Source organism: Diospyros lotus, chromosome 10 (assembly GCF_014633365.1).
Source record: "Diospyros lotus cultivar Yz01 chromosome 10, ASM1463336v1, whole genome shotgun sequence".
Taxonomy (NCBI): Eukaryota; Viridiplantae; Streptophyta; class Magnoliopsida; order Ericales; family Ebenaceae; genus Diospyros; species Diospyros lotus.
This window is the reverse complement of record NC_068347.1, coordinates 3,226,635-3,298,723: the sequence shown is the minus strand read 5'-3', so window position 1 is coordinate 3,298,723 and position 72,089 is coordinate 3,226,635. Positions and strand designations below refer to the sequence as shown.

Here is a 72,089-nt window from a genome sequence, read left to right as displayed (position 1 = left end):
TTGATAGTAAGTATAATATTTGTTAAAGAAAACATTTACAGGTTTATACAATTTACTACAAAAATAATTTTGTCACTTATTAGATCGTGCAATTTTGGGTGATGACTTGTTTTTGTCACCAAATTAACAAATTTAATTTATGAATTTATGACAATAAAACTTTAGCCACCTATCTATACATACAATTTTGAGTGACATTTTATTTTGTTGTCACTAAATAAAAATAATATATAATTATATGAATTTAAAACGCTTTTAAATTGTCAACAATTGGTTTTTTTTTTTTTGATAGTTTTATTAACGTTATAAAAGTCATGCTTATAGTGACGAAAAAATCTATATGTGACAAAAAAAATTATTTTTTGAGACAAAAAAGTTTGTAAAAAAATATATTTGATAGGTGACGATATTTATGCGTCACTAATTAACATACCTACCCAATTTATTAGTGACGAAATCAATATTTGTGACAAAAAGTAGTTGTCTTTCGCAATGATTTTTTGTGTCACCGATTACATGATATGTTATGACGTTTTAGTTTGCGTCATCAAATCAAACTTTGATCAAACTATTCAGTGACGATTTGATTTAATAGTGACGAAATATAAAAAGACTATAGTGACGATATTAACGTCACTGTTGTTACAGTTTTTTAGTGACGATAGGAATTGTCACAATAAGAAACTCCATCATAGCTGTTTTGCGACGATTTGAACTCTAAGATGACGCAATTTTATTAGTTTTCGTGACAAAATTACGTGTCACCAAAGGAGATGACTTCGGTGACAACAAAAATTTTGTCACCTTTCCTTTATGCATTTGTAACGGAATATAAAAAACGTCACTAATTACTTTTCCCTACGGACCTAATGTGACGATTGTTGTGACGCCATAAAATCGTCACCAATATAGTTTTGTGATGAAATTCTAATCATATATGACGATTTTGTGTCGCCACTAATGACCAAATTTCTTGTAGTGATGGGCCTCTCATTCTTTGGAGCTTATCTGGCTCCAGATGCCAAGTCCCCCTAGGGTTAGGAGTCATAATGTGCTGAGTTGGACTCCGGCTTCAGATGGTGCCTTCTCGATTAAGTCTGCCTTTCAGGGTTTGTTGGAGTAACCAGATCGGGTTCCATGGCATCAGTTGGTTTGGTTTGGGTATGGAGTTCTTACCTATTCCTTTATTTTATGGTTAGTAGTTAGAGAGAAATTATATATTCTTGACCATTTTAACCTATTTTTACCTTTTCCCAATAGATACTTTCTTTGCAGGGCAGATTCTGAGCAACACAACCATTTGTTTTTTGAGTGTTCCTATTCTAAGCAAGCGTTGTCCATCTTTTGGCATTCAAAGAAATTTGGATCGCCCTGGCAACGATGGGAGACAAGAGTTCTATGGGCGGCGGCTCGGTGGAAGGGCAAGAGCCAGTGGCATGTTTCTAACCACTTGGTTTCGCAAGCAATTGTCTACTTCTTGTGGTGTGAGCACAATAACCGGTGATGGTGAGGAATCAAGCGGCCTGCTGGCCAGCTTACCCATCAAGTATAGTGTGCCGTGTGGGCACGGTTGGTCACCATCCCCTTTCCCCATTCGTTTCAGAGTAGTGCATTGCGGCATTTATGGCAATTTCCAGCTAACTAGCCCTCTTGACATATGTAAGCCATTCTTCTTAGTAACTTGGAGTAGGCAGACCCCTTATGCGTCTCCATAATCAAATGACAAATGGCTCCTAGAGTTGGCTATGAATTGACGGTGTTGGATCTATGCGATTGTGTTAGTGAGTATCATGGAGATGCAAAACTCTCTGACCAAAGATGACACTCTCTTTAGATCCTAGCTCTTACTTTGTACGTGATGTCATGTAGAGTGGATTTGTTGCCATTTGATCTTCCTTACTCAGGTTTGTTGCCTACCTAGTAACTTGGAATGGGCAGACCCTCTGTGCATCTCTATAGTCAAATGATATGTCAACTAACTTAGTAACTTGGAGTGAGCAAAGCCCCTGTGCGTCTCCATAGTAAAATGATTTCTCCTGAGCGAAACTTGAATTGACGGTTGAGGCCCCAAGTGTTTTTCCTATTACGTGTCATGGGGTTGGTTGCATAGTAGCGAACTTTGGTGACTATTGCTGGCTCATCCATGCTGAGAAATTTGTGAACTAAGCACACACAACCAGATTCGGCAGTACCAAGATCCAAAACGAATAACCGAACAAAATCGAAAATGAATGCAACACCGCAACACCACGCACACAACAGAAAATAAATAGCGTAGCATATATGTGTTCGGATTCGAAAGAATCCTACTCACTGTAGAGGTTCCGCCTCTAGTCAATCCACTAATATATACAATGGGTTTACAGAGATTACAAGTAGTCAACAACAATCAAAAAAACCACTTACAGTATCAACAAACCGGCGAAGAACCGAGTACAAAAGCTTCAAAAAAATAAGTTATTCACAGCACTCACTCTTGCCATTCTCACTCACTATCACAGCACTTTGATTTCAAGACGAAAGAAAAGATACAAAGCTAGGGTTTCTCTCTTGCATGATTGTTTTCTCCCTTGCATGTTGTTTTCTATTTGCACATTGAATTAATCACTATTCTGCTGCCCCATTTGCCTTATATACACGTGCAACTCAAGATAAATGGCAGACTTGGGCTTAGGCTCAGTTTGCTATAAGATACCAATGGCCCATTATAACGCCCCTATTTTCCGAGTGTTAAATAACTTAGGAATTTCGAGAATATTTTTTTTTTTATAAATCATCTCCCGACAATCCCATTTTACCTTCTCAACACACTAAATAAGAATCAATAAGTTAAAACAGGTAATCATCATAACTGCGGAAGCTTAAAATCAAAATCTGATATGGTACATAATCAATTTCACTTTATAACTGTATAAGAATCCGTACCATACATTAACATCATATCCTTAATATAGAGTTATATAAATTCATATTGTCTCTCAACTCATTAAAGCATAAGCTAAAACATATCCAATTCAGCTCGTTGAGTCCATTGGTCACGCCATCACGTACCGTCTCATCTCAACCTGCTCTTTATCTAAGCTGCAAGTCTAAACTAGAACGTTAAATGTTCCAGGGGCATAACCCATTAGAAGATGAAATTTCTAGTGATGGTCCAAATATATATATACGAATGCATGATGCATGACATAATCAACATGTGCCCTTAATGTAACTTCCCAGGCCCACCAGCCCGGCACGGAATCCTAAGCAAATCCCGAACCTCTGCAGGATAAGCCTAACATTATTCCATCATTGCCCTAGGGGAATTATGCCTACACTTTAGGGCGACATCCCATTCCCATGCACAAATATCAACGTGACAATAATATCGTGCCATGCAAATATCATAATTTTTCATGCAATATGACAAAATGAATCATATCTTTCATAAATATCATGCATATATAAGCAATCATATTTTTCATAAACATCATGCATAATAAACAATCATTTCGTATAAGATAGGAAAAACTCACAAAACCATGTTTTGGATAAAATTACTCACCTTTAGCACAAGTTCGAACTTCCTCAAAAAACGTGCATCGCCTCGATTTTTGTGCCAACTCTCAAAAGTTGTACCAATCACATCATCTCGATTATCTCAACATAAAAATGACATTTATTACTAAATATTCTCAATATTCCATTTATTTCCTATTTTCCTTCATTTTCTTTCATTTTTCTTTCTGAAAATCCCAATAAATACATCGAGACTATTTTCTCAAATCTATCTTCACAACAATTCATAATAGACTTTAAAATTCAAGGAAAAATACTGGACTTACCCGGATGGTGCGTTTTCATGCAAAACGAGTCACTTTGATGCTAGAATCGAGACCTATAGAACTCCAAATTCAAATATTTTTTTACAGGACCTAGATCTCGATTTTAGAGGAATTTAGAAAAAATTTTCAGAATTTTTGGAGCCTGGACGCGCCCGCACTCGCCAAAACAAGGTGCTCCACGCGCCCCCACTCGCGGGACCTAGCTGGCATGTGTGCCCCACGCGCCGGTCTTCTTCAACATCCAGCTCACCAGACTGGTGCGCTGTCTTCGATTTAATGGCCATATCTCCTTCATCCGACCTCCGATTGACCCCCCGTTTGAACCTATGGCTTCCTCTTTTCATCCTCTATAAGATAATACCAAAAAATCCCACAAACAGAGCCATTTCAGACTGCTCGAAGCTATTTTCTAGCGAAACTCGTTTTTCGACGAAGCTCCATATCTCCTTCATCTCTCAATGAAAATTGCTCAAAATTCACAGGAATGATCCTCTGGACATGGGGAACAAAAGCCCCTTATCCGTTGCTCTCAATTTTTTCCCAAACTCTCGGATTTGAGAGTTTAATTTTTCACTCCCTTCGGCTAATTCAAAAACCTCTATTTGTAGGCAACCCCGAGCCTCCAAATGCCCATGGTTGGTTGATCCAACCTCCCTGAGGCTTCTACCTGCCCCAAATTAGTCCAAAAATGCCACCAAACACGGATTCAACATATTGGAATTTCGACCACAAAACGACCGAAAATCATGCAAAATTGGTCATCATCTTAGCCAATGTCGGGCTAAGCTCAACCCAAGAGCATCCTAGGCCACTTTCCTCGAGTCTCTCACCACCGAATTCAGTGATCGGAGGTGGTAGAGAAAGCTTGGTCAGCCATGGCAGATTTGCTCCATCTTCAACTTTTAAAAATTGCACTTTGACCCCTATCTTTTCTTATTTGAACTTTTGATCCTTTCTTTGAAGCCCATGAGCTTCCCAATACTTCCATTGCGATCTATAAGTTCTATACTTTTCATTGCATCCCCGAAAATTTTGAAAAAATATCATTTCGACCTCCCTCCAGCAAAATTAAGAAATTACACTTAGGCCCGAATCTTTGTTTTGTCCCTAAACCTCTTCGTTTCTTCCTAAAACCACTGAAGGATTGTTTCTTAAGAAAAATCGAAGCCCCCTCAAGCTTCCGTTGACTTCCCGGAAGTCGTTTATCATAATTCGATATTGCAGCCTAATTGGCAGCTGCATTTTAGCTGTACCGAAAATCGTTCTTAATCTCATTTCTTTCGATGCCATAAATTTATGCCTCAAAATACTCATCACGGCCATATCATTTTCCTTTGTCATCTCGGCTCCAAGGCACTCCCTGCAGTTGATTCGGTCAATTTTTCGGGCTATTCAGATACCAATCTTATCTGAAATCCCATTTTTCTAGTAAATTGCTTATTCTTAGATAATCCAAATTTCTCGGGTATTACACCCATGGCCAATATTATAGTATTATATTACATGACCCAAATCCATATTACCATAATATAGAATGCCAAATGCACATACAGATGAAATGCAACCCAATTATAAAATACATCAATTTATTTAACATCAAAATATAACACTATATGCCATATGACAATTACATGAATTTATTTATAAAATAATATAACATATCAATATATTTTGAATCACAATTATTAACAATCCACTTGGTCCTAGTCTGTCACTTTGTACACATTGTTAGTTTGGTGGCCTTGTCTACGATTGCTTTCATGTTTGCTGCATAATCCTGGTCCTTGTGGAGTTTCATTGACTTGGAGGATGTGTTTAGAGTGCTGCTATTCAGGAGCTGACACCCTGATCTAAAGCTGTTTCCGAGCATTTCTTTGTGGTGCTCATTTGCTTATGCTATGGTTTTTTATCTCGTCTGTGTGTGGATCTTGAGTGTTCTTTCTTATCCTATTTTATGTGTTAATGTACACTGGGATATGCCTTGGTTTGGGTTTTGTATAGACTTTTTCTCTATCTGTACATATCTTCTTACTTAAAACAAAAAGGTACTTAATTAGTGGTAGATCTAAGACCAGAGTTTAATCAGTGATTAATTATATTTATTACTCAATAGATACAACTTAAAATTATTCTCAACCATATTCATATGTTGAAAGCACTGCAAAATCAACTTAAGGGGGAAATTGATTTTAGCTATCTATGTATAATTTTTTCAAACTTGAGGGTTGGGAGAATTGCTTCAACTCCCCCTTCCCCAAGAAAATATGAATAATAAAGGGAAAGCATTTTGTTTTCTAACTAAGAGGGTAAGATCAATTTCAAAGCATATTTTTTTAGTGTTGTTCAAGCCAATTCCATGTTGAGACCTAAAAGACCACTTTAACTTTTTCAAGAGGTCTTTTGGTTATCTTTGGAAATACTATCCAAGAGATTGAATAGACCTCTTGCTAGGCTGTATTAACAGAGGGATATAGTGGTCTAACAATCTAGATTGCAAAAATGCCTTGTACTGTCGACTATAAAGGCATAATTTATTATAGTGACAAAAATTTGCAAGGAGTTGCTTTGGATGAAAAAGATTTATATAAGAGTTCAACTTTACATAAAAGAGGTATGTTTTGTTTTGTGATAAGAATTTGACATTTAGAATTTGACATGGATGATTCAATTCCGAAAGAAATAAAAATCTCTTTTTTAAATCATTAATGATCAAATGTTGTTTTTAATGTAAAACTTTATTCAAATAATGATATCAAAGTAGGAAGCTTAATTCAAAATTTAATATTTTTATCTTTAGGTGTTGAATCTTTGATATTTTTAATTTTTTTAAAATTTAATTTTTAAAACATTTAATACTTAATTTTTAAGTATTCTAAATATCAATAGTGTAAGTTTTCGAAATTTTTTGAAATATCATGTAAGTTTTAATACTTAATTTTTGAAATTTTTTAAATAAAAAAACACTAACAATGTAAGTTTTAATGTATAAGAATTTGACATGGATAATTCAATTCCAAAAGAAATAAAAACCTCTTTTTTAAATCATTGATGATCAAATGTTGTTTTTAGTGTAAAATTTTATTCAAATAATGATATCAAAGTAGGAAGCTTAATTCGAAATTTAATATTTTTATCTTTAGGTGTTGAATCTTTGATACTTAAAGAAATATGAAATTGGTTAATCGATCCTATTGAGTTACTTAAAGATCCAAATATTCAAAAAGAATTCATTTATTTTTTAATTCTATTTTAATTTTATTAATTCTATTTTTTTAGGCACAATAAAATCTTTTTCAAATTAAAATAATATAAAAATCAAAGAGTTCCCTCAACCACGCATGGTCGGGGAACCCAAGGTTCGGGAACACAAGGGTTCCCAACTATTCACGACACCTAAGGTTTTTCGACCCTGAATCGGGATTCCTTGACCCCCCGGCCCGTTGATGGTCGCAGTCAGGGCGGCTGGTATGTATTGTTTGATATTTAATTTTCAATTTAATTTGTTCAGATTATAGAGCACTTACTGATGTGCTTTATTATATAGATTTAGTAATTTTTTTCTTTTTATTATAAAACATTAACAAGTATACAATAACTTTAATTTCTGTTTTTTGTTCAGTGTTTACAATTTTTTTTTTTTACTTGCTCTTATATTTTGATTTGCAATATTAGTGAACATTATAAATCTTATATGTTTGTTTTTTATTTGAGTTTTGTAGAGCGTTTAACACAAGCAAAATTATTACAACATAAAACGTATAAATTATAACTGCATTTTAATCGTAATATTATTTACACCGTGCCTTTAGGCACAGGCATATGCTAGTATGTATATATATATATATAACAAAATATGTTTTCGTATTTTCAGGTCATATCTTCATTTATAGCTTTCCAATCATTACATATGAATAAGTTCTTAAATTTCCTGTTGAATGTCTTATTCTTAAGTGTTAAGAATGTGTGATAATTAACCTTTATAATAAGGATATTTTAATGGTCATTCCAATCCTTAAACTTCTCAAATGGGGACTATGATTAGTCGAGTATGAACTGTCACATGGGATACTACCTTTGATTAGTATGAGGTGCTAATGATAAAGGATGGTGAGTCGCATGCCATAATCCATGAGATGGATATAGTATACATGTGGGTAGGTGTTAGTGGAATACTTACTAAATATGATGCACGTAATAGATCACATGGCTCATAGGATCTATGGTCTATCACAGGGTTCAATTGTGTTACTGGTCCTTTGATTGGAGGCAACACAGTTGTCTTGTGTTAGTGCTAGGGATTTGCCGTTACTAAAAATCATCTAGTTACTGGGTGGGAGAGGCACTGTATGGTCCCTGTGCAATGGCACATGGAGGCATGTGATTGCTAATAGGATCTATTGACTTCTAGCATGATATAAATATCCTATGCGATCAATGGTGGTCTTGATTGTAGAAACCCTTGACCATGGTACACTTTATTGGAAAGTGTTCCAATGTTGGAAAGAGTTTCGACGTGTCGTTTCAATCTCACCACATTGATTTTGGCATAGTCATCGAGTTAGTGAGTTTGATCAATCCATAACTCTCACTCAATCGGGATGATAACGGATGAAGGGATTACAGTACATGGGAATCGAAAGCCCAAGTAGGTTCTATTCTGAAGTAAAACTTCATTACTGGTAGGATCGCCTTGACTTCATTACTACAGTTTTTAGAGCAAGAGTTGCTGCTGCCTAGGGTGGATTTCGGCCCTACATCAACCTTCAATAGTTAAGAGGTAAAATAACTAAATCCCCTATGGCATGGTTTGGTTTTGTATAGCATATGGACATTGGAAATGGCTCTTGCAAGGTGTTTCTTGTTTCCACTGCTATGTTTAATGTTTTTGAAAACCATTTTTGAAAATGGCTTAAACCCTTGCATTGATACTCCAATAGTTAGTATTCCTCTTCAATAGATGAATCAATTGTTGGATCTCTGCTTCTTAACGGGCCATGCGTGCTCGATTCATGGCATTATTAACCACTGCACCCTGAATTCCCTACTCATAGAAAAGCGAATAAATAAGCAACTAGCATTCTGAGAAAAGTAGAAGATGAAAAACTTACAGTGGCAAGATAGCCCTCAAATTTGTCCATGTTCGAGGGCGAATTTTAGAAATATTGGTTCTCGTCATGTGGAAGAATGGTTAAATATATGAGGCGCACACTAATACCCAGCATGTCTATGGTGTCAATGTCTAGGACCCCCGGGCAAACCTCAAAGTTTTCCCCGCGAGCCTAACAAATTTCGCTAAGATGATCGTCCCTGGTGAAAATGAGGAGGCATAGAAAATAAGGGCCCCAAAACTTTTGCTCGCACCCTTTCTTCGGCAAGCAAGATCCGACACTCGAAACGTTGAGGATCGATAAGCCCTCTTGCCTGGGCAGCATTGATAACTTCTTGGTCAAGATGAGACGTAACCTCAACCTCTTGCGCATCTCGAGGGCTTGAGGTTGTGCCTCAGTCAACTCCACCACGATGGACTCGTCTACATCCTGTGGCACCTCGAACGATTCAATCATGGCCAGCCCCACTCATTGCAGCAGAAGCGGCTCACTCACCAGAAAAAATGAGTGCAAAAGCAAGCTCCATAGTAGGAGGAGAGGAGAGTAGAAGATCGACTGTGAGAGCAAAAGCATTGAGATCGGTTGACGATTGGTAGGTAGTGGGATTGACCTCTGCAGATGGTCGATGGCTCATCTTCTTTCGATGATGAAGTGCCCCACTAGTCTTTCCCCGACCCTCTTTGGGTTCGAAAGCACAAACCTCAAGTGGAGGGGGAGGAATTTTAGGTTGGCTAGTGAGACGAGGTGATGGTCCATCTTGGGTCACTACCTCAACAACTTCATTCGCTTCATACATGTAAACAAAAAAACTTCCAAATTAGAACCTGCGAAAATGACGTACATGAAGCTGGGAAAGCAACAAAGATAGACTGTCTATGAATTAAGGAACAAAAGGAAGAAGGCACGGTTAAGGGGATCCAAACCCTCAGGAAGAGGCCACTCCTACAGTGGGACAACCCCTTCTTTTGCTAAGACATCGATTGTCGGAGGAGTTGGGGGCTATGGATGAAGCGTCGAAGGACCCCTCGCACCTTGATGATTCTCTTATGTGGAGTATCCAGCTAACCTTCCTCAACCGGTCCTCAGAGAGAAGTTCCAAGAGGTTCACTGGACCTTCACACAAGAGTTGGCACCACTCATCTTTGTATTGCTCTCGGAGGTCAGGAACTAGCATGGAAAAAATGGGCTTAGCCAATTTATCATCTAAATGCCAACCCTGGGGGAGTACCACCTTCCCGTTGGGGGATTCATGACGAACCAACGAGAATGAAAATAGTGTGCCCTATGTGGGATCCCTTTAAAGAAATGATCCTCAACGCATTCCCTATAGAGAGTATACAAGTGATAACGAGACTTTCCCAGTTGAAAGCGATAAAAGTAAAAAAGAAGATCAATGGTGGGAGGCACCATCCTCTCTTGGCATAAAACAAAAAACCCCACTAACTAGCGCTATACCACTTTGACAAATAAATTCAAAGCCAAATGGGTGGAGCGAAAGACGAAATCCTAGGAAAAAACTTATTTTATGAACCGTTATACACCCCTTCGAAATAGTAGCGACACAAGATTTTCCTGGCTTAGGAAATCAGTCGCGATAAGAGGGAGGAATAAGATAGTTGTCCACTAATTGAGCAACCTCCTCGGCTGTCAAGACGAAATGCCTACCCATACGGAATCGGCAAGTACGTCTCTCGAGATTCTGAGTATTAAAAATATACACCCCTAGATGCCCTGCTACCGAAAGGCAAGAAGAAAGCCAAAATTAGAAGGTAAAAGGCCTATAAGAAGAAAAGATAACCCCAAGAGTTTGGCACCAAAGGGACACGTTTCCCCAAAGAAGAAAGACAAAAAGGAAAGAGGGCATAAAACCTCTCGGGAGTAAGGGAACAGAGAAAATCCAGATGCTAGTGGCAGAAGCCCTTGTGGCAAAGAAGCTAGCAACAAAGAAGATACCGACAAAGAAGCTAACGGCAAAGAAGCTTACGATAACAAGGATCCAATAAAATGGCTAAGAAAATATCCGGTGTAAAAAAAAAAAAAAAAAAAACACTAGTGGCGAAGCATGGTTCCTAGAGGAAAAATTGGATTCTATAGGCAATAAAGAAATCAATCTTTGAGGGTGAAACGGAGTACTCATGGCAATGTTCTCGGAGGGGAAAAAGGCATGAAGGAAAGGAAACGAATCTGGATCCTTGCATCAAAGCGCTTGGATACTAATCTTTGGGAAAGATGAGATCCTCACGACAGAAGCTAAAACAAGAGAGTCCTTGCGATGAAGGAGACTAGGACTGATCCTTGTGGCAACAATTAAAGATCCTTGCGGTCAGAGCTGGGATACTTGCAGCAAGAGCCGGGATCCTTACAACAAAAGTTAGGATCCTCGTAGCAAAAGTTGGGATCCTCGCGGCAAGATGTCCGATCGAAGAAATATCCTAACGATAAGAAGAAATAAGGGGAAGTCTCACGGTAGGAAACATGAGGAACTATTGCGGCAAGAAGATAGGAGGAAAAAGAAGTGCTTGTAGCAGAATATGAACTAAAAGTCTTCTGGATACACAAAAAGTAAAGTCTTGCAATGAAGGGACTATTCCAAAGAAAGTTACTTGGAAGTTTCCTTGCAGCAAAGAGATTATGTGTCTGAGGTAAAAGCATAGGAAATAACTAAGGTAAGTGGAATTTATAAAAGTGTCTCAAAAAACCAATGGAGGACGAAAAGAATCACCTCGAGGATAATAACCAACCTCGCGACAATGTGCCTTAAAACCATCCTATGTTTGGCAGTAAATTTTGAAATTTTCCTACTCTTCCATTTTACCTAAAGGCAAAAAAGAAGAGTGGGGGAAAATTGTGATATCATAAAAAACTATAAGGAGAAAAGGAAGGATTTTTTAAAGCAAAAATGATGTTGAAGTTCGCGGCAGTGTGCTTTAAGAGTATTAATTCCCTAGCAAAGAAAGCTTGTGGCCGTGTGATCTAAGGCACACCAAAAGAAGGCCTTGCGGCTTATGGCTGGGGGCTTGTGGCATAGGGGTTGACGGCAGAAAGGCTCGCGGCAAGGAGGCTCATGGCATAGGGGCTTGAGACAAGAGTTGGGGTGCTACAAGGAGGCTCGCGACATAGGGGTTTCCGATAGGAAAGCTTGCGGCAATGAGGCTTGCGGCCTAGCACCTTATGGCATGGCTGATCCTTGCAACACCTGCTCGTCGCATGGCAATCCTTGAGACAAAGGCTTTGTCATAGCGAAGTACTTATTCTTGCGGTGCCATGGACCTTGCGGTAAAAACCTTCTCTCGACAAGACCAAGACTCCCACTCAAAAACTAACACTTGTCAACACCTAGCATCCTTGGGAATCACGCCCTATAAATACCCAGATACAAGACACTAAAAAAAACTTCCCAATTCGGTAAAATTTTGACACATTGACTACGCTTTTACTGTATTTCATGAACAACTATCTACATGTCATACTGACTTAGACATCGAAAGGTCATCGCGAGTGAGGATTCTTGTGAGCTTTCTAACCCATTTTCGAGTATCAACAGGGGAACGAGACAACTCTCGTGGCGAATATCCTTGCAACGAGATTCTTGTGGCAGCATCTTTGCAACATCTCTTGTGGCAAGATCCTTGTGACAAATATCCTTGCAGCAGCCTTTCTTGTGGCAACATCTTTGCGATGACATCTCTTGTGGTAAAATCCTTGTGTCGAATATCCTTGTAACAACCTCTCTTGTGGCAAAATCCTTGTGGCGAAGATCCCTGCGGCAACATCCTTAAGGTAATCTCACTCTTTTGGCAACCTTGTTTCACTAGACACCAAGCTCAAGTACCTACAACAGTTGATCCCATGTCATAAAATCTAATTGTTGTATTTTTTTAAATAACAAGTACTATCATTTTTCCTCGAGTAACAAATCTTTTTAATCTAATAATATATTTTTTATTCGAGTAACAAATCTTTTTAAAATTTGTTCACAAAGGTCGATTGAATAAAAGTCGTTCTTAATCAAGTAATATTTATTTTACTAGGGTAACACTTATTTTCGATTTGTTTTATCGATTAAGTTTTTTCATATTTGTTCAATTTTTTTGCATTTGTTAAGTTAATTCAATTCAATTTCTTATACAAGTTTGATTATTTCAGTTTCTAACATTAACCGAGTGAATGCTCATCCATCGTTAAAATAACATGATGTGATCACTATCATAAATATTTTATTCCAACCAACGAAGCGTCTATGGTAAGGACTACCCACCAGATTCCTACGTTGTTTATGAAACTATGACTCGGACTAATCAATTCAAATTTAACGTTTGGGTAACAGTTTTACTTCTAAGGTAAGTACTAGCACAATTTTACTTCTTTTTTGTTTAATTAATTAATTAATTAATTAAAGAATAAGACAGTAGAATGAATTGAGCAGCCATCTAATACAACCTGCGGATAAAACTAAATTCAATGAATCAAACCTTAGCTTCAACTCAAACTTATCCTAAGGTAACATCTAATTATCACATTGGCGTGCCTAGCTTTTTACTTAAGGACACCTTAGCGTGCCTAGCTTTTTATTTTGATCGCTTATGCAAGTCAGAGGGTGTGGTCGCTCCAACCCAGGCAAGCTTCAGCTCGTAGTACAGGTACAGTCTGCCTTCAGGGCAGTAGCAGATTTATGATAAGGACTTAGGTGTTAGTGCATTCTTTATTTGGGCCCCAAGATCCTATATATGTGCATTGTTACTTATACAGTTTGTACCTGTGACAGTTTATGAGATTGCATGGCATGTTATGCATGAGTTTTGATTTGTTATGCACTTGAGACGCAGGTTTACTCTTAGCACCTATTCTATTCGTCCTTCATTTCTTTATGAGCTGGCTGAGTTATTTGGACTCACCTTGTTTTCTCTTTATTCCAGGTAAAGGCAAGGATCCAGTTGTGGGCGAGTCTAGTGGGTCCCGACTTTCGGGTTAAACGGTGTACAGGGCCATGCAGACCTAGCAGATGTCAACCTGGGGGTTTCTTTTTGTTCATTTTACCGCTTCCGAACTGTATTTTCTTCCGTTTATTTGGGTCTATATGGTTTGTGTTTATTTTGTGGCCAGTGTGCCAGTGTTGTATGTTATGCATGCTTGGGCTATTTAAGCCTAGAGATCAGTTGTTGTATATAGCAAGTTAAGGTTTTGAGATGCATGCCGGGATGGCAAATTTCCTTTAGCAATTTTCTCTTGATATTTATCAGTGGCATGCATGACAGGTCCTTTCAGATCAGGTTGTCTCTATTTTAGTAGGGCACCCGCTTTGGTTCTTTGGGGACCTAGGTAGAGGCCTTACAACATCTCTTGCGACAAGATCCTTCTGGCAACATCTTTGTGACAACATCTCTTGCGGCAAGATCTTTGTGGAAAATATCCTTGCAGTAATATCTCTTGCAGCAAGATCCTTGTGGCAAATATCCTTGTAGCAGCCTTTCTTGTGGCAACATCCTTGCGATGACATCTCTTGTGGTAAAATTCTTGTGTCAAATATCCTTGCAACAACCTCTCTTGTGGCGAAATTCTTGCGGCGAAGATCCTTGTGGCAACATCACTACAAAAAACAGGTTTTTTTGCGGCGGTTTTTTAGCGATGGTTTTGAAAACCGCCGCTAAACTCCAAATTTAGTGGTGGTTTTCTTAACATTTAGCGGCGGTTTTTGGAAAATCGCCGATAAAATACAAAAAAAATTAATAAATAAAAAAATAATAATTTTTGCGGCGGTTTGAAACCGTCGCTAAATTCAATAAATAAAAAATTGAAATTAAATTTAGCGGCAGTTTTCAAAAAACCGCCGCTAAAATACAAAAAAAAATTAATTTTTGCAGCGGTTCAAAACTGCTGCTAAATTCATTAAATAAAAAAATTAAAATTAAATTTAACGGCGATTTTTCGAAAATCGCCGCTAAAATACAAAAAAAAATTAATAATTAAAAATAAAAAATAAATTAATTTTTGCGGCAGTTTGAAACCGCCGCTAAATTCATTAAATAAAAAATACAAAAAAATTATATTATTAATAAAAAAATTAAATTAATAAAAAGTAAAAAAATTATAAATTAAAAATTAAATCTGAACATATATTATTCATAAATTAAATAAAAATTAAATTAAATAATTAAAAATACAAAAAAAAATGAAAAACAACTCCAACACGTTAAAATATAAAAAAAATTAAAAATTAAATAATTAAAATAAAAATAAAAAATTAAAATGACTCCAACTGAATTCATAAAATTAAATTAATAATAATTAAAAAATTAATAATTAAAAGGTTAAAATAATCTGAATATATATTATACATTAATTAAAAAATAAAAAATAAAAAATAAATCTGAATATATTATATTCAAAAAGAATTTATTTATTTGTATAATTTTTTTATCTTTATTAATTCTATTTCTTATTTTATTACAATAATTTTTTAATTAAAATAGTACAAAAAACGTATATGTTATTTTTCTAATTAAAATAATTATATATTATGATATATTTATATTATTTTTATGTAATATATAAATATAATATTTATTATTTATCATATATCATATATCATAATTTATTTATTACATATAAACATATATATATAATGTATATTATAATTATATTGTATAATATAATATAAATATATATGGCTTGTTTACTATAAATATTATTTGCGCGAGTATATGTTGAAGGAGCTTGCTGGATCGAGTGGTTACGCCCGCGCAGGAGCATCCCGGCCACTCAGGTTCGAAACTCGGGAGCAACAGAGTTCAGAATTAATTCGCGCATCCAGTTGGTGCACCACCGCGCGCTCGCAGGGGACAGCGCGCTGGCGCCAGCGCGCGCACGGTTGTAGCAGCGCGCGCGGCCGCGCCTGCGCGCTAGTGCGATCAACCAAAATTAAATTTTTTTTCTAATTTTAAAATAGCGGCGGTTTTAAAATTTTAAAACCGCCGTTAAAATCAAAATATTTTATAAAAAAAATAAGAAATATTAAAATTTAAAACCGCCGCGAAATTATGCATTTAGAGGCGGTTTTAAAACTGTCGCAAAAAATTTCATTTTGCGGCGATTATTCCAGCGGTTGCTAAAAACCGCCGCTAAAACCGCCGCGACCCCTCATATAGCGGCGGTTTGAAAACCGCCGCTAAAACACTTAGTGGCGGTCAAAAACCGCCGCTAAATGACAAAAAAACCGCCGCTAAAACCCAAATTTTTTGTAGTGCGTCCTTAAGGCAATCTCACTCTTGTGGCAACCTGGTTTCACTAGACACTAAACTCAAGTAGCTACAACAGTTGATCTCACATCATAAAATCTAATTATTGTATTTTTTGTAATAACAAGTAATATCATTTTTACTCGAGTAACAAATCTTTTTAAAATTTGTTTACAAAGGTTGATTAAATAAAAGTCGTTCTTAATCGAGTAATATTTATTTTACTCGAGTAACACTTATTTTCGATTTATTTTATCGACTAAGTTTTTTTTCATATTTGTTCAATTTTTTGTATTTGTTAAATTAATTTGATTCAATTTTTTATACAAGTTTGATTATTTCAGTTTCAACATTAATAGAGTGAATGCTCATCCATCGTTAAAATAACATGATGTGATCATTATCATAAATATTTTATTCCAACCAATGAAGCTTCTATGGTAAGGACTACCCACCAGATTCCCACGTTGTTTATGAAACTATGACTTTTTATACAAGCTTCAAATTTAACGTTTGGTAACAGTTTTACTTCTAAGGTAAGTACTAGCACAATTTTACTTCTTTTCTGTTTATTTAATTAAAGAATAAGACAGTAGAATGAATTGAGCACCCATTGAATAGAACCTGCGGATAAACCTAAATTCGAAGTATCAAACCTTAGCTTCAACTCAAACTTATCCTAAGGTGAAATCTTATTATCACATTGTGATGTTAAAACACTATCTAATCATAAATTACTATTTTGTTTTATATTTTAAAGCATTTTCATAGCGGTTGTAAATTTATTTATTTATTATGCTTAATTTATTTATTTAATATACTTAATTTATGAATTATTATATATATTTTAAATTTATTTAATATGCACTTGAAAATGTCATAAAAAGTAAGATGAATATAGCAAGAAAATAATAAACTAACACAAGATTTCGACCCCAACATGTGATTTATGTTCACATGAAGAGATAAACAATTTCACTATAAAAATGTCAAATTCATATTTTTGTCCATATATTTTGATATTTTTTCATGTGAACTTTGTATTGTTTTGATTACACTCCTCAATTTGATTTTGGAGTCAATTCAATTCTTGTACTTTGATTTTTTTTTTTTATTATTTCGATTACACTTTATTCAACTCTTGAGCATCCATTGAATAGATCGGATAAACCTAAATTCAAAGAATCAAACCTTAGCTTCAACTCAAACTTATCCTAAGGTGAAATCTTATTATCACATTGTGATGCTAAAACACTATCTAATCATAAATTACTATTTTGTTTTATATTTTAAAGCATTTTCATAGCGGTTGTAAATTTATTTATTTATTATGCTTAATTTATTTATTTAATATACTTAATTTATGAATTATTATATATATCTTTTAAATTTATTTAATATACACTTGAAAATTTCATGAAAAATAAGGTGAATATAGCAAGAAAACAATAAACAAACACAAAATTACATAGTTCGACCGCAACATATGATTTATGTTCAGAGGACGAGATAAATAGTTTTACTATAAAAATGCTAAATTTATATTTTTGTTCATATATTTTCACGTTTTTGTATGTGAACTTTATATTGTTTTGATTACACTATTGAACTTGATTTTCGACTCAATTTAACTCTTATGTTTTAATTTTTTTTTCATTATTTCAATTATACTCTATTATTCACGTCAAAGTACAATGAAAAGTTCTTGTTGTCACATAAAAAAAAATGTTAAAGTGCAAAAGTTAAATTAACTTAAAAATACATATTAAAATGTGTAATTAAAATAACAAAAAATTCAAGTAATCACAAAAAATATATATATATAAAATTATAGAGGCAAAAATATAAGTTTGGCTATCACAAAAATTGAAGCAAATGCAAAGTTTCAAATCCCACAAATGGAGAACATTCCCGACACAATCAATTACGTACCCCCTCTCTATTATTAAAAATTCTGATAGCATAATCAAATTTAAAAATTAAGACATATTTTAAGGAAAGAAATAATTATTGTAAATTACTAGATATAAAATAATAATATAAAGAAATTAAAATTTCTGTGTTCGGAAATGTTATTTTGATTCTTAGTTATAATATTTTTATAATATTTATATTTTAAGATATTATATATTTTATATTGATATGATACAAAATATAACACAATGATGCATGAGTGATACAAAATATAACACAATGATGCATGAGTGTCACCAAAACTATCAAAACTGTTCAAATAACATTTTTGTATTTATACAAGTTAACCTAAATACCGCCATCAAGTGATTTTGAAATTTATACGAGTGTATACCATGTTAGTTATCATTAACATAATTTGACAAGAAATTATAAGAGAATGAATTATAATAAAAATTGACACGATTGTGATATCAGAAATTAAAGTAAAATGAATAATTTCTCATTAAATATAAATTTTAAATGTATTTTTTATTAAATGTAGAGTCAACTACCAAAAATAAAAAAATATTTAAGGCAAAAAGAACTGATCGAGTTCGCTAGAGGAAGCTTGTACCGCTGAAGCCTGAGCTCATATCATGAAACCAAGTGAGCTCCCTATAAGGCTTCTACTGAGCTCCCAGCAGTATATCTAACGAGCTTCCAGCGATACTCCTAGTTCGTTGGCTTAACCATTCAGTTCGTTGATCCAAAATCTTTCAGCTCGCATAGACAACCGAAGGCATGAGACCCACTCACTTTATTTTAGGCGAGCCATATCCCTCGTAACGAGGATCTCACTCCCAGTTTTATGGAGATGATAAGGACTGCTTGTCCCCCATTATATTATCTTTACATTTTTATATTTTATGCAATTGTAAAGGTCCCTCGCTATAAATAGGGGGCGAAAATATCATTAGAGGGGGAGACAACAGAAATAATCAGATACTGTCACTTTGAAAGAATAATCAGGGTACAGTCGTGAAATAGGCATCGTTTTGATCGAACCATGTAAAATTTTTTTGTGTTCTTTCTATGTTATTCTTCCTCCTTGTATCTGGCACTTACTCATTCACTGCGGGCCTAACGAATCACGGTTGATTAAAATTGAACGTCGACAGTTATCATTAACATAATTTGACGAGAAATTATAAGAAAATAAATTATAATAAAAATTGACGTTCAACGATTGTGATATCAGATATTAAAGTAAAATGAATAATTTCTCATGAAAATAAATTTTAAACGTATTTTTTATCAAACGTATAGTCACCTACCAAAAATAAAAAAATATTTAAGTAGTTGAGTATTTAGTCAAATTATAACCCAAATCCTGTTTTAATTAGTTAAAAAAATAAAATATTGGGTGGCTGATGCCTTTCTCATTGTGTCTAATTGTATTGTGGTGACTAACGGCAAGCAAAGCAGCAAATTTACTCTATTTTGAGGACTCGTTTTCGCCACCGTTATCGACATTATTGATGCCTTAATTAGTTTGTTAATCATATATATATATATATATATATATCTGTATCCTTAATTTAATCCCTTTTGAGAATTCGTTGTCGCCATCGTTATTGAAGCCTTAATTAGTTTGCTAATCAAATCTGTATCCTTGTTCCCACGGCACCTCTCTTTAATATATAATCTAGAGGCTTGGAAGTGTTAATGCAAAGGACCCAAAAGTGGAAGTGACCACACCAAAATGGTGGCAAAAGAGTCAATTTTCCTATGCAAAAAACGCTTCCATTCCATCTTTGCTTCTCCACTAATCAAAGAGGTGAAATGCCATTTTTCATACCAATTTCTCTCCTTATATTCATTTCATTTCTTTTATTTATTTATTTGTAAGTTCATGACTAACAAAATTGATGGAAGTGCGTTTACCGAGACATTGGAAAAGTGTTGCCCTATTCAAATGTGATATGGACTACCTAATGCTAAATACAATCGCTTCCTGTAGCTTAATTAGAGAAATTATAATTTTTAACTTTTTAAATTATAGTTTCTAAAATTTAGAATAAGTTGTGAATTTATTTGTTGTAATTTCTCAGAAGTTATAGTTAAACAGTTATGGTATTTGATACCACAAGCTGTAAAATAACTTATTTTTGTGTAATTGTCAAAAATACCCTTCATAGTTATAGAATGATAATTTAAAAATTAATTAGTATATTTGTATAAGTTTCAAGTGTTATAAAAAAATTAATTAGTGTATAGAGAGAGAGGGAGATGGCGAGAGAGAAGAAGAGATTTGAAAATGGAGATAGCGGTGAAGAAAAGAGGCCCTTGATTGTGTGGACAGAAAAGTAATTATTTGTTAAAAATAGGGGCAAAATTGTCACAAAAATGTGACTGTTTAATCAGAAGCTGTAGAATCTGGGGTACCCCAACTTTAAAAAGCCAGCTTCTACCCCTTCTAAAAACTAGTAGAAGCTATAAAATAAAATTCTACAAACTAAAATAAATACTACATTCCCATTTTTTTTTAAGGTAAAAGCTAAAAATTATAACTTTTAAGCTACAACAAACAAGTCTAATGTATTGTGGTGGTGAACTGATTATGGATCCTAATCACAGCCAAAGACCGAATACAAAAATCAACCAAAGACCAAATACAAAAATCAAAACTCTTCAACGATATGTCTTTGTACCAAATATTTTTATCCCCCATTGTTGTTGTTACAATTTTTTTTGAATCTTTTAATAATTTTTCAAATCATCTCAATTATACCTCTTATATGTCATCTTAAATAAGTATTTTATGTGAGCCAAATCTATATTTTTATTCATTTATTTTGAAATTTTTTTGTTATTTTAATTATATTTTTAAATTAATTCAACCTTTGTACTTTGATTTTTTTCATGTAATGAATCAAACTTTTTATTGTTTTAAACTTTTCATATTTTTTATTGTTTTAAACTTATATCTTTGATTTTTTTTTTCTATTTTAAGTTTTTTAAAAAAATAATTATTGTTTAAGGGTTATGAGTTCAAATCTTGTTAACCTACTTAATTTTTATTTTTGTCTCACTGCAATAAAACCCACAAAGATTGTCAAATGCAGAAGCTCTAATTAGTTGTTAAAAAATAAAAATAAAAAATATTTTTATTTTTGAGAATTCGTTGTCGCCATCGTTATTGAAGCCTTAATTAGTTTGCTAATCAAATCTGCCTCCGTGTTCCCACGGCACCTCTCTTTAATATAATCTAGAGGCTTGGGATAGTTCCCAGACATGCAATTGAAAAGACTAAATGTTCTTAAATAAAATCAATTTAGTGCGTTTGATTGTATAATAGTAGAAAAGTGACTCATGTAAAAAAATTAAAAAATTTGCATGAAAATTCATCGAATCACGTTTAATAATAACAGATTATTTTTAATTTTTTTTAAATAAAATTGAGACTTAATCTAGTACTAATTATAAAGTTGTTTAAAAAATAATTAATGTACTTAATTTTTATTTATGTCTCGCCGCACTAAAACCCACAAGAACTATCAAATACAAAAGCTCTAAGCTCGCTCTTAGGGGCATTGCAAATGAATCCCTAATGATGAAAGATAGAGCGTTCGATGACACAAAATGTCACACAAAAGGTTTAACGACATCTCAGGAGAATATCGTTCGATTCTAGTGTTGCTTACATATCCAAGATTGCCATAAGGCAAACTTTACATATCCTAGCTTACCATGCATGGGTAGATATTCCATATTCGGACTTGTTATGCATCTACCTCACTAGGGCATGCATATTCTAGTGTTGCTTACAATACTCAATCACATGGTACCTCTTCTTACCATGTGTGTCCAAGCACATGAGGACAACCAAAGGCGACAACATAAGAGGGAAGCATCTCTCCCTCGAGAGGCATGAAACAGTAACTAAATTCAAAAGCATTAACTATGAAACAGTAACTAAATTCATAAGCATTAACTATGTGAAGTGCTTATTTTTCTTTCATCTCAATCTAATTTAAGTGTCAAAAGTATTTTTTTGGGGAGGTTCCAACCAATGTTGGTAACCTACGTCTAACAAGAAAACTATTTAAGTCTTAAGCAGTAATTTATTGATGCAGACCCTTGAAGTATTCAATCTTATTACTTCTTAAGCCCTCCAAGTGATAATGTTTCTTTTTTTTTATCTTGTTAAGGCAAGGTTAAGCTTCAATTCAAATTCATTTAAGCTTCCCCTATAAAAGCCACCCTTCTATTCGGCTGCCTTACAATCAAGCAAAGCCTCTTCTGTACGTAAGCTTAAACACATAGAGAGAGAGAGAGAGAGAGAATGATTATGGAGAAGGAAGCCATTGATTCAGAGGCAATGGTATTGCTTGATGCCCAAGCAGAGATATGGCAACAGATGCTAAGCTTTGCAGACGCCATGGCACTCAAGTCTGCGGTGGAACTCCGCATAGCTGACATTATTCATTCTTCCGGCTGTCCAATCAGCCTATCCCAAATCGTCGCTGGCATCGACGCTCCTTCCTCGGATATCGTTAGCTTGGGGCGCATCATGAGATTTCTGGTTCGGAAAAAGATTTTCATAGCCACTCCTCCGTCGGATGATGGCGGAGAGACCCTCTACGGGTTGACCCACGCCTCCAAGTTCTTGCTGCACGATGCTGAGCTGAGCATGGCGCCATTCGTACTTTACTCGAGCGACCCCAGGGCTTTAGCCCCCTGGCAATGCTTCAGCAGGTGTGTGCGGGAAGGTGGGATTGCGTTCGAAAAGGCTCATGGCAAAGAGATATGGGACTATGGCTCGGCCAACCCAGATTTCAGCAAGGCCTTCAACGCTGCACTGGCATGTACAGCCAAGGTCACCACTACCGCAATCGTCGCTGCGTACAAAGATGGATTTCATTCCATTGGGTCGCTAGTGGATGTGGGCGGTGGGATTGGAACTTCCATATCCGAGATCACCAAGGCCTATCCACACATCAAAGCTATCAACTTTGATATGCCACATGTGGTCGCCACAGCACCTGAATACCCAGGAGTTACGCATATTGGAGGTGACATGTTTGAGTCTGTTCCAAAGGCTGATGCAATTTTCATGAAGGTAATGGAATTAAATTTGGAAATATTTTAACACACAAAAGAAAAAAATAGTTATTATTAGTTAACTAAGCAAGCAATATTCCTGAATAGTATTAACTGTCTAGATGGTTTAATTTATGTACTAATCATGAATTCGTGCAGTGGATCTTGCATGATTGGAGCGACGAAGACTGTGTAAAGATCTTGAAGAATTGCCGGAAGGCAATCCTAGAGAAGACAGGAAAGGTGATTCTAATGGAAGTGATTATGAAGCCAGATGGTGAAAACGTGTTTGATAACACGGGATTTGTGCTCGATCTGTTAATGCTTGCTCACAGCTCCGGTGGAAAAGAGAGGACTGAGGCTGAATGGAAACTGGTGCTGGAGAAAGGAGGCTTCCCACGCTATAACATCATCCGGATCCCAGCTTTGCCCTCCATCATTGAGGCCTATCCGAACTAAGAGGGGGGGTGGCACGGGCTTCAGCCCTAGCCAGCCCCAACTAAACACTAATAAATATATATATATACATATATATGCGCCTAGGCAGCCCAGCCGTCAATTAAACATTAATATATTCCAGCCCCAGCCCCCTACATCCGCCCCTGTTCCTATACAAACGTTAAGTTATGTAGAGATGTTATACTATCTCTCTTCATTCTAATAAAGAGTATTCTATTGTGCTACTGCTATGGATCTAAAAATATTATTCGGTCACTTAAAATAACACTTGGTTTGATATTAAATGAAGTTAGCTTGCAAGTGAGAATAGCATTCAAAATATTTTTTCTATAAAAATTACCCATTTATTTTAATTAAAATTATTATTTAAAAATTCATAAAAAATTTATAATCCTATTTCAATCACCTGTCCATAAAATAAATTTTATTATTTAAGCTCCAAATTCTGGTTTCTTTTTCTGTTTCACAGTTGAAAAATAGGCTCCAATTATTGATTTTTTTTTCTTTTTTATTGAATAGTTATTTTTTGGAATTATCACTCTTGCACGGTCTCCCGCTACTCGTGCCTTCAATTTTAACAAAAGAGGTAAATCGCAAATGGAGGTTTTGCCTCACTACACAGGGCAAGAAGTCGAATGCATGATCTATTGATACGAATCCTAACTTATCATGGCTCAATCACTTGATTTGTACCTTAGAACAAATAGTAGTTATTTCTTTCTTCTATTGTTTAAAGTGTTGACTTATTTTCATTGTTTATGTCTATTCGAGGGGCTAAGACTTCAAGTTTCAGCTCGTTGTGAACTTACCTATTCACCTAAGACCATAAAACAAATAAATCGTAAATTTTAGAAATGATGAGAGAGATCTAGGTTGAAGGGTGATTGTGATCAAGAGACTCCTTCAGTTTTTCATATTACAAATATATATATATATATAATGTAGACCACAATTATCAATCTCACTTAATAAATTTTTATTTAAAATATTTTATTTTTTTATTTACACATTCATAATAAGACCCACACTTTTAATGTATTTATAAATATACATACTATAAATGCAGTCACAACACATTCATTTCAATAATGATAGACGTGATAAATTATATTATCACCATTGGGGATACTCAATTCATTTCAGGCTAATCATAGATAATAATTAATAATAACTAAGTTATGTAATAAATTAAACTTTTTATAAAAAAAAAATTAATAACATAACGATGGTTTTAGGTTTTAAGGTTAGTAGTCCACTCAGTGCATGAGAAAGACTATTACATAATTAAAATTATAAAAATCCTCTAATGAAAGCAAAGCTCAAAGATATGGTTTTTTTTCTATAAATAAAAATTTTATTGAAAAAAATCAGAAAAGTCTACAACTATTAGTCATTTTACTAGCAAATAAAGAACACTCCTCCAAACAAAACAAAAACTATTTATAACTATATACAAATGTCAAAGAAAGTTTTCACATGGTTGCTTGAAGAAATGCCAAACTCTCAATCTTTATTTGTCTAACCTCTCTAAGCACTTAAAAGTTTTTTAACGTGAATGTTGACATTTGTGTGCCAACACCCAATTAGTCACCTCAAAATACTTGGGACACGAAACATTCTTAAAATCGTCAATTCATAAACACAAACTATTTATGTATCTCTGTAATTTTGGATCAGACTTATATTATGAGCTTTTGGTATTCAAAATAGTTAATTTTTTATAATCAGAATGTGTGATTATTACCAAAATAATGACTAACACCCACAATGTAAATATCACATAGACTGACTCTTAGATAGTATGTAAAAAAGAGAGAGATTTGTGTAGATAATCATGTCTTAAACTTATGAGAAAACTCTCGAATGGTATATAGAGAAAAGAGAGATTTGTGTACAGAATTGTGTCTCAAAGTGCTATTGAGATGAGACATTTATTTATAGGTATCAGGTGACATAAATTAATAACTCTCACTTATTCCAAATAGGTGAAGAGATCAATTATATATACATTGTAACGTGAGAAACTCAATAAATTCCTCGATCACAATTAGTTTTTGACGGGAACCTATCTCATCCTCTCTAAAACCTATACTCCACGGCTCTAACACATATAGTGCAAGTATAATATAATTACACTAATAAATAATTCAGACCATGTGAGCACATTTATATATCTCTAACAAATATAATGTACATCTCAAGGAATTAAAGAATAAAACATTAAATTGCATTTTAGTTCTTGAAATATAATAATACAAATCAACTACCAACAAGAAGTTAAAAGGAAAATTCTAGATAAAATTTGCACGTAGTAGGATTCCAATATGAAATCAAAAAGAATCTCAAAACCTACAAAGCTTCATTTACCTAAAGCTATGGTTTAGATTGATGAAAGATTAAACCCAATTGCACAAAAGAATAAAAAGCAAAATATGAAATTAAATAATTCACTCAATACTTTTAGTATAATTAAAAATACTTGATTTTGTCACATCTACTATAAATTCCAATAAAAAAGAAGAGTCGAGCTACCTGAGTAAACAATAAACTTAAAATTGTCATATTTTAACATGAAGTGTAAACAAATTCCTAATAAGGGAAAAACTCAAGAGCCATGGTTGACAATAACAAAAAGAATAATTATCATTATTCTCTGTAAATGCATAAGAATAATGATAATTGATTTTTATCAATCTTTTCATTTAGATAAAGAGCGAAAGAATTTATTCATTTAAATAGACTGTAATTTTGATACAAGTAAAAATGTCAAAATTTAGGGGAAAAAAGAAGAAGCAAGAGTTATCGGGACAATACAATTGCCAAACAAGGACACCGACACAACACCCGATTATCAAAAACTTTCAAAAATGTCGTTCCAATGTTTTCAAAATATTTCTTGTACTGAAATGCTAATTAGAAACACACACACAAAAAGTTTCGTAACCATTTCTGTAATTTCAAAAACGTTTTGAGACCGTTTTGTAATCTAAGAAAAATATCAAAATCGCATTTCCAATTTCCGTCCATGAAGAGTGTTGGGGTGTGATGTAACAGCTCATCTTATTAGGGCGTGTTATACCTTAGAAAATTTGGTATTATTATTATTATTATTATTATTATTATTATTATTTTTTTTTTTTTTTTTTTTTTTTACATTGCTCCCGAAATTTCCTAAGACCTATCTAGTGCTAAATGAGATATTTACACTAGAAAATAAAACAAATGTACTTAATTCTTAAACTATTCATATTACAACATAACATGGCACATTTCCTCGTTTCTTGACGTCTCGCGTCACTACACATGTCCAACATCGGTATCATCACTACAAGTCCCGACTGGAACGTTGAATGTTCTAGGGGCGAACCCAAGTTAGATGATGAACCATCTAAATAAAGGTACATAATGCTATGTCATGTGTGTATGCAATGTCTTTCTTCGTAGGTGTCAACTGCACCCCTCATACTACCTACCAATTTAACGGCCACCTCTTTCGAAGCCAGGGTGTATGGGTACACCCTTGGTAAGGCAGCGGTATCAGTTCGTACTCCCTACAGCCTCATATGCATGTGATCAACAATATCAACGTGTATTTATGCATTTCATAATGATGTCATAGATGCAGCCTACGTGTTGGGTACATATCATAGCATGTCAACATGATGAAAGCATTATTGAAGATAAACATTTATAACCATACTAAGTTCGAAACGGTACACTTACTGTTAAGTTGTTGACCTCGAAAATCGTGACGGGCGGCTATTTCTTACTCTTCTCGTCCTCAAGGACTCCTAAAACATTAAACTTATTTTTAGAATATCATTTCACTATTCTTCCATAATTTTTATAATTTCTCTTTATTTCTAAGCCTTATTTCTTCAAAAATTACATAAAAATTGTCTAGACTTTCATAAAATCTAATTTCTCTTTACTAATATTCCTTAAATAATATTTCCAACATTCTGGAATTTTCTTGGAATTTTTTAAATTAAATTCCTATTTTTCCTTATTTCCATAATAGAAGAACTATTTAAATAAATGGCTAATTTAACATTTTCCAGAAATATTTTTCACAAACAAGACATAAACAATATTCCAGATTTAATAAAAAAAATTTGCAAAATTTTATTTCTTTTATTTTTATTTTTTCTTTATTTCTTTTCTTTTCTTTTATTTTCTTTTTATTCTTTTCTAGCGGGCGCGTGGAAGGCACGCGCCTTCTTCCCACTCACGGGCGCGTGCAGCCATGCGCCCGGTCTGGTTCTTCTTCTCCGGCTGCTTCCTCGGCGCCGGCGAACCTCCCGAGCTCCCGAGCTTCGAAACGAGGCCCTACCCCCCCTAAACCAGACCTTCCGAACCTAAAAATAGCATTAAAACTTTGAAAAATCAATTGGAAATACCTCAAATTTGCGATCGAATGCGCTGCTCCGGTGAGGCGCGATTTTTCGGCGAGTGCTTGGATCTCCTTCCCCGCTGCTCCGTTGGCCACCAAATGCTCCAGAAACGTTGCCCACGAAGCAAGGACTAAAACCCCACTCTTAAATCTCTCAAACTCCACCCAAATCGAGCGATCTATGAAGCGAAACTCTCAGATGAAGGAGGCTACTCGAACGCGGCTATTTATAGCCGAAACTCCATCGCGAACGTCCCATCGAGACACCCACGTGTTTGGGAAGCCATTCTGACAGTCACCTCGGCATTAAATGCCCTCCCCCTTATGACCGATTGCAAGGGCGGCCATGCTCTGGCCACGCGTTTGCTCTGATACAATCCAAATTTCTAGATTTTTTTTTTGTTTATATATATATATATACATATATACCTATACACCTTTATATATACATACGGATTTACATAGCTATATACATACATACATACATACATACGAGATTATATATACAGCAACACAAAAATCCTATTTTAATACAAGATTATGATATACATAAACACTATATAATTTTACACTAAATAAAATAATTTATACTTACCTTAAAATTCTAATAAGTTCTTTAGGGTCTTAAAACACAAATTAAAATTTTGATTTATTAATCATGATAACTAAGAGTATTACATGTGATACCCAACAAGTCTAAGACGATGATGGTAAGAACGAGTAAGTATAAAACTATCATAGGCTTCGGCTCGAGATTGATAGATTTAAAGAAATGTTCAAATCCACTTATAGGAAGTCTGATAAGAAGATGGCCCAAGTAAATTTATCTTGTCTTTGAGGAATGCGAGCTTGGCCTAGTTGCTCAAACAATAACCATTTTAGTCTAAGCCCATTACTTGCCCTATCTAAAGCTCATTATCCATCTTGTCGTGATCTAGCCTATTTGATGAAAAAATAAAAGAATTGGTCGTCCAAGTTGTTTAACTCCAGGTTTGTTCTCCCTTTTTTTTTTTCTCACCCTTATCTCATCTCTTCCAGATACCTAGGGAGCTTATCCTCATCTTAGTGAAATGCTATCTTGTTCTTCGACTGTTATCTACAAGAAATTCAAGATTTAGCGACGAAAATTTCCTTCACTATTTTGTGAAGGAACGACAACGGAATTGCGACGAATTGTAGGAAAATTTTTTTGTGGGGATTAGCGACGGAAATTAGAGACGGAAAAAAATTTTGTTGCTAAAATAATAAAAAAAATTATTTTTTTAGCAACAGAAACAACTTTTCGTCACTAATATTAGTGACGGATTACTATTTTCATCGTAAAAATTAAAATAAAAGAAATAATTTTAATATTAATTAAAATACAAACAAAATAAAAATTTAATTTTAGCTACGATTGAATATTTCGTTGCTAAAAATAGCGACAAAAAATCTATTCCATTGCGAAAAAATAAAATTTTAATTTTAAATTTTTTTATTATTAAGATTTAGCGACAAAAATAACTTTCTATCACTATTTTTAGCGATGGATTATTATTTTTGTCGTTAAATTTAAAAATAAAAAAATTAAAATTAATTTTAGTTTAAATAAAAAAAATTAACGTTAGCGATGGAATATTCAATCTGTCGTTAAATTTAATTTTTCTTTTATTTTTCTATTTTTTAGTAAATTAATTTATAAATATTTAGACTTGAGATGAATATTTAAATATTATAAAAAAATTAAATATACATTTAAACATGAGATGAATATAAAAAAATTAATTTATAAAATTTAAATAAATATATTAAGTTTAAAAATCATAATATCGTTAAATTCTAAATATATCAATTAATATATTTCATGTGCATAAAATAAAAAATATATTAAATGTATAATAATTAATTATTGGTAATATTTATTAAATAAATACAAAATGTAAACAACTACTACATTTGAAAAATAAATAAATAGTTTAAAAACCATAATATTGTTAAAGCTTTTATTATTTTAAATTTCAGAAATCATAAAAATAAAACAATATCAAAAAATTACATTATATAGAAAGGAGTACAATCAACCATCAATCACTTGTGACCAACACTATCATCTGTTTCCTCACACCATTAGTTGGTGTCGTAGCAAATTATCTAATGTTGTTATCTCTCTGAGATATAGATGAAATTCAGTGATCTAGAATCCACTGTGTTGATCAAATGGGTTCTGCCAATAACTACGATACTTTCTCAATCAACAATGAAATCCATTAGCATTATTCTACCCTACAATTGTGAATCTTAGGTGCGGTGGAAGCTTTGAATTTTTATTTTTTAAATTTTTTTTGTGAAACTCGAGATCTACCCTAATAATCTGTAGATGTTTTGCGAATTTCATTTAATATAATTCTTGTTAATAAAAAAATTAATTATTTAAGATAGCAAACTATTAATAAATAATTCAATATATCGAACTCATTTATTATAATTATTAGATTTATAATATAATTATACTTTTAAATAAATATTAATTTGAAATACAATAATTTAAATTATTTTATTATCACATTTTAGATTATTACAATAAGATTTTATTTAAATTATTTTATCAATTATCATAATCTTAAATTATATTATTTTTATCAATTAAATAATTATTTATATTATTTTTTTTATTTATTTATTAACTAAGTAAATTATTATTTTCCTGGCCAAATCTCTCCCCCCCCCCCCAAAAAAAAAAAAATCCCAAATCCCCCCAAACTCCCCAAATCCCTAAGTCCCCAAACCTCTCTAGCTCTCTTCGGCTTTCTCACCCTCGCTCTCACCTCTCGCTCGTCCCCTCGCCCTCGTCTCTCGTTCTTGTTGGCCGCTCGCCCTCACCTTGGCCTCTCGCTTGTTTGCTAGCTCTCTCACTCTTGCTCATGGCTCACCCTCGCCCTTGCTCTTGCCTCTCGCTTGCTGTCTTGCCCTCGCCTCTTACTTGCTCGCTCGCTGTCTCGCTCTCGCCAAGGTTTAGTTATTTCTTGGTTAAATTGTTTTTGTCTTGTGTGTACCTTTGTTTTGTGGTATTTGAATGCTATTGAAACCTGACCATCCATGTAACGCCCCGTAAATGCCAATTTAATTTAATTTTGGGGTAATTTAAATTAAAGGAAATATTAAAATAATTTGTTGTGATTTAATAAAATTTACTTATGTGATTTTAAGGAAATAAGAAATTAAAATAATTAATTAATTTGTTTTAGGAATTTCTGGAATTATAGGAAAATTAAAAGAAATTCAATAATGGGATTTTCAGAAATTTCGGGAGTTAATGTAATTAATTAAGTGGGCGTTAGTGCAATTAATGGAAGTTTAGGGGTGCTGGCGTGAATCGCGGAAGAGGCCAAAAGTCACATTAAATATAACTTAAAACATATATAGGTTAGATGCGAGCGTGGGCGCGGGCGGTTCGCGCGCGAGGCGGCCAGGCAGCGGATGAGGGATCGAATCGCGGGGGCTGCGCGCGAGGAGGGGAAATTTTGGCTGATTTAATTCAGCCATAGGCGTCAAAACGACGTCGTTTCGTCAATGGCGGTGGCTCCCAGTGGCTGGCCCGCGCGCTGCCACGTGGCCGCGCCTCAGCCGCTCGTTTTTGGCCGATTTAAGCCCGATTTCGGGCGTTCTTTTTGCATGCGAACAGTAAGGAATTACAGAAAAGAGCAGCAACGTGCGCGAGAGAAATTTCTGAGATTTTGGGGCTTCAAAAATTGGATTAAACTCCGTTTAATCCCTGATTTAATTATCCAGGTATGTAGAGCAGTTAGTAATTAATATTCTGTACGGTCAGAATTTCGTTTTGCGTCCAATTTTATTAATTTTGGCAAATAATTGGGATATTGCAGTTTGTATAATTTTTACTGCTTTTGGACCCAACGAGCCTAAGGATATCTCTGATAAGGCAAGTTCTTCTTACCTATCTCGTCGTTTCTGTCGTTGGCGATTTATTGGGCCTCCCTTCGTTTGTTTCGGCCATTAATTAATTATGAAGTTTTTAAACGGTTAGTTTAAGATTTAATTTATTAAATGGATTTCGTGGGTTTTATTCGTTGGTTGCCTACGGGGGTTTGTGCCACCCCCCTGCCTGTTGGGAATGATGCCGTACTCACCCGGGGCTAGGTTCTTAGCGGTTCGGGTATTAATTGGATTTTTGGTCATTTTCTGGCTGGAGCGGTTGTGCAGTGGGGGCTAGGATCGATGGTTCGGTGACGGAGTGACTGTCGTACGGACTACCTTAGGCCGCCGGCGAGTCTCTCCTACCCACTGACCGTTGACCGGTGCCAGGCACTGCTAACTTGCTTAGCCGTTATGTGATTATAGCATGCCTGCTTATATTTTATTCTCGTTGCATGGCTTGATGTGCACATGGGTACGGGCTGCATGTTGGGATTAACATGATTTGGTTATGCTTGGTCACGGGCATTTTAGCTTGATTATGATGCATCCAGCACGGGCATATGCATCGTGTGTGGCTTACTATATGGGCGGAGCATGGCCTGATGCTTGGATGTATGGGCGCCTGGTATCACGTTGATGCTCACTACGCCATTGCATTTTATGTGCATTGCATGGCTACTGATAGTATTTAGTTCTCGGACGGGAGTACCGTTCCGAGGGAGCCTATGGCTCGGTTGTCGGGAGTACCGACGTGGATACGGGTGACGGGAGTACCGCCCCGGGACAGTGCGCACAGGTTTGTTGAGGATATTGTTGCCTTCCAGGGCAGCGGCAGGTTGGTATGGGACTTGGGTGCCAGGTGTCTTGTGTGGGCCCCAAGGACCGGTATGTGCTTTCACTATACTGCACTGTTGTGTTGTAGCGTCTCATGACTTGTGTGTACTTGTGGGGCTGTGTTTGGGATGGTCTCTTCTTTTATTTATAGCCTTTCATTTCTTATAAACTTGCTGAGTCTTGCGACTCACCTTGCTTTCCATCATTCCAGGTAAGGGTAAAGCAAAGGCCGAGGGCGAGGATCGTTCCATTTAGCAGCCGGCCGTGTTGGTAAGGTGTATAGTTAGCTGCCCCCGTCATCTCTGATGTTTTGCTAGAGTCGCTGTCTTTTATTTTTGACTGTGCCAGGTTGTCATTTGTACCTCCTATTGTTGGCACAGGGTCTGTATGTATTTTTATATACTTCATGACCCCTGTATCAGCGGGGTGCTTGTGGGCATGCATGTTTACCGTTTTGCTTCCGCTGTTAAATTTCTTATTTATGCATGCCAGGGCATTTCTGTCTTTTGTCTATTCCTCTTCCCTTCTGTGAGCGCACTCGTTCGGATAGACCGGGTGGTTAGGATATCCGGGCGGGGGAGCTTACAATGTTGGTATCAGAGCGTCATTAAGTCTATTTGGGGGACAAGTAACTGTACACCAAGGCTGTTAGGTAGAGTTAGAGTGTTAGGACGTGTCTGTTATTTCGAAATGCGTTCTAATTAAATTGGGTTGTCTAGGTATCATGGACGCACGACGTGGGCGAGGTCGTGGTAGACCGTCGGCACGAGGTAGAGGACACCTTGTCCCTACTCCGGAGGTTCAGGCTACAGGTGCGGGAGAGCAGAGACAGCCAGGGCCACCAGATATGCAGGAGACATTAGCGGGTATTTTACGAGCTGTAGATGTACTGGCAGCATCTCAGTTGCGACAGGAGCGCAGACATGATGATAGGACCGCTACGGCCCAGGCGTCGCATTCAGGTACGTCGGGAGCAGGGGACGGTTCAGGTGCTACAGTGCTTAGAGATTTTATGGCCTTGCGACCACCAGAGTTTAGTGGAGGCGCTGATGCGACGGTGGCTGAGGATTGGTTACTAGCGGTGGAGAAGCATTTGAGATCCATAGACTGTGCAGAGGCCCACAGAGTTCGGCTGGGGACTTTCTTGTTACGAGGTGACGCCGAGCGGTGGTGGGAGACCACCAGACAGAGATATGGCGATGGAGGTCCGTCATGGGCACAGTTCGTCGAGGCGTTCAATGAGACCTATGTACCAGCTTGGATCAGAGAGCAGAAGGTGTTTGAGTTCATTCAGTTACAACAGGGCAGTAAGACAGTTACGCAGTATGAGACTGAGTTCGTGGCATTATCTCGTTATGCTCCTGAGTTAGTGACCCCTGAGTCGCGTCGAGTTAGCAAGTTTCAGAGGGGGTTACGACCAGAGATCCGTCATGCCATGGCTGGTATTGAGGCCCCTGACTTCCCTACGGCTGTTCAGCGAGCCCACGCGGTGGAGAGGGATCGATTGGAGACCCGAGCAGAGCAGTCAGTCTTGAAGGGTGCAGGGAGCAGCAGTAAGAAGAGGAAGTGGGATGCATGCAGCCAGAGTTCGGGATTTCCACAGTGCCGGCAGTGCGGGCAGAGACACCAGGGGCAGTGTCGGGAGGTACGTCGAGATGTATGTTATCGCTGTGGTCAGCCGGGGCATTTGAAGAGAGACTGTCCACAGGCGCCTAGACCGACTACACCAGCCCCACCAGCTACACCGGCCACAGGGCAGGAGATTATTTGTTTTCGCTGTGGACAGAGGGGCCACCGAGCGAACAGGTGCACCCAGCCAGCACAGAGTGGAGGGCCACGGACTGGAGGTGTGGGGCCCAGACCAGCTCAGAGACAGTCTGCACCTAGGGCGCAGGGTTCAGGAGCGCCATTACCTCTTCCAGCAGCACAGCGCCCAGGACCTACAGAGAGAGTTCAGATGCAGGGACAGGCATTTGCAGTGTCAGCGGCCGAGGCAGCTGAGAGCAGTGATATAGTGCAAGGTATACTTACTCTCTATGGCCATGACGTACGTGCCCTATTTGATACAGGTTCCACCCACTCTTTCATAGCACCCCATTTGTTGCATAAGATTCCAATCCCGTGTAACCCCTTACCATATGATTTATCTATTTCGACGCCGGGAGGGACGGTGTTGTTGGGGAGTGAGATGGTCGGGGATTGCGAGATAGGGATTTACGACCAAGTATTTGTGGGGGATCTTGTTGTTTTGGCGATCCAGGATTTTGACTTACTATTGGGTATGGATTGGCTCTCTCGGCACTATGCTCGGGTTGATTGTCGTCGGAAGGTAATATCATTTGAGCATCCGGGGAGACCAGTTGTTACATACCGGGGTGTGAAACCAGTGGTGACTACGCCGATGATATCGGTTATGCACGCCGAGAGACTTATTCGACGTGGGTGTGAAGCCTACTTTGCGTTCGTGACCGTGATAGCGGGGGAGAAGAAGGAGTTGGCTGCCTATCCTGTGGTGCGAGACTTTCCAGATGTGTTCCCAGATGAGTTGCCGGGACTACCACCGCACCGAGAGATTGATTTTGCGGTCGATCTGATGCCAGGTACGCAGCCTATTTCCAAGACTCCTTACCGTATGGCTGCCAATGAACTGAAAGAACTCAAGGTGCAATTGCAAGATCTTTTGGAGAAAGGTTTTATTCGGCCGAGCACATCGCCATGGGGGGCCCCAGTATTATTTGTGCGCAAGAAGGACGGGTCTATGCGACTTTGTATAGATTACCGACAGCTTAATCAGGTAACAATCAAGAACAAGTATCCCCTACCCCGTGTGGATGATTTACTGGATCAGTTGCGTGGTGCATCGATGTTTTCCAAGATAGATTTGCGGTCAGGTTATCATCAGGTGCGAGTCAGAGATGAGGATATTGCAAAGACCGCATTTCGCACGCGTTACGGCCATTATGAATTTGTGGTCATGCCGTTTGGGCTGACCAATGCACCTGCAGTATTTATGGATCTGATGAATAGGGTATTCAAGGAATATTTGGATTCTTTTGTCATAGTTTTCATTGACGACATCCTAATTTACTCACCGAGCCCTGAGACACACGAGGCGCATCTGAGCGTGGTTCTGCAGAAGCTCAGAGAGGAGCAGTTATATGCCAAGTTTTCGAAATGTGAGTTTTGGCAGACCCGAGTGGTATTCTTAGGACATGTGGTCTCAGGAGAGGGTATCTCAGTAGACCCAGAGAAGACTAGAGCCGTGATGGATTGGCCGAGACCGATGACAGTGACAGAGATTCGGAGTTTTCTTGGCCTTGCCGGATATTATCGACGATTCATAGAGGGTTTTGCACGGCTTGCATCTCCCCTGACGAAGCTGACAAGGAAGGGCACCAGATTTATTTGGGATGAGTCTTGCGAGAGATCATTCCAGGAGTTGAAGCGGCGTTTGACTTCGGCGCCAGTACTGACGATACCCAGGTGTGGTGAGTTATTTACTGTTTACAGTGATGCCTCGTATGCAGGATTGGGATGTGTTTTGATGCAGGACGGCCGAGTGAATGCTTATGCATCCAGACAGTTGAAGAGGCATGAAGAGAATTATCCCACACATGATCTGGAGTTGGCGGCTGTCGTGTTTGCCTTGAAAATTTGGAGGCATTATCTTTATGGTGAGAGAGTCCAGATATATACAGATCACAAGAGTCTCAAGTATTTATTTTCTCAAAAGGAACTTAATATGAGACAACGACGTTGGTTGGAGCTGCTTAAGGACTATGATTGCGAGATCCTCTATCACCCAGGTAAAGCCAATGTGGTAGCAGATGCACTGAGTCGCCGTGGAGCATCAGTTGCAGCTATGATGGTGCAGGAGTGGTTCTTACTGGAGCAGATGAGCGATCTTACTATCTCTGTGGCACCAGACAATCCTACACTTTATTGCGCTGCCATGAGTATCCATTCGGATCTAGAGGGTCAGATTCGCGATCGACAGCGACAGGATGTGGAGCTTGGCGAGATTATGGCTGATATGGAGAGATTTGGGTCATTGGGGTACAGTCAGAGGGACGATGGTTTGCTATTGTTTCATGGACGGATCTGTGTGCCGAGGGACAGTGATATCAGGCAGAGGATCCTAGAGGAAGCTCATCGTTCTCCCTATACTATCCATCCTGGAGCGACGAAGATGTACCAGGGCTTACGACGTCAGTATTGGTGGAGCGGCATGAAGAGGAGCGTAGCAGAATTTGTATCGCGATGTTTAGTGTGCCAGCAGGTTAAGGCTGAGCACCAGAGGCCTGCAGGATTGTTACGACCTTTATCTGTGCCGGAGTGGAAGTGGGAACGCATAGCTATGGATTTTGTCTCAGGATTGCCACGATCCAGCCGGGGGTACGACTCAATTTGGGTAATTATTGATCGGTTGACTAAATCAGCGCACTTCTTACCTGTCAAAAAGACCTATCCTATTCATCGACTGGCCAAGCTATACATTGATGAGGTGGTGAGACTGCACGGAGTCCCAGCTAGTATTGTGTCAGACAGGGATCCTCGGTTTACCTCACGATTTTGGGAGGCGTTGCAGAGTGCTATGGGGACTCAGCTGACTTTCAGTACAGCCTTCCATCCTCAGACTGACGGGCAGTCGGAGCGGACCATTCGGACTTTGGAGGATATGCTCCGCGCCTGTGTACTAGACTTTCATGGGAGCTGGGATGACCATTTGTCGTTGGTGGAGTTTGCTTACAATAATAGCTTCCAGGCCAGCATTGGGATGGCACCATTTGAGGCATTATATGGGCGGCCGTGTAGGTCACCGCTTTGCTGGACCGAGACTGGGGAGCGAGCGTTACTTGGACCGGAGTTGGTGGAGCAGACGACAGAAAAGATCCAGTTGATTCGGGCTAGGATGAAGGCAGCTCAGGATCGTCAGAAGAGTTATGCTGATAGACGACGCCGAGATTTGGAGTTTGATGTGGGTGATCATGTTTTCCTTCGAGTTATGCCGATGAGGGGTGTTCGACGCTTCGGAGTATTTGGCAAGTTGAGTCCTCGCTATGTGGGACCGTTCGAGATATTGGAGCGAGTCGGATCGTTGGCATACCGGTTAGCTTTACCCCCTCAGTTAGCCCATGTACATGATGTCTTTCATGTTTCTATGCTCCGCAAGTACGTGGCAGATCCCGGGCATGTCATTGATTATCATCCGCTCGTGGTGCAAGAGGACGCGTCGTACATCGAGTTGCCTACCAGTATCGTGGATCGAAAAGAAAAAGTGCTCCGTAGTCGCACGATTCCCTATGTGAAGGTCCAGTGGCAGCGGCATACCCCAGAGGAGGCTACGTGGGAGCTAGAGGAGGATATGATACGACTTCATCCTCAGTTGTTTGCCTAGCCAGGTACGAATTTCGGGGACGAAATTCTTTTAAGGGGGGGAGGATTTGTAACGCCCCGTCAATGCCAATTTAATTTAATTTTGGGGTAATTTAAATTAAAGGAAATATTAAAATAATTTGTTGTGATTTAATAAAATTTACTTATGTGATTTTAAGGAAATAAGAAATTAAAATAATTAATTAATTTGTTTTAGGAATTTCTGGAATTATAGGAAAATTAAAAGAAATTCAATAATGGGATTTTCAGAAATTTCGGGAGTTAATGTAATTAATTAAGTGGGCGTTAGTGCAATTAATGGAAGTTTAGGGGTGTTGGCGTGAATCGCGGAAGAGGCCAAAAGTCACATTAAATATAACTTAAAACATATATAGGTTAGATGCGAGCGTGGGCGCGGGCGGTTCGCGCGCGAGGCGGCCAGGCAGCGGATGAGGGATCGAATCGCGGGGGCTGCGCGCGAGGAGGGGAAATTTTGGCTGATTTAATTCAGCCATAGGCGTCAAAACGACGTCGTTTCGTCAATGGCGGTGGCTCCCAGTGGCTGGCCCGCGCGCTGCCACGTGGCCGCGCCTCAGCCGCTCGTTTTTGGCCGATTTAAGCCCGATTTCGGGCGTTCTTTTTGCATGCGAACAGTAAGGAATTACAGAAAAGAGCAGCAGCGTGCGCGAGAGAAATTTCTGAGATTTTGGGGCTTCAAAAATTGGATTAAACTCCGTTTAATCCCTGATTTAATTATCCAGGTATGTAGAGCAGTTAGTAATTAATATTCTGTACGGTCAGAATTTCGTTTTGCGTCCAATTTTATTAATTTTGGCAAATAATTGGGATATTGCAGTTTGTATAATTTTTACTGCTTTTGGACCCAACGAGCCTAAGGATATCTCTGATAAGGCAAGTTCTTCTTACCTATCTCGTCGTTTCTGTCGTTGGCGATTTATTGGGCCTCCCTTCGTTTGTTTCGACCATTAATTAATTATGAAGTTTTTAAACGGTTAGTTTAAGATTTAATTTATTAAATGGATTTCGTGGGTTTTATTCGTTGGTTGCCTACGGGGGTTTGTGCCACCCCCCTGCCTGTTGGGAATGATGCCGTACTCACCCGGGGCTAGGTTCTTAGCGGTTCGGGTATTAATTGGATTTTTGGTCATTTTCTGGCTGGAGCGGTTGTGCAGTGGGGGCTAGGATCGATGGTTCGGTGACGGAGTGACTGTCGTACGGACTACTTTAGGCCGCCGGCGAGTCTCTCCTACCCACTGACCGTTGACCGGTGCCAGGCACTGCTAACTTGCTTAGCCGTTATGTGATTATAGCATGCCTGCTTATATTTTATTCTCGTTGCATGGCTTGATGTGCACATGGGTACGGGCTGCATGTTGGGATTAACATGATTTGGTTATGCTTGGTCACGGGCATTTTAGCTTGATTATGATGCATCCAGCACGGGCATATGCATCGTGTGTGGCTTACTATATGGGCGGAGCATGGCCTGATGCTTGGATGTATGGGCGCCTGGTATCACGTTGATGCTCACTACGCCATTGCATTTTATGTGCATTGCATGGCTACTGATAGTATTTAGTTCTCGGACGGGAGTACCGTTCCGAGGGAGCCTATGGCTCGGTTGTCGGGAGTACCGACGTGGATACGGGTGACGGGAGTACCGCCCCGGGACAGTGCGCACAGGTTTGTTGAGGATATTGTTGCCTTCCAGGGCAGCGGCAGGTTGGTATGGGACTTGGGTGCCAGGTGTCTTGTGTGGGCCCCAAGGACCGGTATGTGCTTTCACTATACTGCACTGTTGTGTTGTAGCGTCTCATGACTTGTGTGTACTTGTGGGGCTGTGTTTGGGATGGTCTCTTCTTTTATTTATAGCCTTTCATTTCTTATAAACTTGCTGAGTCTTGCGACTCACCTTGCTTTCCATCATTCCAGGTAAGGGTAAAGCAAAGGCCGAGGGCGAGGATCGTTCCATTTAGCAGCCGGCCGTGTTGGTAAGGTGTATAGTTAGCTGCCCCCGTCATCTCTTATGTTTTGCTAGAGTCGCTGTCTTTTATTTTTGACTGTGCCAGGTTGTCATTTGTACCTCCTATTGTTGGCACAGGGTCTGTATGTATTTTTATATACTTCATGACCCCTGTATCAGCGGGGTGCTTGTGAGCATGCATGTTTACCGTTTTGCTTCCGCTGTTAAATTTCTTATTTATGCATGCCAGGGCATTTCTGTCTTTTGTCTATTCCTCTTCCCTTCTGTGAGCGCACTCGTTCGGATAGACCGGGTGGTTAGGATATCCGGGCGGGGGAGCTTACAATCCATGCCATCAATGATGCGCAGACCTACTTGACTGATCAACCAGTCTTTTTATTTTTTTTTATTTTTTGGGTATTTGTCTTACTTTTTATTTCTAAAACTTGTTTCTTGAAGCTGCTCATATATGTTAAATTTAGTAATTAGTTTGCAGTGTCTTCAGTATTTTTTCCAAGTTCATTCCGTTCTGTTTAATTCAGTATCTTGTTCTTTTTTGCGATGTTTTGTTTGTTTTCCCTTTGCTACTGATATGCTTTGCTTGCAACTTAGCCTTTCAAGTTGTAACTATATTTTCATATATATGCACAAGATCTTTGAATGGTTAAAAAAAGAAGAAGTATATATTCGCAATTGTTGGCTTCATATCATATAATTACAACTGGAATTAGCTTATCAATAATAAAATACTTGAAACTGGGTGAGTGTAATTAGATCAAATTATCAAATGAATATAAGCATAACAACAAATATACGAGTGAAGCAAATAAGTATAGAATGATGCCTTGGGTTTCTTGACAACAAAGTCCTTAAAACCTCTTCTCCTTTGCCTAGAAGGATCTTCTTGTTCAAGGTTCTTCCCGGTTCCTGATATCTACCAAAATTCAATTTTAAAAGGGTTTAATTAGTTGTTAAGTCATCGGGTCTTATTTTTTTTCCCAGTGATGTTACCTCATTATTACAATACATTATCTATAAAATGTTTGTTAGGATTGTAATTTTATCCCCTTTTTTTTTTGTTATATTTAAAGTGTAAACATTTAAGTATTAATTTTTAATATTAATTAAGTATCCTTTTTTTAATTAGTTCTTAAGTGGTGTTTAATTAAACATTTAATTAGTTGTTAAGTGGTGTTCTTTTTCTAAAGTACCGAAAATAATTTTTTATTTTTTAATTATTTTAAAATTTTATTATTAATTTTTAATTTTTAATTATTTTTATTTTTTAATATGCTTTAACGGCGGAATATTTTCGTCACTAAAATATTTTTTTAATTTTTATTTTTTTAATATATTTTAGCGACATAAATTTTTATTAAAAAAAGTAAAAGATAAAAAATATATATTTTAGCGATGAAATACTTCCATCACTAAAATAAAGTTATTTTTTTATAAAAAAATAAAAAAAATAGCTACGGAATATTCCATTGCTAAAATAAATTGTTTAAAAAAAATTTATATTAATTTCTCATTTAAAAAAATAAAAAAATAGAGACGAAAATTTCCTTCACTAAATTTAAAAAAAATTACATTTAGCAACGAAATATTTCTATCGCTAATCCATTGCTAAATTGGCGAAAGACTCATCACAAAAAAAAAAAAATTATCGACGATGACTTTAGCGACGGACAGACTCCATCTCTAATCCGTTGCTAAATTAATTTAGCGACGGATTTTTGGCTTTAGCGACGGAATATTTCCGTCGCTAAAACCCAAAATTCTTATAATAGGGCAAAGAGAGAGAGAAAGAATGATAGAGATAGCCAAAAGTGAGAAGAGAAGAAAAAAAATGTGGTCATTGGTATTCTCTTGTGTAGAGTTTTTCGACCTTGTGTGCTTGTCATTCTCGAGTTGGGGTTTTCTTTCGATTGGGCAGATTTGGGTTCGATCTAAGACTAGTTTGGTTTTTCCTTGGGACCAATTCTTAGCTTTACCTTAGTGGATTTTGGACCGATCAATCTGAGCCTTAAAGCCCCACCTTCATCTCATCCGTCGCCGACGATTCATCATAACACAACAAGGAGTTTTGTTTTGGTCTTTTCGATTTCTCATTTTTTTTAACTCACTATTTTGTGGAATTTTCTTCAATCTAATTCATGGGTTTTGTGAGATATTTACTCAATAAACAGATTAGAGGCAGAATTTTTTTTTAATCTTTAACTCAAAATTTTTAAATTATAATTTTCTATATTAAAAAATTAGAAAATTTTTAAGAGTTGAAAACCACAACATTTCGAATTGTATACATCTTTCCATTTCCATTTTGTATCATATATGTTTTTTACTTTTGTTTCCATACAACCTTGTCAAATACCCCAAATTTAAAAAACTCAACAGAGGTGTAACTTTTTCTCCGAAAATGAGAGATTAGTAATAAGTGACTATCTGCGAGCCAAAACCTTACCATCACATAATCATCCAAACAAAACAAGAAACTTAACTGTTAAATATATGAGAATCTTGATTAAGAGTTATCAAAGACCTTAATGTTTTGTCCACTAACTATGAGGGAAAACAAGTCTTTTTAACCATTTTATTCTTTCACCAATCTTTTTTTTTCTCTTTTTTTTTTTTTTTTTTGTAACCTGAAAATCTTGATTAATCTTTGATCACATATGATCTTTGGCCTGAATTGTCCACCTTCTTTAAATCTCAAGGTCCACCTTAACTCAGCCAAGATGTACATAGATTCGCCCCACGGGGTTGCCCAGTGGTCAGCTAGGGGAGGTGGGCTAGCTTGGATATCCAGGTTTGAATCCTTTCCCAGCACAATCACTAGTGGATCAAATCCGGATTAAACTCCTCGTCATGAAAAAGAATACCGTGCAGGGGTTTGATGTTGTCTTGCATGAATGCTGCTCTATTGTGCATATTGCTTCGTTAATCGCATGTCAGTTATATATGAGAAGTTATTACAAATATGCATGTTATGATGATGCTTGAAGCACGTGCATAAAAATGATTTTTTAAAAAAATATGTAAATGCCTCATGATGCGCGCAGCGGACGAGTCTGCAGGATATATCCGCAGAGAGAGTTGCAGCTCAGAGTTGGACTTCAGTCCCCGGTTTATGATATGGACTTCAGTCCCAAGGTTTCGGACTTCAGTCCCATGGTTTCGGACTTCGATCCCATGATTATGGTTTTAAAAAAAAAAAAGATTACATATGAGTATGGATGCATGTTTCATCATATTATCATGTGAAAGTATCTTAAATGGCATTCATGACTCTTTTGCCTCTCGATACCCATAGCTCTTTTGCTTACTTCCTTCCAGTTATACTTGCTGAGCCTTGTGTCTCATATTTGCTTTCATCATTCCAGGTAAAGGTAAGGTTAAAGAAGAGGGCGAGCCAAGTGAATTTGGAGCCTTGGAGTAGAAGTGTGTATAGAACTGTCTCAACCAAAAGGTCCTTGGGGGTTGTTTTGTGTTATGTATTATTAAGTTGTTTATGTTTTAAGTTGTACCCCTAAAGGGATATGGTGGGTTTCTGGACCCTGATGTGGTGTGTAATATTAAGTTACGTTTGTGAATATATGGACCCTATTATATATGTTTATGAGTAAGAATGTATAAGTATGGCTTTTGTTGTCAATAAAAAGAGGATATGTGTGATGCTTCTAATTGGTTTGGCATATATGTCATCTTTTTGTGGGTCCCTAGTTAGGGGCGCCCACCTTTACTATATTTCATGAACAACTATCTACATGTTGTACTGACTAAGGCATCGGAGAGTCATCGCGAATGAGGATTCTCGTGAGCCTTCTAACCCATTTTCGAGTATCAACAAGGGAACGAGACAACTCTCGAGGCAAATATCCTTGCAGCAACTTTCCTTGCAACGACATCTCTTGCAGCAAGATTCTTGTGGTAACATTCTTGTGAGAACATCTCTTGCGACAACATCCTTGTGGCAACATACTTACGACAACGTCTCTTACAGCAAGATCCTTGTGGCAAATATCCTTGCAGCAGCCTTTCTTGTGGCAACATCCATACGATGACATCTCTTGTGGTAAAATTCTTGTAGCAAATATCCTTGCAACAACCTCTCTTGTGGCGAAGATCCTTGTGGCAACATCCTTAAGGCAATCTCACTCTTGTGGCAACTTTGTTTCACTAGACACCAAGCTCAAGTACCTACAACAATTGATCCCACGTCATAAAATATAATTATTGTATTTTTTGCAATAACAAGTGATATCATTTTTACTCGAGTAACAAATCTTTTTAATCTAATAATATATTTTTATTCGAGTAACAAATCTTTTCAAAATCTATTCAGAAAGGTTGATTGAATAAAAGTCGTTTTTAATCGAGTAATATTTATTTTACTCGAGTACCACTTATTTTTTATTTGTTTTATCGATTAATTTTTTTTTCATATTTGTTCAGTTTTTTTGCATTTGTTAAGTTAATTCAATTCAATTTCGTCCATGTTACCGAGGGGAATTTTAGAAATATCAGTTCTCGTCGTGAAGAAGAATGGTTGAATATATGAGACGCACACCAATACCCGGCATGTCTATCATATCAGCGTTTAGGACCCCCGGGCAAACCTCAAAGTTTTCTTCGTGAGCCCAACAAATTTCGCTAAGATGATCGCCCCTTGGTGAGGAAAATGAGGCATAGAAAATAAGGGCCCCAAACCTTTCGCTCACACCCTTTCTTCGGCAAGCAAGATTCGACACTCGAAACGCTGAGGATTGATCACCCTGCTTGCCTGGGAAGCATTGATAACTTCTTGGTCAAGATGAGACGTAACCTCAACCTTTTGCGCATCTCAAGGGCTTGAGGTTGTGCCTCAGTCAACTCCACCATGATGGTCTCGTCTACATCCTATGGCGCCTCGAACGATTCAATCATGGCCAGCCTCGCTCATGGCAGCAGAAACGACTCACTCACCAGACAAACTGAGTGAAAAGAAAGCTCCACAGCAGGAGGAGAGGGGAGTAGAAGGTCGACTGCGAGAGAAGAAGCATTGAGATTGGTTAACGATTGGTAGGTAGTGGGATTGACCTCTACAGATGGTCAACGGCTCATCTTCTTTCGATGATAAAGTGCCCTACTAGTCTCTCCCCTACCCTTTTTAGGTTTGAAAGCACGAACCTAGAAATGAGGGGGAGGAATTTTAGGTTGGCCAGTGAGATGAGGCGATGGTCCATCTTGGGTCGCTGCCTCAACAACTTCATTCGCCTTATACTAGTAAATAGAAAAACTTCCAAATTAGAACCTGCAAAAATGACATACATGAAGCTGGGAAAGCAACAAAGATAGTCTATGAATTAAGGATGAAAATGAAAAAGGCGCTCTTAAAGTGATCCAAACCCTCAGGAAGAGGCCACTCCTGTAGTGGGACGACCACTTCTTCTGCTAAGACATCGATGTTGGAGGAGTTGGGGGCTATTGATGAAGCGTCGAAGGACCCCTCGCACCTTGATGATTCTCTTGTTGGAGTATCCAGCTAGCCCTTCTCAACTGGTCCTCAGAGAGAAGTTCCAAGAGGTTCATTGGACCTCCACGCAAGAGTTTGGCACCACTTATCTTTGTATTGCTCTCGGAGGTCAGGAACTGGCAAAAAAAGAATGGGCTTAGCCACTCTATCATCTAAATGCCAACCCTGGGGAGAAGCACCACCTTCCCACTGGGGAATTCATGACGAACCAACGAGAATGAAAATAGTGTTCCCTAGGTGGGATCCCCTTGAATAAATGATCCTCAACGCATTCCCTATAGAAAGTATACAGGTGATAGCGAGACTGTCCCATTTGAAAGCAATAAAAGTATAAAAGAAGATCAATGATGGGAGGCACCATCCTCTCTTGTCATAAAAAAAAAAAACCCCACTAATGTAATATCCCGTATTACATGGTGTTGGAAAAGAATAATTTTCGGTTATTTTGAAAGGACCCCAGGTGGTTCGAGAAGCCCAAACATCAATTTCGAGAAATTAATTAATAAAAACTGTTGAATTGACGACAGGGAATGCCCTGGGATTTGGATGCCTAGGGAAGAGGGCATGGAATTGATGAGTGTCTCAAGGTGAGGCTAATGATGCTAGAAGCAATCCAATCGGAAATAATTTTTGAAATAAATTCTATATAAGCCCGAATGGGTGCTGGTACCGAATGGTTGCAGGGGACCTTCGGAAAGTTGAGGGGACCCTAGGGATGGTCCGGTTTTGCGAGTATGGTAATCCTGAGATGTTTTAAGATGGAATGAAAGTCTTGTGTTGGCACAGGGATGGAATCGACATTTTTGAGTAAACGCCGATAGTTTTCAGAATATCAAGGATTTGTTAGGTTGAGGGTGTAATTTAAATTCTTGGAGGGTCCAAGTGTGATTAAAAATTCCTTAAGAGGAATTATAAAGATTAATGAGGGAAAATGTGTAAAGATATATATATATATATAATAATAATAATGGATTAGGGCCCAAGTTTGTATTAGTGAGTGGCCAAATTAATAATTAAAAAAAATCGTCTCTGTTGAAGCCATGGTCGAGAGAGTAGAGAGTAAGAAGCAGAGACGAGAGATGGATAGATCAAAGAGCTAGCCGAGAGAATGCTCCGACGAGAGCTAGTGGCTACGGTGGTCGGCCAGAGGCAGCGGGAAGCGGCAGTAGTCGGCGAGCGGCGGCCATGGCCAAGTGCGCGATGGAGGTAGCAGCGGGCAGACCTGGAAGCGGCGGCGCTGGGGGCTGCGTTGGCCGGAAATTCGGAAGCTGGTCGGGATCGCACCAGCGTGAGTGGCCGATGGCGGCAAGAGGCTGTCGACGATGGTCGCAGCGTGCAGCGATGGAAGGTAAGAGTAGCAACGATCGGCCATAGCAACGTGCAAGTGGTTGCGCGCGATGCTGTTTGCCGTGGTGGCGGCCGGTCGGTGGTAGTGCGGCTGTTGGGGACCTCGGGCGACGGCGGAGATGGCCGCGGAGGCTAAGCCGGCCTGTGGCTGTGCGCGGCAGTGGCCAGACGCAAGCAGGGGGTAGGAGACGATGAACCTGGAAGAAAGAAAAAAAGAGAAAAAAAAAAAAGAAAATAAAAAAATATGGAAAATGGAGGAAAATAAAAAAAATAGCCAAAAATTTTTAAAAATTAAATTGGGGCTTGAGAAGCGTGCCAAAGGCTTGAAATCAGAGATTTGGGTGCAAGCTTTGCGGCCAATAAGGTAACGTCGGTGTGGGCATTTGGCCGATTTTCTTCTCCAGATTCATTGAGGTAAAATAATTAATTCTTTTCTCGTTATTTACATTTTGTGGAATAATGTAATGTGAAGTGTTGGTTGGTTTATGCTCGTGGTTGGGGTTGTTTGGTTGAGTTGTTGTCGGGTGATTTTTTGTAGTGTGGCGAAATCGAAGCCCTGGTTTAATTTCTGAATTGATAGGTTTCGTGTGGTGTCTAGGTTCTATCAAGGAAGCGGTGGTCCTAGAAGAGCTCAGAGTTCAGGCTGGAGTTTGTGCTTCTTTATGAGTTGCATGTAGTGGTAAGCATTTGCATGATATGTGTTCTAGTGTACCTATGGCCATATGGAGGACTACTGATGGAAAAGGTTGGTCAATGCCTTAACCTATGGAGGTTCTGAGGGCATGGAAAACTACCTATTTGCATTGCATTATGCATTACATGTTCTCTCATACTTCATTTACTTATGCATTGTACCTTTACTAAGTCTTATGACTCATGAGGTTTTACCTCATGTGTAGATGTTGCAAGTCCAGATGCAAGCAGGGATAGTGCCAGAAGGCTGTTGTGGCAACTAGCGGTGTTGCTCGAGTTGTGTATTTTATTATCTCTTGTATGTATTCATGTGGTGGTATGTATATATACCCTTGCGTGTGAATGAATATGTTGTTGAGCGCTAAATGTATCTAGTTGTTGTAATCATCTCAATGTGATAGGAGGTTGAGAGATTGCTCGATATATATGGTTTAATGGTGGAGCAAGTTCGAATCAAATAAGAATCAAGAAGCTATGTTCTGATAAATTCTCAGTACTCAGTGGATATTTGATGTGCTAGCTTTGTGCCTAGGTCACCCTTAGCTTGTTGTGAAGCAAGCTAAAGAACGGTAAAGCTCACTTGGGTTTCGAGTCTTAATCCCAGTCCGCTGTGTTTCTTGTCTGTGTTAGGGACTAATTCTTCGAGTGGAGCGAAGGGAAGGACGAAGCCTAGTCCCCATCTAGGGTGTTTCTTATTGAAACATAGTCCAACCCTTCAATTATGGTTTGTCGAGTGAGTAATCCGGGTGATTATTTATCGGTGGCGCCCGATAGTGGGAACGGGGTGTTACAACTAACTAAGCCCATCCATTAGGATGCAGTTGGGCTGGGGCCATACCACTTCGACAAAGAATTCAAAGCCAAATAGGTGAAGTGGAAGACGAAATCCTAGGTGAAAACTTATTTTATGAACCGCTATACACCTTTTCAAAATAGTAGCGACACAAGATTTGCCTAGCTTAGGAAATCTGTCCTGATAAGAGGGGGGAATAAGATAGTTATCCACTAATTGAGCAACCTTCTCGGCTATCAAGACAGAATGCCTACCCATAAGGAATCAGCAAGTACGTCCCTCGAGATTCTGAGTATAAAGATATACACCCCTAGATGCCATGCTACCGAAAGGCAAGAAGAAAGCCAAAATCAGAAGGTAAAAGGCTTATAAGAAGAAAAGATAACCCTAAGAGCTTGGCACCAAAGGGAAACGTTTCCCCAAAGAAGAAAGACAAAAAAGAAAGAGGGCAGAAAACCTCTCAGGAGTAATAGAACAAAGAAAATGCAAATGTTAATGGAAAAAGCCCTTGCGGCAAAGAAGCTAGCGACAAAGAAACTCACGGCAAAGAAGCTAATGATAAAGAAGCTTACGACAACAAGGATCCAGTAAAATGGCTAAGAAAAGATCCTGCGTAAAAAAAACACCAACGGTAAAGCATAGTTCCTAGAGGCAAAATTGGATTCTATAGGCAATAAAGAAATCAATCTTTGAGGGCGAAATAGAGTACTCTTGGCAATGCTCTCGGATGGGAAAAAGGCATGAAGGAAAGGAAACGAATTTGGATCCTTGCATCAAAGCGCTTGGATACTAATCTTTGGGAAATATGAGATCCTCGCGGCAAAAGCAAAAACGAGAGAGTCCTTGCGATGAATGAGACTAGGACTGATCCTTGTGGCAACAATTAAAGATCCTTGCGGTTAGAGCTGGGATACTTACGGCAAGAGCTGGGATCCTGGCGCAGCGTGTAGCGCGAGTGTGAAGAAAACACACCAAAATAAACCCTTGAAAGAGCAAACTTCAATGGCCGAAGCTTGGCTTTCAAGAAGACGCAAAAACAAGACTGTTTTGCTAAGAAAATCCAAATATGTTGCTGAAATTTGATTAAGAAAAACTTGATTACAAACTCTAGATCCTAGGCATATTTATAGTATTTGGCTAATCCAAATCCATCTAATATTTGGAAAACAAAATCCAACTAGAATCCTAATAGAAATAAATCCTAATCCAACATGAAGTAGAATCCTAAATCAAGTAGAAATATGAAATTGAATCCTAAATCAAGTAGAATTCTAAAAACTTAAGAAGTATTAAAATATTGTTTCGGCGTGGTCGGGTCGGCTTCGGGCCGGGTCTTGATTGGTGACCGCATCATTCACCTCTACTTGAGAAGAATTCGTCCTCGAATTATGATCTGGGTATGACAACTCAACGTCCGGCAAATACAAAGAAAGATCAGCAACATTGAATGTTTTGGAAATACCCATATGATTTGGCAAATCCACAACATAAGCATTATCATTGATCTTCTTTGTAATCTTGTAAGGACCATACTTCTTTGGCTTGAGCTTGTTCTGTTGTCCTGTAGGAATCCATTCCTTTTTCAAGAATATCATGACTTCATCTCCAACTGCAAATACCTTGTGCTTCCTATGCTTGTCAGCTGCTGCCTTGTACTTCTTATTCACCTCGTGTAACTTTTGCCTGACATCTTCCTGAACTGCTTGAACGTGTTCGGCTAAGTCACTAGCTGCAACACTGAAACCTGGTACCTTTGGCAATTTTACCAAATCCAATGCATGATTAGGAACTTTCATGTATACGATAGAGAATGGTGATCTTCCTGTTGAGCTATGCACGACGTTGTTGTAGGCAAATTCTGCTTGAGCTATGACTAGGTCCCATTGTCTTGGCTTATCTTTGCAAACACTGCGAATCAGATTTCCTAAGGTACGATTCACCACCTCTGTCTGTCCATCAGTCTGGGGATATGCTGTGCTACTGAAATTCAAAGATGAATCGAACATTCTCCACAAGGTAATCCAGAAGTGACTCAAAAACCTTGTATCACGATCCGAAGTAATAGTTTTAGGGACTCCATGTAGTCTAACAATCTCCTTGAAAAGCATTTTGGCTGTAGCTACTACATCTGCCATCTTCTTGCATGGGAGAAAGTGCGCCATCTTGGAAAACCTGTCAACCACTACAAAAACAGAATCCATACCTCGTTGGGTTCGCGGTAGACCCAACACGAAGTCCATAGAAAAATCTTCCCAAATAGCATTGGGAACAGGCAATGGCATATATAACACCTCGCCACAATAATAGAAACATTTCTCCTTACTCTTGGCAAATAATACCTTCCCATAACAGCTTCAATAGTCTTGTCTCTGCCAAGATGCCCTGCTAAGCCACCACCATGCAAATCCCGAATAATTTTCTCACGAAGAGATGTGCAAGGGATGCACAACTGATTTCCCTTCATGAGAAACCCATCATGCACATAGAAATCTCCTGATGGTTGCTGAGATATGCATTGTTCCCACACATGTTTGAAATCCTCGTCTATCGCATATAATTCTTTCAAGCACTCAAACCCAACAATCTCAACACTAAGGGTCTTGATCAAATCCACACGCCTACTCAAAGCGTCTGCCACTCAATTATGTTGTCCCGACTTATGTACAATTTTATATGGAAATTTATCAATAAAAGCAGACCATCTAGCATGCATATCACTCCTCAATTGCCTTTGACTACTCAAGTACTTAAGAGCTTGGTGATCCGTGTAAAGAACAAATTCTTTGGCAATCAAGTAATGTTCCCATATCTTAAGAGCCCTCACTACTGCATAAAACTCCTTATCATAAGTAGACCACTTTCTTCTGGCTTCACACAACTTCTCACTGAAAAATGCAATTGGTCTCTTCTCTTGGGACAACACAGCACCTATACCCACTCCATTCGCATCACACTCAACCTCAAATAATTTGTCAAAGCTTGGCAAAGCTAAGACAGGAACGGTACATAATTTATCTTTTATCAAGGTGAAACTTTGCTCTTGTTCTTCACCCCAATGGAACTTTTCTTTCTTTAAACACTCAGTAATTGGAGCCACAATACTACTAAAGTGTTTGATAAACCGCCTATAGAAAGTTGCTAACCCATGGAAACTTCGCACATCACTGACATTTTTAGGAGTTGGCCACTCTCTAATAGCTTGCACTTTTTCCTCATCTACCTTTACGCCCTCTTTACTTATAACAAAGCCCAAGAACAACAAGCTCTCACTCATAAAAGTACACTTCTTCAAATTAGCATAAAGTTTGTTTTCCCTCAACACACTCAACACCTCTCGAATATGCCCCTCATGCTGATTAATAGACTTACTGTATATCAAAATATCATCAAAATACCCCACAACGAATTTACCAATGAAAGGGCGTAATACTTAGTTCATTAGTCTCATGAAAGTGCTTGGTGCATTGGTTAGTCCAAAGGGCATGATTAACCACTCAAACAACCCATCTCTTGTCTTGAAATTTGTCTTCCACTCATCTCCAGGTCGAATTCTGATTTGATGATAACCACTTCTAAGGTCAATTTTGGAAAAAATCACAGCCCCATCAAGTTGATCAAGCATGTCGTCGAGCCTAGGAATTGGAAATTTGTACCCAATAGTAATTTTGTTGATGGCTCTATTGTCAACACACATCCTCCAACTCCCATCTTTCTTTGGTGTCAATAATGCTGGCACTGCACATGGACTCATGCTAGTCTGAATGTGCCCTTTTCTCAACAATTCCTTTACCTGCTCACGCAAAATCTCATTCTCCCTAGGACTCATCTTGTAGTGTGGTAGGTTAGGCAAGCTAGCACTAGGAACCAAGTCAATGTGGTGTTGAATATCTCTCATAGGAGGTAGCTCATTAAGCAACTCCTCAGGAACCACATCATGAAATTGCTCCAACAATCCCTGCATCTCCACTGGAATTTGATTTACCTTCAGTAGCTCACTCACACTCTCTCCCTTGATAACCAATAAGTGAACCTCTCGAGTATCCCTACACTCCCTCACAAACTCAGTGTGTTTATGTGTAATGGTAAGAAAATTTCGCCCCTCCACTTTAGAAGCTTTGGTTTGATTCTTTTCCACTATGGGTAACAAAGTATAACGCACACCTTCTTTCTCAAGCTGATATGTGTTCTTCCTACCCGAGTGCTTAGCATCCACATCAAATTGCCAAGGCCTCCCAAATAAAATATGGCAAGCATCCATATCAACAATATCACAATAGACTATGTCGGAGTACTTACCGATAGAGAAAGGCACCCTGCAACATTCATCCACATGTATGCCACCAACTTCTTTGATCCATCCAATCATGTAAGGGCTTGGATGTTTTTTAGGAGTTAATTGCATCTTTGCCACCACGTCTCTTCCTATGATGTTCTCCTGACTTCCACTATCAATAATCAACTCAAAGATTTTTCCTTTCACCGTACACCTCGTGCGAAAAAGCTTATGCCGTTGAGTAGTATCTTCATTCTTTTGAGATAGCATTAACTTCCTCACTACACAGGTATATTGCCCATGTCCATAATCTTCTTCGTCATCCTCCCCATCAGGCCCGCAATATACTTCCTCTTCAGCAACATCTTCCTCTTCCTTTTCAACAATGTTAACTGTTTTCCTCCTTGGACAATCACTAGATCGATGCCCAACCTCATTGCACTTGAAACATTTTAAAAGAATAGGCTTTGCATAAGGATTAGGGGATTTTGGAAGATTAGAAGTAGTACCTCGAATGTTTCCCCCTGTTGTAGCCTTATTAGGGTTGATTGTATGGGGTGGATTGGAGGGTTGCGCTCCTTGAACCGACTTGCCTTTATCAAAAGCTGGTTGTTTATTTTCGTTCCCACTATACCGACGATAGGTGTCATTACGAGATCTCTCACTCAACATTAACTCAGCTTTTAAAGCTAAGTTCCTTGCTTCTTGCACACTTAGAACCATCTGAACCCCAATTTTATCACGAATAGCAAGCTTCAATCCATTCAAGTAACGAGCTGCTTGTTGATTGTCACTTTCTGACAATTAGTTTCTCTCCGCTAATCGTAAAAACTCAGAGGTATATTCATTCACACTCTTCATTCCCTGTGCACATCTTTGATAAGCTTCAAACATATATTGTTCATAGTCAGGGGGAAAAAACCTACCTCTTAACAGTTGCTTCATTCGTCTCTATGTCTGAACTAGCTGTCGGCCTTCCCTCAATCTCGTTTCTCTTAATCGCTCCCACCAAACAGATGCACCGCCCTTCAACCTGTAAGCCACTAACTTTACTTGTCGTTCATCTGGGATCTCCATGTATTCGAAAAAACGGTCAACCTCAGTGATCCAATCCAGGAACCCCTCAATATCAAGATCTCCACTAAAGGTGGGAATATCAACTTTTAGTTTATTCTCATCATTGCTCCAGTGGTTGTGCTGATGCGCATTCCTCCTAACCCCTCTACCACTAGGGTTAGCTATTGCTCAACCAAAATCATCCTCTTCATCGCTATCTTCAATCACTAGTCTTCTAGGATTAACAAGGACATGATTAATGGGTGGTCTTCCTGCTCCGGCTTGATTCACCCCATTATTCAGGTTCTTGTCATCATCAACTCGTAGTAAGGTGCCCAATTGGTTGCTATGTTGTTCCAATCGCTGCTGGATAGTACGAGTTACTTCCCACTGTTCTTCAATTGCTCTCCAAACTGCGGACAACCCCTGATCACCGTCACGAGGCTGGTTGCTATCGTTACCTTTAAGATTGGCCATCTGATTGGTTGATTAACCGCTCTGATACCACCTGACGCAGCGTGTAGCGCGAGTGTGAAGAAAACACACCAAAATAAACCCTTGAAAGAGCAAACTTCAATGGTCGAAGCTTGGCTTTCAAGAATACGCAAAAACAAGACTGTTTTGCTAAGAAAACCCAAATAGGTTGCTGAAATTTGATTAAGAAAAACTTGATTACAAACTCTAGATCCTAGGCATATTTATAGTATTTGGCTAATCCAAATCCATCTAATATTTGGAAAACAAAATCCAACTAGAATCCTAATAGAAATAAATCCTAATCCAACATGAAATAGAATCCTAAATCAAGTAGAAATATGAAATTGAATCCTAAATCAAGTAGAATTCTAAAAACTTAAGAAGTATTAAAATATTGTTCCGGCGTGGTCGGGTCAGCTTTGGGCCGATTCTTGATTGGTGACCGCATCAGATCCTTGCGGCAAAAGCTAGGATCCTCACAGCAAAAACTGGGATCCTCGCGGCAAGATGTCGGATCGAAGAAATATCCTAACGGCAAGAACAAATAAAGGGAACTCACAGGGTAGGAAACAGGAGGAACTATTGCGACAAAAAGATAAGAGGAAAAATGAGTGCTTGTAACAGAATATGAAGTAAAAGTCTTCTAGATACACAAAAAGTAAAGTCTTGCGATAAAGGGACTATTCCAAAGAAAGTTACTTGGAAGTTTCCTTGCAGCAGAGAGATTATGTGTCTAAGGTAAAAGCACAAGAAATAACTAAGGTAAGTGGAATTTATAAACGTGTCTCAAAAAACCAATGGAGGACGAAAAGAATCACCTCGAGGGTAATAACCAACCTCGCGACAATGTGCCTTAAAACCATCCTATGTTTGGCAGTAAATTTTGAAAATTTCCTACTTTTTCATTTTACCTAAAGGCAAAAAAGAAGAGTGGGGGTAAATTGTGGTATCGTAAAAAAACTATAAGGAGAAAATGGAGGATTTTTTATAGCAAAAATGATATTGAAGTTTGCGGCAGTGTGCTTTAAGAGTATTAATTTCCTAGCGAAGAAAGCTTGCTGCAGTGTGCTTTAAGGAACACTAAAAGAAGGCCTTACAGCTTATGGCTTGGGGCTTGTGGCATAGGGGTTGGCGGCAAGGAGACTCATGGCATAAGGGTTTGCGGCAAGAGTTGGGGTGCTACAAGGAGGCTCGCGACATAGGGGTGCAAGGAGGCTTGCGGCCAAGCACCTTATGGCATGGCTGATCCTCGCAACACCTGCTCGTCGCATGGAGATCCTCAAGACAAAGGCCTTGTCATAGCCAAGTACTTACGGCTAATTATTCTTGCGGTGCCATAAACCTTGCGACAAAAGCCTTCTCTCTGCAAGACCAAGACTCCCACTCAACAATTGACACATGTCAACACCTAGCATCCTTGGGAATCATGCCCTATAAATACCCAGCTACAAGACACTAAAAAAGACTTCCCGATTCGGTAAAATTTTGACACATTGACTACGCTTTTACTGTATTTCATGAACAACTATCTACATGCTGTACTGACTTAGGCATTGAAAGGTCATCGTGAGTGAGGATTATTGTGAGCCTTCTAACCCATTTTCTAGTATCAACAGGGGAACGAGACAACTCTTGTGGCGAATATCCTTGTAACAACTTTCCTTGCAATGACATCTCTTGCAGCGAGATTCTTGTGGCATCATCCTTGCGAAAACATCTCTTGCGACAAGATCCTTGTGGCAACATCCTTGCGACAACATCTCTTGCAGCAAGATCCTTGTGGAAAATATCCTTGCAGTAACATCTCTTGCAGCAAGATCCTTGTGGCAAATATCATTGTAGCAGCCTTTCTTGTGGCAACATCCTTGCGACGACATCTCTTGTGGTAAAATTCTTGTGTCGAATATCCTTGCAACAACCTCTCTTGCGGCAAAATCCTTGCGGCAAAGATCCTTATGGCAACATCCTTAAGGCAATCTCACTCTTGTGGCAACCTTGTTTCAGTAGACACCAAGCTCAAGTACCTACAACAGTTGATCCAATGTAATAAAATTTAATTGTTATATTTTTTACAATAACAAGTAATATCATTTTTACTTGAGTAACAAATCTTTTTAAAATCTGTTCACAAATTAAAGTTGATTGAATAAAAGTCGTTCTTAATCAAGTATTATTTATTTTACTCAAGTAACACTTATTTTTGATTTGTTTTAGCGATTAAGTTTTTTTTCATATTTGTTCATTTTTTTTGCATTTGTTATATTAATTTGATTCAATTTCTTATACAAGTTTGATTATTTCAGTTTCAACATTAATAGAGTGAATGCTCATCCATCGTTAAAATAACATGATGTGATCATTATCATAAATATTTTATTCCAACCAATGAAGCTTCTAAGGTAAAATTTAACGTTGTGTATGAAACTATGACTCAGACTAATCAATTCAAATTTAACGTTTGGGTAACAGTTTTACTTCTAAGGTAAGTACTAGCACAATTTTACTTCTTTTTTATTTAATTAATTAATTAAAGAATAAGACAGTAGAATGAATTGAGCAGCCATTGAATACAATACTCAATCACATGGTGCCTCTTCTTACCATGTGTGTCCAAGCACATGAGCAGCCATTGAATAGATCGGACAAACCTTAGCTTCAACTCAAACTTATCCTAAGGTGAAATCTTATTATCACAGTGTGATGCTAAAACACTATCTAATCATAAATTACTATTATATTTTATATTTTAAAGCATTTCCATAGCGGTTGTAAATTTATTTATTTATTATGCTTAATTTATTTATTTAATATGCTTAATTTATGAATTATTATATATATTTTAAATTTATTTAATATACACTGGAAAATTTTATGAAAAGTAAGGTGAATATAGCAAGAAAACAATAAAGGAACACAAAATTACATAGTTCGACGGCAACATATGATTTATGTTCAGAGGAAGAGATAAACAGTTTTACTATAATTATGCTAAATTTATATTTTTTTCATATATTTTCACGTTTTTTTTATGTGAATTTTATATTATTTTGATTACACTCTTGAACCTAATTTTCGAGTCAGTTTAATTCTTGTATTTTGATATTTTTTTTTTCATTATTTTGATTACACTCTGTTATTCATATCAAAATATAAGAGTTAAATTGATTTAAAAATGAAGGTACAATAGTATAATAGAAACAATGAAAAGTTCTTGTTGTCTTGAAAAAAAAAATGTTAAAGTGTAAAAGTTAAATTAACTCAAAAATACATATTAAAATGTGTAATTAAAATAACAAAAAATTTGAATAATCACAAAATATATATATATATATATATAAAATTATAGAGGCAAAAATATAAGTTTGGCTATAACAAAAATTGAAACAAATGCAAAGTTTCAAATCCCACAAATGGGGAACATTCCCAGCACAATCAATTACGTACCCCCTCTCTATAATTAAAAATTCTGATAGCATAATCAAATTTAAAAATTAAGACATATTTTAAGAAAATAAATAATTATTGTAAATTACTAGATATAAAATAATAAATAAAGAAATTAAAATTGCTGTGTTTGGAAATGTTATTTCGATTCTTAGTTATAATATTTTTATAATATTTATATTTTAAGATATTTTAACACAATAATGCATGAGTGTCACCAAAAGTACGACAATTGTCCGAATAACATTTCTGTATTTATACAAGTTAACGTAAATCCCACCATCAAGTGATTTTGAAATTTATATGACTGTATACCATGTTAGTTATCATTAACATAATTTGATGAAAAATTTAAAGAGAGATTGAATTATAATAAAAATTGACGGTTGTGATATCAGAAATTAAAGTAAAATGAATAATTTCTCATGAAATATAAATTTTAAAGGTATTTTTTATTAAACGTATAGTCACCTAACAAAAATAAAAAAATATTTAAGTAGTTGAGTATTTAGTCAAATTATAACCCAAATCCTGTTTTAACAAGTTAAAAAAATAAAAAAAATAAAATATTGGGTGGGTGATGGCTTTCTCATTGTGTCTGAGGAGAATTGCCATGCAAACCACGTGAATATTGTGCTTGGGCATGAACTTGACATATCCAAGATTTCCACAAGGCAAATTTACATATCTAGGCTTTTATGTAGATGTCCCATATCTTAGCTTATCATGTGATATGTCACTACCTAAAATTACAATAATACTCGTACGCGCTAGTGACCTTGCTCGTCACGTGGATTGCCTGAGAGACTGACACGTGGCAAGTCAACAATCCGGTGCGGAATTCGAAAAATCTGGACCGCATCGCGAGACCCGTTCCATCTTGATCGGGATCCTCATCAGGTATAAAAAACTCTCTAACTCTTACATTTATTACGACCTGTATTTATTCTACTAATTTAAGCATCGAACTCCACCCCGGGGGACCCTAGCCCCGCTACTCCATTGTCTTGTAGGTTTTATCACTGAGTTCCGACATCACTAAGTTCGAGGTTCTATTCCCGAGGTCGAGTTGCAGAGGTGGTATGTGGTGAACGGTCTCAAAAACCATCATCACCATGCATGGGTAGATATTCCATATTCGGACTTGTTATGCATCTACCTCACCAGGGCATACATATTCTAGTGTTGCTTACAATACTCAATCACATGGTACCTCTTCTTACCATGTGTGTCCAAGCACATGGAGGACAATCAAAGGCGACAACATAAGAGGGAAGCATCTCTCCCACGAGAGGCATGAAACAGTAACTAAATTCAAAAGCATTAACTATGTGATGTGCTTATTTTTCTTTCATCTCAATCTAATTTAAGTGTCAAAAGTATTAGTTTGGGGAGGTTCCAAGCAATGTTGGTAACCTGCGTCTAACAAAAAAAACTATCTAGGTCTTACGCAGAAAAACGAGAAGAGAGAGGCACAACAATAGATTAAAGCATAACGCAGTTCAAACGATTACAAATTTATTGATGCAGATCTTTGAAGTATTCAATCTTATTATTTCTTAAGCCCTCTAAGTGATAATGTTTCTTTTTTTTATCTTGTTAAGGCAAGGTTAAGCTTCAATTCAAATTCATTTAAGTCTCTGTCCTCATTGTAATTTTATTTCTAGTGAATATAAAATGTTTTTTTAATTAGTAAAGAATGATATATATATATATATATATAAAATAAGGGGTTATTTATAATTAATTTTTAAAATTTAAATTTTTGGCTAAAAACACTAAGATTGCATTTGGATATGATGTGTCTCAAATTCTGTTACTTTTAAGTATAACATTTCAAATTCTACTGCTTCTTCTTCTGCTTCTGATTTTCTTCTTACAATCTTCCTCTATAAAAGCCACCCTTCTATTCGGCTGCCTTACAATCAAGAAAAGCCTCTTCTGTACGTACGCTTAAACACATAGAGAGTGAGAATGATTATGGAGAAGGAAGCCATTGATTCAGAGGCAATGGTATTGCTTGATGCCCAAGCAGAGATATGGCAACAGATGCTAAGCTTTGCAGACGCCATGGCACTCAAGTCTGCGGTGGAACTCCGCATAGCTGACATTATTCATTCTTCCGGCTGTCCAATCAGCCTATCCCAAATCGTCGCCGGCATCGACGCTCCTTCCCCGGATATCGTTAGCCTGGAGCGAATCATGAGATTTCTGGTTCGGAAAATGATTTTCACAGCCAATCCACCGTCGGATGACGGCGGAGAGACCCTCTACGGGTTGACCCACGCCTCCAAGTTCTTGCTGCACGATGCTGAGCTGAGCATGGCGCCATTCGTACTTTTTTTGAACGACCCCAGGTCTTTAGCCCCCTGGCGATGCCTCAGCAGGTGTGTGCGGGAAGGTGGGATTGCGTTCGAAAAGGCACATGGCAAAGAGATATGGGACTATAACTCCGCCAACCCAGATTTCAGCAAGCTCTACAACGCTGCGATGGGATGTACAGCGAAGGTCACCACTACCGCAATCGTCGCTGCGTACAAAGATGGATTTCATTCCATTGGGTCGCTAGTGGATGTGGGCGGTGGGATTGGAACTTCCATATCCGAGATCACCAAGGCCTATCCACACATCAAAGCTATCAACTTTGATTTGCAAAATGTGGTCGCCACAGCACCTGAATACCCAGGAGTTACGCATATTGGAGGTGACATGTTTGAGTCTGTTCCAAAGGCTGATGCAGTTTTCATGAAGGTAATCGAATTAAATTTGGAAATATTTTAACACACAAAACAAAACAAAAAAAATAGTTATTATTAGTTAACTAAGCAAGCAATATTCCTGAATAGTATTAACTCTCTAGACGGTTTAATTTATGTACTAATCATGAATTCGTGCAGTGGATCTTGCATGATTGGAGCGACGAAGACTGTGTAAAGATCTTGAAGAACTGTCGGAAGGCAATCCTAGAGAAGACAGGAAAGGTGATTCTAATGGAAGTGATTCTGAAGCCAGGTGGTGAAAACGTGTTTGGGAACACGGGATTTGTGCTCGATCTGTTAATGCTTGCTCACAGCTCTGGTGGAAAAGAGAGGACTGAGGCTGAATGGAAACTGGTGCTGGAGAAAGGAGGCTTCCCACGCTATAACATCATCCGGATCCCAGCTTTTCCCTCCATCATTGAGGCCTATCCGAACTAAGGGAAGCCCCGGGGGGGGGGGGGGGGGGGGGGGGGGGGGGGGAGAGGGGGCTAGCCAGCGCCAACTAAACTATAATAAATAAATAAATATATATATATATATATATGCGCCTAGGCAGCCCAGCCCCCAACTAAACATTAATATAGTCCAGCCACTGAGCCCCCTACATCCGCCCCTCCATGTATGGTCCTATACAAACGTTATGTTATGTAGAGATGTTATACTATCTCTCTTCATTCTAATAAAGAGTATTCTATTGTGCTATGGATCTAAAATGTTATTCGGTCACTTAAAATAACACTTGGTTTGATATTAAATGAAGTTAGCTTGCAAGTGAGAATAGCATTCAAAATATTTTTTCTATAAAAATTACCTATTTATTTTAATTAAAATTATTATTTAAAAATTCATAAAAAAAATTTATAATCCTATTTCAATCACCTGTCCATAAAATAAATTTTATTATTTAAGCTCCAAATTCTGGTTTCTCAATCACACTTGAAAAATAGGCTCCAACTAATGATTTTTTTCTTTTTTTATTAAATAATTATTTTTTATTTTAATTAACACACTATCACAAACGTCCTTACTATTCGATCTCACGATATCAGTAAGAGATGTAAATCAGAGAACTCAACAACCAATTTGATCCTTAATCCACCGCAAACATGAGGACGAATAAGTAATTTTTAATCTTCAAGATCACTCTAATTATTGAATTTTCTTCTCTAATTAGAGCTTGAATACAAAATCCAGAGCCTAAAGAGCATCCACCCCCAAAAGGCTCTTCCTTTGGCAGCGGAGGTATACCTTGGGGCTTGAATAGTTATTTCTTTCTTCTATTGTTTAAGGTGTTGGTTTATTTCCATTTTAAAAGTGCAATGCGTCATGAGAGAGTAGGCCTCAGAACCAAGGGAACTGAAGTCACAGTGAAGTTGAGAAGGGTAAGAAAGGGTACTCCATGACGGCCAAAACCAGGCCGGGCTCAACATAGCCGGTGACTCCTTCCAAAATGGCCCGCCGGTCGCCTTTCTTCTCCGGCACCGTCACTGACAAATCCCTCCAAGTCAAGAAAATACCATTTCCTCTATAACCCACTTCTCCCAGATAGTTATTAAGCCTCATTACAGAGTCATCTTGGATCTGTGGTTGCTTGGAGTGATTCAGCTCCACATCCAGCGATCTTCCGATCTGCCTTCTCCGATCGCCGGCGACAAGGTCACCGCGAGACCTCCATCGCACTGCATACCGCCACAGTTCGTCGATTTGCTTCTGCCATCGCTGCCAAAGACACCTCGGGCCACCACTGTCTCTATCTCTGTTGTCTCCTTCTCGAGTCCTGGCCGTCGCCATCATCATCACCTCCCCCTCTTTACGATCCGAAAGCCACCGTGACCCAGTCTCGCGCCAGCCCTGCCCCTCTGCCTTCCTGGATCTCGATTTTTCCTTTGTCTCCAATCTAAGATCTGGGCTCGCCCTGCTTTCCTGATCTGCTCTCTCTCTGCCTTGGTATCACTGGCGCGTTAAGCTGCCGGCCTCTGCCACCGCTGTCTGCCCCTTCTCGCCGGTCTCCGCCATTGGCTATCGAGCCTTGGTCTTTTGGGAGATCCTCCATAACATTAAAAAAGTTCCGGCCACCTGGATATGGAAATTATTGATACACTTCCACAAATCTTCCAATCTAGAACCGGTGAGCTCAAGGGATGCCAAGAGGCTCGGGTAGGGGCTCCAAACATGCAAACAAAGATCTGCAGCAAGATGGAGGTCGAAGAAATCTGGACCGAAGGTGAGAAGAAAGGAGAAAATTGCAGGGCCCCATGTTCCTGTGACGCGTTCGGTTCGAATAAATGGCAATCGCGAGGAAGGCACTCAAGGGCTGGAAGTAGTATTGACTCCGGACAACACTCTGAGCATCACAAGGGAGAAGGTGAACAAAGAACTAAGCATTGTGGCGTCGGCTATTCGAGTTGATGCGCTCAAAACATGGGATGGAAAAACAGGGGGTATTGAAACTGATAAAGGCCAACTAGAAGAGGCGTCATTAGGGCTTGGGGGAACCGGAAAGTCAATCTTGGGGAAAGATAGATCGGCGGAAATGGAAAAGGGAAGCCAACAACTCGCCTTGGTGGTGTCGGAAGCTCGACTTGGACGTCTTCTGCAATCGGGTCGGTAAAATCTGGGTTACCCTGAAAGGCTGAAACAGATTGCTTCAGTGGGAGAGAAGGAGGTGAACCCTCATCCGTAGCCTTCATGAGCTCAACAGAGGCTGAGGAATCTGATCAGGGAAGTGACGGTCTTGCTGGTGTTGCTGCTGGCCATCGGACGGAAGCTGATTCCGTCGCTTCACATGGTGGAATGGAAATGATAAGGGTGGGGACGCACATGGTGGGACCCTTAGAAATGTTATGCATGGGCCTCAACCGCGAATTCCTTTCATTAAGAAGAATTCTCCCAACCATGACACGGTCGTGCATGCCAGTAATGGATCTTCCGAACAGAGTGAAGACAAAGGGATAGAAAACATGGGTACGGTTAAAAATAACTTGAAATCGTGGGCAGATATTACTGATAAAAAAAAAAACCCGCACAAGTAACAACAATTGAAATATATACCCCGTGCATTCAGAAGAATGGTATCTCCAAGATTCAGTTTTCAAAAATGTCATAGAGGAGGGGTCTCAATTTTGGAGAAGCACGCTTGTGGGCTACTTTATTGAGCACCGTCATCCATTCTAAGTGGTTCAGTCACTGGCCCGAAGGATGTGGCAACGATTTGGACTCAGTGAGGTACTATCAAACACCTCCAGATTTTATTTCTTTCAATTTAATAGTATTGGTAATATGCTTAAATTTTCAATACTGACCTGCATCACTTAATTTGCGGGCTATCATATTTTCCTTCGTTGTTTGGAGCTCAATATGAATTTTCTCAAGGACACTCGCTGGGTTATTCCTGTGTGGGCTAAAATTTATGGGGTCCTTCTTGAAGGTTGGAATAGTAAGGGATACTCTACAATTGTTAGTGCCCTGGGCATGCCTCTCCATGCGGATCTAGTGATTGAGGGGAGATCTAGACTGGGTTTTATTAGAGTATGTGTTGAGATTAATGCATCGTCTAGCCTTCCTAAGTATATTGAATTATTACAAGGGGTAGATGAGACAAAAAGGGAACCTAAAATATTGAAATTGCCAATAGAATATTAGGTGTTGCAGTCAGTATGTTCTCATTGTGTGGTGTTTGGTCACCCAATGGCTAAAAGCCCAAATAGGCCAAAGGATTCGGTCCCTAATAATCCCGGGGTCATCGTCCTGTCGCGAGGGGAAGTTCCAGGAACACCATCTAAGGGGGTGACAAAGAACCATATAGAAACCCAAGAAAAAAAATAAAAAGTTGCTCATAAAATTACAAGATGGGTTAGAAAGGATACGGTGCCCGTCCCATCTTTGGATGTCAGGAATGAGGAATCAAGGATTTTCTCTACCCAACCTTTGGAAGAACATTTGAAATATGATCCTTTGATAAGTAATTGCTTTTATATCTTAGAAGAGGAGGATCCTGATATTCATTCCCCACAAGAGCCTATGTCTCATATGTTTCACAGTGAGGAGGGCTATTGAGGGTGATCGGGAGTCTGAACAGGGAAATCTGGGAGATAATGATGGGGAGGAATCGTTAGATTCAGATAGATTAAACAACTCAAGAGCAAGTATGTGTCTAGAAATAGAATAGTTTCCAAGTCCAAGGAAAAGTGGAAGCATAAGAAGAGGCGAGATATTAGGGAGGTGATGGTGAGCCTCGTTGGTGGGGGCTCGGAGAGGTTCTTGCAAGAGAATGCATGTTCGATGATGCAAGCAGCATCATGGAATATTAGGGGTCTAAATCAGGCCCCAAAGCAATGGGAGATTCGGTCTTTCATCACTCAGCGTAAGTTGTCCATAGTGATGCTCTTGGAGACTTAGAGTCCAAGAAGTCTAGATGCATGCCGTCTCACGTCTCATTATTTTTGGTCCCTTGACACACACAATGGCCACTTAAGAGAGGAGGTGAATTGAGTGATTAAAAACTTATTGAACCGATTCTTCCATTTTAAAACTCTTGAGATTTTCTTATACACAAAATACACTTATTATAAATATATATGTTGTTTGGAAATGATAGCAATATAAATACACAAACAACCACAATATAAACACAAGATATATAGTGGTTTGGTGTCTCCAACACCTACTCCACTCTCTCAAGGTCAAACCGACACTTAAGGTTCCACTAAAACCACCACTAGGTTTCCACACAAGAATACTTAACAAACTTGTACACCCCGAGGTTTTCCCCTTAGCTCACCCCAGAAACTAATACAACCATACAACAATAACACTTAGATTACAATAGACTCTAGGATGCCACACCACAATCCAATACATATAAATCAATCCTATGTCAACACACTTGAACTAAAATGGATATCAATACAAGAACAATATACAAGGCAAATGAAATAATAAAAGTTACCAACAAGAAGAAAACTTTTTCTTTGCCTTGAGGCTCCAATGGATAGATCTTTGAAACTCCTTGGGCTTTGGATTGCTTTGATTGAATGCTTGAGAGCTTGGGTGTTCTTTGGAAACATAGGAAATGGTAGAGCATTAGTCTTCTCCAAAAGTCTCTTCAAAATATATATAGTAGAGCTCCCAAACGACCTGCAACGGCTTCAAAAATTTGATCGTTGGAGTCTGGCAGTCGACTGTTCTAACCGATAGTCGATTCCGCAACACCCATAATCAACTCTTGTTGTTGACAGTTGACTCTTGCTCAACCCACAGTTGACTTCTCACAAACAGTCAACTCTCATTGCCCTACAATCGACTTGAAAGTTAACTGGCTAAAACCCACACTCTCGACTACATTGACTCTGCATAAACAATGCTCGGTTATGTCGACTGATGCACATTCACAGTCGACTACCATTTTGACTTACAGTCGATTGTCCCTCACTGGGAATCGACTCTCAGACCAGATTTTCAGAAAAATAAAGATTTGCTTTGATAATACAATACATGGCATGAATTCATTACAAGATATTTACATAAAATGTCTTCATTTTATTTTATTTATATTTTACCTTCCATTTACTTTAATACATAAATATAAATAAGAAAGTATCCCCCTTTTGGATTCAATAAAAATATCTAAAAACATAAAATCCAAATAGATAAGAAAGTAGATTTTTGGTTTTAGAACAAATTCAGGATTTGACGATTTTATCACTTCCAAAATACATATTTTCTATATATTAAAAAATTCATTAAAAATCATTTTAACAATAATAATTATTAGCTATTGAAATACTTGGAGTTAGTTTTTCAAAAAGAAAATATTTTCTTACATGTTATCTTATAGTGCACTAATCTTCTACTTAGAACAAATAACATTTCTTGGTTCATTTTGATACAAAAAAATACTATAATACTTAAAATATACTTTCCAACATAAGACTTATCAAAATTCCAATAGGGGATTTAAATATACCAAAAATAGTTTTACTAAAATTATGTTTTGTTAAACGTCAAAATACACAATAGATTGATTGGAGCAATTTGGCTCAACAATTATGCCATTATGGGAGTGGGTGTTTGATTATGATTGTTGTTAGAATGGGCATATTTGGATTGGGCATATTAAGCGAGAGTTTGTTGGATGCCTTATCCCAATAGTTGGATTTTCTTAGGGTGTGAGCACGTGTGCGGTGGTCTGCAGAGGGCGACCAATGCTCTTGATACTTTTTCCATTTTATAGTGGCTCGGCATAATTATGGGAGGATTCTTAGTCTGTATAGGGATGATGGTACCACGATGGGCTCAAATGAGGAGATAGTTGGGACTCTAGTGAACTATTACAATAATATGTTGGGTAGTAGTGCTCGGATGTCGGGGTTTCATTTGAGAGATATCGCCCTTTATGTTGTTAGACAGGTGGCTAGTGCTAGATAGGAAGGCCTTACACAGCTCCTGTGACTTTAGAGAAGGTTAGGAAGGTTCTGTTTAGCATGGGAGATGATAAAGTGCTAGGGCCTGATGGCTTCACTATCAAGTTCTGGTCAAGTTTTTTAGGAGAGCTTGGGAATTGGTTGAGGCTGTTAGGGATTTCTTTGGTATGGGGCATTTATTGGGAGAGGTTAATGCCACGGTGATTAACTTAGTCCATAAGGTTTCCTATTTGGAGTCTTCGGCAGTTTAGGCTGATCTTGTGCTGTAGTGTCATATACAAAATCATTTTGAAGATCTTGGCTAATTGGATGAAGGTAGTGCTTTTAGGCTTGATTGATGAGTCCTAGGCAGCTTTTGTACTAGGTTGATCCATAGGAGATAATGTCTTGTTAGCCTAAGAGTTAGTGCATCAATACCATCTTCATAGGGGCTTGGCGAAGTGTGCAATGAAAATTGACCTGGCAATGGCTTGTGATTTGGTGGAGTGGGATTTTCTTTTACCGATCCTTCAATTGACGAATTTTTCGCTGTAGTTCTATGGTTGGATCCGAGAATGTGGCAGAACTCCCCACTTCTCAGTTAAGATAAATGGCCGATTGCATGGGTTTTTTTAGGAAGGTAGGGGCTTAAGGTAGGGAGACCATCTATCGCCTTATCTATATTTATACTGATCATGCAAGTGTTGCAGGGTATGGTTAGTCGGTATGCTCAGTCTCCCAAATTCAAGTTTTATTGGAGATATGAGCAATCCAGGACGATGATGCTCATGTTTGCCGATGACCTATTACTGTTCTCTCATAGAGATGTTTCATCCATAAGAATCCTCAAGGAGTGTTTGGGGAAATTTGATTTATATTCTGGTCTATGTGCTAACCCCGCAAAAAGTGATTGTTTTGTTTCTTGTCAGGATGAGACCTTGAGGAAGAATTTGTTCCTTTCGTCAGGGTTCCATAGAGGTCAGCTCCCATGAGATATCTGGGTGTCCCCCTGTTATCGATGAAGTTATCTTATGGGGATTGTAAGCCCATCTTGGATAAAGTTAGGAGTCGGGTGTGCTCATGGCGTAGTCAGTTACTGTCCTTTGGGGGTAGGCTTCAACTAGTTCCAGGGGCGGATCTATGTGTGAGCTGCCCTGAGCTGAAGCCCAGGGCAGCCCACAACCAAAATAAAATTTATAGAGTAAATTTTTTAATTATTTAGTATTAGCCCAGCCAAAAATCAGCCCAGCCCACCCTAATTTTTTCTAGCCCACCCACTTGCCTGCAAGCCACGCCTCGCTCGACCTCTCTTCTCTTTCCTTTCTCGCTCACGGCTCACCCTCGCTGCCTCTCGCTCTCTGCCTCTCGCTCTCTGCCTTCTCTTCTCTTGTTCGTCCGCTCGTGCTTGCCCTCGCTCTCCGCCTTTCTCTTGCTCTCGCTCGCCCTCGCTCGCTGCCTCTCGCCCTCGTTTTCTGCCTCTTTTGCTTTCGCTCGCCCTCCGGCTCTCGCTGCCTTTCTCTTGCTCTAGCTCGTCCTCGCTCTCCGCTTCTCTTGCTGTCGCTGGCCCTCGTTGCCTCTCGCCCTCGCTCTCTGCCTCTTTTTCTCTTGCTCGCCCTCCAGCTCTCGCTGCCTTTCTCTCGCTCTCGTGCTCGCTCTCGCTCTCGCTCGCCCTCACTGCCTCTCGCCCTCGCTCTCTACCTGATTGCCTCTCTCTTGCTTTCGCTCGCCCTCGCCCTCACCCCCACGCTCGCTCAGCCAGTCGGCTTCGCCCTCTTGCTCGTTGCCCTGCCTCTGATTCAGGTCTTCCTTTTACCCCCCCCCCCCCAAGCTTCCAGATTTGCTTCATTCGAGCCCAGCTGCCCAGGTATGTTTTCTATTCTTTCAGTTGTTTGATTCTCTCGATTGATAGCTAAATGTAGATAGTTTTTTTATTTTTTGCCCATTTTTTTTTCTTGTTTATGCTTGATTTGTTGTTGAAATCACTGCCTTTTTTCAAGTTTTAAGTAAGTAATTTTTTGCTAATTTTGTGTCTGCTTACCTATTTGACTACTACATTTAGTTAGGATCTTTGAAATTTGTTATTGGAAGCCTAAAATTTGTTATTGTGAATCTGTTATTGAATATTTGAATCGACCATATTTTTACCTTCTCTTGTTTAAACTCTAGAAATACAGTTGTTGTATTAGACTTTCATTTGTCTCAAATTTTGAATTAAATATTTTAATTGTTAGATTATTAAATTGTGTTATTTTTTGTTTGTGTATCCTTAGAATTTAGAATGAAACAATAAAAAAGGAAAAATATTATTATCTTTTTTCAAAAAAAGAGATGATCACACTAGTAAAAATATTTCAATTCATAGTGAACAAAATCAATTTAACATAAGTTTAATGAATTTTTTGTTTTAAAACCTCGTCGAGCACAAGTTTAATGTTGTACTGATTTTTTGATTACATAAAAATTTTATTACATTAATTTTTTAAATTTCAGCCCCCCTAACCTAAATTCCTGGATCCGCCCCTGACTAGTTCATTCGGTCCTTGCTACAATTTATCTATATTGGGCATATGTTTTCTTGTTACCTAAACAAGTGATTAAGGAGTTGGAGAGTATCTTCTGGAATTTCCTTTAGAGTGGGTTGGATAGGGCTTCCCATAAAGCTAAGGTCACTTGGCAAGATTTGTTCTATCGTAAGGAGCAGGGAGGTATTGGGTTAAAGCCCCTTTATATCTAGAATCAGACTATGGTGACTAAGTTAATTTGGAGACTATTGTTGGGTGAGCGAGTCTTTATGGGTTAAATGGGCTCATACACTTCGAATTAAAAACAAGTGCTTTTGGATGCTTCCAGTTCTACATTCCTATCGCTAGTACTAGATGAAGCTTTTATCTATCCGTCATGTGCTCAGAGATAGGTTTGGTTGGAGGGTGGGGGATTGTAGTCGTGTTTTCTTGTGGCATGATAAGTGGCACCCACTTGGGATCCTGGTTGATCGTTTCTCACGTCAACTCCCTTGGCGACTCGGTATCCCAATTACAGCCTATGTTTTCGACATCATTATTGATGGTAGATGTGGGCCTAGCTATCGTACTGGGCCTCTCATTCTTTGGAGCTTATCTAGCTCCGGATGTCAAGTCCCCCTAGGGTCGGGGTCATGATGTGCTAAGTTGGACTCCAGCTTCAGATGGTGCTTTCTTGATTAAGTTTGCTTTTCAGGGTTTGTTGGAGCAACGAGATCGAGTTCCATGGTATCGGTTGGTTTGGTTTGGTTTGGGTATGGAGTTCCTACCCATTCCTTTATTTTATGGTTAGCAGTTAGAGAGCAATTATATACTCAAGACCATTTTAACCTATTTTTACCTTTTCCCAATAAATGCTTTCTTTGTAGGGCAGATTCTGAGCGGCACAACCATTTGTTTTTTGAGTGTTCCTATTCTAAGAAGGCGTTGTCCATCTTTCAGCATTCAAATAAATTTGGATAGCCCTGGCGACAGTGAGAGATAGGAGTTGTATGGGCGGCGGCTTGGTGGAAAGGTAAGAGCTAGTGGCATATTTCTAATTGCTTGGTTTTGCAGGCGATTGTCTACTTCTTGTGGTGTGAGCGCAATAGCCAGTGATGGTGAGGAACCGAGCGGCCTATTGATGTTAAAGTGTACATAAAAGAGGTATGTATTATTTTGTGATAGGTAAAGTGTCACCCATCTTAGTAAGAATCCAACATTTCATGGTAGACTGAAGCATATTGATGTTAAATATCATTGGATAAAAAATGTTTTGGATTCTAAGTTGTTAAAGTTTGCGAAAGTCTACACAAATGATAATGGTTCAAATAGGTTAACTAAGGCTTTGCCTAGTGAACATTAAAAATATTGTTACTTGTCATTTGATTACCAAGATGACAACCACCTCCATAGTTGGGAGGGGAGATTTGTTGGATTTTTCTTCTATATATGTGAAGGATAACCCAAGTTAGTTTGGGTGCTTATATTTTAAATCTAAATTTTTTAGAGGTTTAATTAAGCCCTTTTGGCCTACTTACTACTAGGGTTATCTCTTTCAAGTGGATGGTCTAGGGTTGGAGTATAAAGGTTTTTAAAAAACAAGAAAACAAAGAGAATGAACCAAAAACTATAGTAAATTTTTTGTCCATCTAGCGATTTTCAAGTGGCAAATGGGAGGTCAGTCCATGGTGGGATTGAGCCAAAATTCAATGTGCACAGATTGAAGTTTATTCTAAACTATGATAATTATAACCCAAAATTCAAATTCATTTGAGATTGGACTTTTAATTTGACTGTTATTGGGATTTCAAATTTAATTATGATTAGGACATCAAATTTGATTGTGATTGAAATTTTTCTCAAATTGAAGACTTATCTTTTTAGCTTATCTTCTGATCAAAATATAATTTTTATGTACATCTATATATGAATATTATGTCTATAAATAAGTGTCCAATACCCTAGAATTATCGTAGCAATACCACTTTTTTAGTACCGATATCATTATAGTAATTTTTTGTTCTTTCCTGGGATTTTTTTTTATTTGGGTTTTTTATGTTAAATTCTATTTTTTTTTTGTGTGTGTGTTTATTGATTTGATTATGGTTTGTTTTCAATACAAAATCCTAACAAACTAGTATTAAAACTGTTGGATCAAACCACTAATTTTTAGCAGATCTCAGTTGTTGGATCTGTAGCTTTTCATTATCTTCTTGTGCTAGGGTTTCTAACTAACTAGCCACGTCGTTGCCTCTGCCTTTGCAACCGTCGACTCTGTTGCCGTCAGCCACCCCTTGGCTTTCCGTCGTTGGCTATGTTCTCTATCGTTGTCATTTACCTCACAATCACTGTGAGGTACCTGTTACAACATCTTCTCCTTGCATCGCGACTGTTGACAGTAGCCCTTACTCTGTTGCTGTCGCCGACTGCTATTTGTCTTCACGCCGTCGTCAACCACTGTGAACTCTTCTTGCAGTCATGGTCGATCTCATTTGTTGTCTTCATTCTTCTGCCCTTTTTCTTCTTCTAGAATCCCAGTCCATCATTAGCCCCTGATCTCTGTCATCAACACCGATCACTAATTGCCGCCTCCTTCATCTTCCCCGTTCATCTTAATAGCCAGTCATCACCTCCCTCCTTCACCATAATTATCGACGATGGCGATGACTTCTGCCATCGCCACCAACTCCAAGCTTTGAT

At 38.2% G+C, this 72,089-nt stretch overlaps 3 protein-coding genes across 3 annotated transcripts; all 3 read left to right on the top strand.

Moving 5' to 3' along the window:
- The first annotated feature begins 22,417 nt into the window (after nucleotides 1-22,417).
- LOC127811828 (xanthohumol 4-O-methyltransferase-like) lies at nucleotides 22,418-23,628 on the top strand. Its single transcript, XM_052352014.1, has 2 exons — nucleotides 22,418-23,188; nucleotides 23,329-23,628. Exons 1-2 carry the CDS (start codon nucleotides 22,418-22,420, stop codon nucleotides 23,626-23,628), a joined length of 1,071 nt encoding a protein of 356 aa, XP_052207974.1.
- Nucleotides 23,629-31,887: 8,259 nt separating this feature from the next.
- Nucleotides 31,888-34,785, top strand: LOC127811827 (uncharacterized). Its single transcript, XM_052352013.1, has 4 exons — nucleotides 31,888-33,045; nucleotides 33,490-34,093; nucleotides 34,166-34,415; nucleotides 34,525-34,785. The coding sequence occupies exons 2-4, from the start codon at nucleotides 33,495-33,497 to the stop codon at nucleotides 34,783-34,785; spliced, it is 1,110 nt and encodes a 369-aa protein (XP_052207973.1). The 5' UTR covers nucleotides 31,888-33,045; nucleotides 33,490-33,494.
- Nucleotides 34,786-59,678: 24,893 nt separating this feature from the next.
- LOC127811583 ((R,S)-reticuline 7-O-methyltransferase-like) lies at nucleotides 59,679-60,926 on the top strand. The gene is made up of 2 exons (XM_052351574.1): nucleotides 59,679-60,479; nucleotides 60,626-60,926. Exons 1-2 carry the CDS (start codon nucleotides 59,703-59,705, stop codon nucleotides 60,923-60,925), a joined length of 1,077 nt encoding a protein of 358 aa, XP_052207534.1. The 5' UTR covers nucleotides 59,679-59,702; the 3' UTR covers nucleotide 60,926.
- Nucleotides 60,927-72,089: the final 11,163 nt, after the last annotated feature.

Coding starts and splice junctions, on each gene's coding strand:
- LOC127811828 (XM_052352014.1), top strand. CDS start 22,418: ATGGAGAAGGAAGCCATTGATTCAGAGGCAATGGTATTGCTTGATGCC. Junction 23,189..23,328: donor CTGATGCAATTTTCATGAAG/GTAATGGAATTA, acceptor GAATTCGTGCAG/TGGATCTTGCATGATTGGAG.
- LOC127811827 (XM_052352013.1), top strand. CDS start 33,495: ATGGACGCACGACGTGGGCGAGGTCGTGGTAGACCGTCGGCACGAGGT. Junction 34,094..34,165: donor GGCAGTAAGACAGTTACGCA/GTATGAGACTGA, acceptor GCGTCGAGTTAG/CAAGTTTCAGAGGGGGTTAC. Junction 34,416..34,524: donor ACCAGGGGCAGTGTCGGGAG/GTACGTCGAGAT, acceptor CACCGGCCACAG/GGCAGGAGATTATTTGTTTT.
- LOC127811583 (XM_052351574.1), top strand. CDS start 59,703: ATGATTATGGAGAAGGAAGCCATTGATTCAGAGGCAATGGTATTGCTT. Junction 60,480..60,625: donor CTGATGCAGTTTTCATGAAG/GTAATCGAATTA, acceptor GAATTCGTGCAG/TGGATCTTGCATGATTGGAG.